This window comes from Gossypium hirsutum, chromosome A11, assembly GCF_007990345.1.
Source record: "Gossypium hirsutum isolate 1008001.06 chromosome A11, Gossypium_hirsutum_v2.1, whole genome shotgun sequence".
NCBI lineage: Eukaryota > Viridiplantae > Streptophyta > Magnoliopsida > Malvales > Malvaceae > Gossypium > Gossypium hirsutum.
In genome coordinates, this window is record NC_053434.1 from 14,072,348 (window position 1) to 14,144,436 (window position 72,089).

General features: G+C 34.5%; 5 protein-coding genes and 1 non-coding gene across 7 annotated transcripts; 2 read left to right on the plus strand and 4 right to left on the minus strand.

Annotated features, from left to right (window-relative positions):
* Window positions 1-5,834: 5,834 nt before the first annotated feature.
* On the minus strand, window positions 5,835-9,069 carry LOC107924762 (F-box/kelch-repeat protein SKIP30). The gene is made up of 2 exons (XM_016855342.2): window positions 8,660-9,069; window positions 5,835-7,103 (listed from the first exon to the last, which is right to left on the minus strand). Exon 2 carries the CDS (start codon window positions 7,030-7,032, stop codon window positions 5,995-5,997), a length of 1,038 nt encoding a protein of 345 aa, XP_016710831.1. The 5' UTR covers window positions 7,033-7,103; window positions 8,660-9,069; the 3' UTR covers window positions 5,835-5,994.
* Window positions 9,070-15,813: 6,744 nt separating this feature from the next.
* LOC107922862 (non-specific lipid transfer protein GPI-anchored 5) lies at window positions 15,814-16,950 on the minus strand. Of its 2 annotated transcripts, none has more exons than XM_016853067.2 (3): window positions 16,434-16,950; window positions 16,261-16,314; window positions 15,814-16,159 (listed from the first exon to the last, which is right to left on the minus strand). In XM_016853067.2, the coding sequence occupies exons 1-3, from the start codon at window positions 16,747-16,749 to the stop codon at window positions 16,038-16,040; spliced, it is 492 nt and encodes a 163-aa protein (XP_016708556.2). In that variant the 5' UTR covers window positions 16,750-16,950; the 3' UTR covers window positions 15,814-16,037. The 2 variants fall into 2 exon arrangements, with proteins under 2 accessions (XP_016708556.2, XP_016708557.2); XM_016853068.2 differs by having other exon boundaries at window positions 16,261-16,311; window positions 16,434-16,847.
* Window positions 16,951-19,884: 2,934 nt separating this feature from the next.
* Window positions 19,885-20,952, minus strand: LOC107923069 (non-specific lipid transfer protein GPI-anchored 15). The gene is made up of 3 exons (XM_016853278.2): window positions 20,520-20,952; window positions 20,300-20,410; window positions 19,885-20,164 (listed from the first exon to the last, which is right to left on the minus strand). The coding sequence occupies exons 1-3, from the start codon at window positions 20,830-20,832 to the stop codon at window positions 20,046-20,048; spliced, it is 543 nt and encodes a 180-aa protein (XP_016708767.1). The 5' UTR covers window positions 20,833-20,952; the 3' UTR covers window positions 19,885-20,045.
* Window positions 20,953-22,353: 1,401 nt separating this feature from the next.
* Window positions 22,354-24,870, plus strand: LOC107923347 (uncharacterized). Its single transcript, XM_016853550.2, has 6 exons — window positions 22,354-22,541; window positions 23,125-23,190; window positions 23,308-23,374; window positions 23,462-23,565; window positions 23,671-23,807; window positions 24,495-24,870. The coding sequence occupies exons 1-6, from the start codon at window positions 22,354-22,356 to the stop codon at window positions 24,626-24,628; spliced, it is 696 nt and encodes a 231-aa protein (XP_016709039.1). The 3' UTR covers window positions 24,629-24,870.
* Window positions 24,871-25,074: 204 nt separating this feature from the next.
* Window positions 25,075-28,082, minus strand: LOC107924779 (anamorsin homolog). Its single transcript, XM_016855369.2, has 8 exons — window positions 27,839-28,082; window positions 27,469-27,613; window positions 26,828-26,994; window positions 26,669-26,758; window positions 26,182-26,341; window positions 25,943-26,079; window positions 25,540-25,614; window positions 25,075-25,399 (listed from the first exon to the last, which is right to left on the minus strand). The coding sequence occupies exons 1-8, from the start codon at window positions 27,839-27,841 to the stop codon at window positions 25,361-25,363; spliced, it is 816 nt and encodes a 271-aa protein (XP_016710858.1). The 5' UTR covers window positions 27,842-28,082; the 3' UTR covers window positions 25,075-25,360.
* A 38,083-nt stretch (window positions 28,083-66,165) lies between these two features.
* LOC121210245 (small nucleolar RNA R71) lies at window positions 66,166-66,272 on the plus strand. The gene has a single exon (XR_005905367.1). It is a non-coding gene; the product is annotated as a small nucleolar RNA R71 (small nucleolar RNA).
* Window positions 66,273-72,089: the final 5,817 nt, after the last annotated feature.

Sequence of the window (72,089 nt, forward strand, 5' to 3'; positions counted from 1 at the left end):
AGATATAAATAATTTAGTGATTATGACACAGAGGGACAACTTGAATATTCATAAAAGTAAATAATAAAAATTATAGATAATGTTACTTACAAGTGTGTTATATACACTAAGGATGTGGAATAGAGAGGAGGAGGAGGAAAAATGTGTATGAATATTCATCTAGCATGGCTAATTTGCATGTTTTAGGCTCAGGGACTAAATTGAATAAAAGTAAAACTTTATGGGAAATTTTGTAAAAATATCAAAAATGACCAAATTGCATGAAATGGATTATGTTATTATTTAAATTACAAAACTGAATGAAATTATTAATTTAGTTCAAGATCGGGGGAAAACATGTTTTAGGGATTAAATTGAAAAGTGTTAAAATTATGGAAAATTCTGATATTTTATAGAATTCATGGACTGTTATCAATATGTATGAGAATAATAGCTGGAAGTAAGGATTAAATTGCAAGAATTTTATTTTCTTAACCCCAAGGATGAAATCGTCATTAATTAAAAGTTTAGGGACAAAATGGTAATTTTGCCTAGAGCATTAATTAAATGCATTAAAATATGAAACGAATGAAAATGATGATCAAATTTATTTATAAAGATCCGGACGACTCAAATACGAGACTTGATCGTGGAAAAGAAAAGATATCGAATTAATGAAATTATAAACACAAACAAGCAATGAGGTAAGTTCGTGTAACTTGAATTATATTCTTAAATGCTTGAAATGTATGTTATTGATGTGAATATGATTTGAATGTTCATTGTATGAAACATTGATATATTTGATAAAATGGGAAGAAATCTTGGTTGAATGAAAGGAAAATTCGATGGATCTCTGAAAAGGAATTGACGGTAAAAAGGATCTAGCCCGGATGGGTGATCCTATCCTGATATAGCCCTCCCGAAGAATATGTGTAAAATGGATTTAGCCCAGACGGGTAATCAGAATTAGGGTCTGAATTTAGCCTGGACTAGTAATTCAGATCCAAGCTCATTAGAGTAATTGTCGTTGCAGGGGATTTAGCCTGAACTGGTAATCCCGTCAATACTTTATGAGTTTACATTACAGGGGATTTAGCTTGGACTGGTAATCCCGCTATAAGGATGATGTTTGCGGGAGTGTGCTCTCTGAAATGAAATGTGTAAGACCATGGTTGAAAGATACCATGACAACATGATATGAAATGTGTAAGACCATGGTTGAAACCATGGTTGAAAGATACCATGGCAACGTGACATGAAATGTGTAAGACCATGGTTGAAAGATACCATAGCGACGTATGTAATATCCTGATTTTGGGCCTAGTCGAAATGGTGGTTTTGAGACCACAAATTCGAGATAGAAATAATTATTTTATAATTATTTTGAGATTTATGATATGATTGCATGATTGTGTGAAAATTTCGTGAAGAAATTCTATGCATAAAGTGCTTAATTTGAAATTAGGGACTAAATTAAATAAATTGTTTGTGCTGTTTAAGTAATGAATTAAGTCTGTTAACACCTCGTTTTCGACTCCGGCGACGGTCACGGGTACGGGGTGTTATATTTGGTGGTATCAGAGCAGGTTTAGTCAGTTCTCGGACTAACTTAGCATGTGTAAAAGTTTAGCTATACATGCCACTGATCTGAGATAGTGTGATGTCTTCCGACGCGTATAAGTACCGTCTTATTAGACAAGGTACTCTCTAACCGAGCTGCGCTGACCATGTTCAATGTTATGTAAAGGTATTTGAGTAAAGTTATGATTATGATAAGTCTCGGTTCAGAAAAGTATAAATAAAAGTTTATGATACATATGTGATAATATGTGATATGAAAGTTCATGTTGTGATAAATATCCATATTTGCTTAATGCTCATATGATGTTGTGTATGTGGCTTACTTGATAAGGTGAACGGAATAAATAAAAAGTAGTAGAGGTATGAATAAAAGTCATAATATCATGATACGAATGAAAATGTCCTTGTCTTAATTGGACGTTGAATGTTGATGAGTGTTAATGATATACAATTTTTATGAGATAAAGGATTATAATGAAATGAACTTATCTATGTTAAATTGTTGGACTGAATTATATGATTGTAATGATATGTACATGATGATGCACGAAATGAAAGTTGTGATTGTGATGCAAATATCTATGTTTGTTTGGCCTTATATGATGTCATGAGCATGAATTAATTTAATTAAATGAATGGATAAGTAAAGCTATCTAGAAAACATAGAATGTATGCATAAGTATTGTCTAAATGGAACAATAGGAAAATTGGTGTAAGCCAACATGAATGTTGCATTGCCTGAATGAATGACATGATTTTGATGATGTTGCTATGATGATGGAAGTTGTGTCATATGTGTATGTATAAGAAAGGTGAGTCAGAGGTCCTACAACCCCTCCCCCTTATCGAAGTGGTACTTATAATGGAATTTCATGAGATTTGTATTGAATAAGTTTCTGGTTGAGAACACAAAGAGTTCAGTGATAGAATAATTATAAGTATGATCAGTGATTGAAAATGAGCTGATAAGTAAAGTCAGAGCCAGTAAAGTATCGGATTGATATAAAGATTATTGGAATTATGCATTGTCCCAGTTAGAGAAGGAATTCTCTTTGGTAAATCGAATTACTCAGGTGCAAGGTCGAGAAAAGTGTAAATTGAAATTTATTCTGAACTTGCCTTCTTTAGTGAATGGTTTAATATGAAATTTGTGACGGCAGAACTAGTTGGGGAAATGATATTTGAAATGTGAACTATCTGAGTGTGACAGTTATGACTGGACAGATTTAGCAGTCTCTTTTGAAATGTTCTATGTGTTTACCCGTTCTCAGAAATATTTCTATGGCTATTGATCTTCTGAAGAAATTCTTGTTATATGGGAATGTCTTCTAATTCTAGTGTTGGATGAAAGCATTGGTAGTCTGACTGGTTTATAATTTATATTGCTCTATTTCATCGGGTATTCTATTTCATTTTGTCTGATAAGAATTGATGAGAAAATACATATGATATTATGATTCTGTTTCTTCTACTTGATGCTTCATCTGATATATATGTATGGGAAGATATATTGTTCTCGTTATATTTGATTCCAGTGGGATTAAATGATTTTTCTTTTGGACTTTCTTTCTTTTAAGAATTATCGGGGTATTCTGTATTTTCTCTATGAGTTTGGTTTTCGATTCTCCGGCATAGTATCGTATCTTGGGTTTCTTTATCCTGGATCTCTTTATTCTGGATTTCTTTATTCTGGGTTTCTTTATCTTGGATTTCTTTATTCGGTTTTCTTGTTATCTTTGTTCCATAATTTGTCAATTAAGACTCATGTTCGAAGTGCGTTCTTCAGCTCGTGATAATCATGTCAAATATGACTATACTTCTAATTTGATCTTGGTAATGTGGTGATTTTAGTATTGGGATTTTTTTCTAATTTCTGTGTAAGGATTTGACATCAGTAAAGGCATAAGTGATAAAAACGCGAGTTTCAGTCGATATGGTAAATTATTTATTTGAAAGATTTCATGTGACAATTATGTCAGGATTATTTTTCTCAAGTCTGATAATGAAATTTCATTTTTTACGGATAAAAGAGTAAATAGTCTGAACGAGAAGTGTATATTTATTAGAAAGAGTTGGATATTAGTTAAAGTCACTACGAATGATAAGGTTTTCGTATTGTGAAAGCTAAAAAGTTTATTACATGTTGACAGAGTTCGGATAAATAAGAATATTGGTAACCGAAGCGTCTGAACTAGACTAGTCTACATTGAGCAAAGACTTCCTGACTTTCAATAATGTACTGTTGTATGAATTGTGATGTGTTTCAAGACAGTGAGGTAATGTGATAGTTTAGAGCATTCGATGTTACATAAAATCTGAGTTGTTAAAGAGGTTAAAGTCGAGCATTGGGATCTATCAAAATTATCCTTGCCAGTGTTGATATTGGGATGGAAATAAGAAGGATTATTCTTGAGGCCATATCAGAATTATTTCCATGGCGGAAAGAGGAAAATGTGATGTATCCTATTGTTAAATGTTTGGCGAGATCTATAAATCATATCGGTATTGAATGAATTCCTACTCATCAGATTCATGGAATTTCAGGTCTCTTTGATTGTTGGATTTCTTGGAATTTCGGTCTCCATTAAATCAAGTTGAGATCCAGGTTTTATGTCATGATATCATGGGAAACTGAGAAGGGTTGAAAATTTAAGAACAGTTGAGAGTTGAGAGTTGAGACTGTAAGCTTTCAGATCATATGAGAAATTAAAGAGATGTATTGGAGGTACAGCCTAAGTGAAAGTTCTTCGGCACCGAATATGAGATTAAAAGTGAAGACCACTTTTTCGGTAAGATTTTCGAGGACGAAAATCCCTAAAGGGGGGGAAAGTTGTAATATCCTGATTTTGGGCCTAGTCAGAATGATGGTTTCGAGACCATAAATTCGAGATAGATATAATTATTTTATAATTATTTTGAGGTCTATGATATGATTGCATGATTGTGTGGAAATTTCGTGAAGAAATTCTATGCATAAAGTGCTTAATTTGAAATTAGGGACTAAATTAAATAAATTGTTTGTGCTGTTTAAGTAATGAATTAAGTTTGTTAACACCTCGTTTTCGACTCCGGCGACGGTCTCAGGTACGGGGCGTTACAACGTAACATGAGATGAATAAGACCATGGTTGAAAGATACCATGGCAACGTGACATGAAATGAACAAGACCATGGTTGAAAGATACCATGGCAACATGACAGAAAGTGAGTAAGACCATAGTTGAAAGACACTATGGCATCATGTCGAAGATAAATAAGATCGTGGATGAGAGACGCCAAGACATCTGTTAAACAACTAATATTTAGGTAATGTGTATCAAATGATGAATGGTTTTATGAATTGGTTATACAAAATGGTTGTATGAAATGTTTACAAGAATTGGTCATATGGAAATATATGTACAAAATAGTTGTATGAAATAATTAAGAAGATAGATAAATGAAATAAGTATAGGTACATGGAATATAATTTATGTTAAGTTTGATATAAACTATTACCGGAATAAATATACATAAAATATATGGAAATGATGGAGCATGAAATATTGATATAATAAAATAAATGATATATACTTATGAAGAAACGGTAAGAGAATGATATGTTTCATGACATGTACATATATAATTATTTTTAATATGTTGAAACAAGGAAATTATGTAAGTAAAAACAATTATTAAAACTCAAGTGTGACATGTCAAGAAAATAAGTATATCAATGTTGAATTTATTTGAAATATGTACTAGTATACTAACAATGCTGCTGTTTGATGCTTAGACAAGTGTCAAGCTGTTGATTGAATGGTAATATATTTATTTATATGATGCATTGAATCGGTAAGTATTTAATTGAAATTTTTTAAGTGATCTGTAAATTCTAGTAATGCTCCGAAACCCTATTTTGATGGCGAATACGGGTTAGGAGTGTTACAATTTTGGTCAAACATTTCGTGTGCGCTTATTTTCTTTTAGTTTTTCTATTTTCATTTCAAGTTTGCTTCCGCTATATTTCGATGCTTTAGATAATTTTTTTTTAAAAATTCACACTTTTACGAAAATTAAGCTGTCTTACACAAATTTAAAACAAAAAATAACCCAAGACTAAAGTTCTAGTTTCATCAAACTAATTTATGCTGCTACTTTTTGTTTTGTTTTATTTTATTAAAAAAATTGCTACTAATTTATAAAAGCAAAAGGGGAAAAACAAGAGCAGAGATGAGAATATATATATATGTATGTATGTATGTATACAGAAAATAAAGTAGCCATAAGGAGTAAAAGAGAAAATATCATTTGTCATCTCCAATAGGAGGGAACTCAATGCCTCAACAACAGTACACTTCTTAAAATGAAACCAGCCAACTATTAAAGATAAAAATAAATAAAATTAAAACCAAAAAAAAAAAAAGAACAGAAAAGAGAGAAGAGCTGAGATCTAAATTCTTAGCTGTGTACAACCAAAAATTGTTCCTCGGCACATTGTCATTGGAGCAGCCTGACGCCATGTAGGTCTATCACCCCCAACTGTCAAGATATCAACAACAGACATGGGTTTGATATCCCAATTAAATCGATCCGGGCCAATTACGCCTCCGATCACGTAAATTTCATCTCTCACTCCTGTCATTGCAAACCCGATTCTCCTGCGAAACTCTGAAGAAGAGGTTACGACCTTTCTCACTTCCTTTTCTTGCTTGAAAATAAGTCCATGGCTCATCACATATAGGGCTCCCTGTACAACTGCCATTGGACCCTGGAGCCAACCGTAATCCTCCACTGTCCACCCAGAGCACACGTTGTCCAGGACTTGCACTTTAGATAATCCCTTGTGCAACACATGCACCTTTCCGCCAATAACTAACCCTGTGCATGCTGAATTGTGGGTGCAGTGGAGATCAGGTATCGGAATCCACACATCCTTCTCATGATCATACATTTCTGCTTGAGATATAGATTTTCTGCAGCTGGTGAAACCTCCAGCAACGATGATCTTTCCTTTCAACACACAACATGCAAACATAGCACGAGGTAAGATCATGGATGCACGTTGAGCCCACCGACGCACCACAGGGTCGTATGACCAAACTTCATTAGTTGCAAAACTCCCATCTTGGTCACCAGTCAAAGGGTCGACATCCTCACTTCCACCACCAAGCACAAACAGCTTCCCACCAGTAGAGACCACACCAAAGTGAGCAAGGTGCCTGACCTTTGAGGGAAGGACAGGAAGAGTAATCCAAAGATCACGTAAAGGATCATACATCTGCCATAAATTCTCCGGATCAAAGGCGCACACGCATAGAAGTTCCTCTGTTGAGCCAAGTTCCTGTCGAGCTTTAAACAGCTCGGGGCTACGAATGGCAGCTCTCCAGGAATGAGAAACAATCTCCAACTTAGGATATAGGTAGAAGGGAACCCGTGCTAGGCACCTAAGGGCAACAGCATCGGGAAGACCTTCAATTAATCCAGACATGCTAACCAAGGTTTCATTGATTCTTCCTAACAAACTTTTGCTATGTCAATCACTCCAGTGCAACATGCAATCTGAAAAAGAATATATGGACTTGTAGGTAAGAACCAAATCAATAGTTTGGAATTTTTCTAACCAACATAGTTCACAAACAAAACATTGAAGTGCTTTCGCTATCTTAAATGAAATAACTAGCTCTGAAAACTAATGATCAAAGGGACATTGAAACAACACTATTAGAGATAGTTTATTGGTAAATTTTTTTCAAGAGTTCAACTGCAAGAAATCATCCCATTAACAATTTTCAAGTGCCTGATGTGGCAGAAGGGCTTGGTGGTAAAAGATGGGGAGGACAAACCAACTGATGAACCAAAAACACAAATGAACCTTAATGGAAATCATCTGCACTTGACCTATTTATTAATAAGATCAAAAACAAAACATATAATTAACATCTAAGACTTCAGTTGAGACTGCGGTTCTTGCAACATGTTTGCAAACAAGGTATAAAACACTGAAGGATAAACCAGCTGATAAACCTCAAAATACACAAGGGTGGTGACTGAAATCGTATGCACATAAACTATGATAAAATAGCATGGAATTAACTTCTAAGATTTCATTTTCCATGCTTGAGACTACTGCATTTGTAACAAGCAAATAAGAAACAAATAGGCAAACATAAGACATTCTAGACAACATGCTTTTTCATCAAACACAACAAATAATCTTCAGCAACAACAGTAAGATACAATCAATGAAGTTACTTTGTGGGGAAAATTGAAGCTCTATTTATCAAAATTCCATTCATGGCACAAACAATTCCAGTTTGGGAATAAATAGCTCCGGAAGAATTGAATGTTAGATTTTCTATTACTTTTACTTAAGTTTGTTTGTATTAAATGACATGATTCAATATCTGATATCAAATGGTAGGTGCATGTTGGATTATTAGATGAATTGAATTGTTTACAGTATAGTAATCTAGTTATTTTATAATTTAATTGCAATTAAATTTTGGATGAATTGAATGTTTATTAGGATGTTAGGTGAGTTAAGTTACCGAATTGAGTGATTTAGTTATTTTGTCCTTATACAAATACTAAATTGTTATGAAAATTAGAAATATGCTTGTACATTTAGCAATATTCATAGTAAAATCATATAAAAACTGATTTAGACAATCTACACATAGATCTAAAATTTCCAGCTATAGCATTAACTCATTGACCCACAGAACAAAATTCCTGACTCTAACCTGAATATCAAGCACATATTCAAAGAAACGTGGTACCAGAATGTATTTCATTTCCCCAAACCGATTGAATTTAGCCATCACAGACACGCTTAGTTCACTTTATCAACTTGTTAATCCAAAACCCAGAAACACAATGATAAATCAAAGAAATTCGTGAAATTGAGAACAAAACCCTAAAATTTCAGCATAAGAAAAAGAATACACCCACCATCGTTCCTTCAGTTTCACAAAAAACCCAGTTGTAAATCATCATTAAAAAGAAAAGAAAGGGAATTGGAATAGTTTCGAAATAAAATCAAGATTCTGAATTAAAGAAAAGAAAAGGCGGTTATTCTAAAGCTTCTGAGATGGAGAAAAAAGAAGATGCCTTACCTGATAACCAAGACTCGGAATAAGAAAAGAAATTGAGCTCTGTTTGTTTGCCTGCGAAGAGAAGATATTCGAGGGAGGGAGAGAAAGCAAGAGAGACTTTTCACAGCTAAGGAAGGAAACGCCCATGTTACAAATACATTTAGTAAAATATTTTTTAATTTATTTATTTGGTTCTGATTTTTTATTGTTCTAAAACCAAACTGTGGAAAGTGAAGTGGATATTCCACTTGGGATATGCCATTTTTATTTACTCCCAAATTTGTGTCTTCCTTGACTCTTTCTATCTCAAAACTTGAGGGTTATGTTTACATTATTACATAAGAGAAGAAAGGGATTCTTTTCATATTAAAACAACATTTCCTAATTTAGTAGACCACTGTTTACAATCCAATTTTACGACCATAATAACTCCCACATTTTTCACTACTCTACTCCGCAATGCAATTATATCGAGTTGGGTCCTACTCCTTATTCATGTCACGTGTTTCTTTTTTCTTGGCTCCCAGTTTTCTTTTCTTTTCGTTTTCGTTAACGTGCTCGAGAATTAGATCAAAATTTGTTTTTCTTCTAATTTTTTATTTATTTAATATTTGAATTTTTTTTTCCCAAAAGGTTCATTCATAAAAAATTATATATAATAGGATGTAGTTAGAGGTGTCTATAGGTTGAGTCAGGTTCAACTAAAATTTTAAGCCTATTTGCTAGGTCTGGGCCCAACTCAAAAAAATAGGTCTAAAATTTTATCTAAATTCGGTTCGGATAAAATAATAAAACTTGAGCCTGGCTCACCTGTATTAATTTTTTATATTTAATTTTTTTTAAAATATATAATACATCAAGATTACTAAAAATATTAAAATAAATATTTCTCAATAAATTAAAAAATAATATGTAAACTTAAATAACACTAAGATAGGTACAATTTAACAAGCAAATGACTCTAAAATAGTAATAAAATTAAAAATAAAATAAGAGTTACATAATATCCAAACAACAACAAAATAGTAGCAACATAATAGTGAAATGGTAGCAAAATAGTGAAAAATAACAAGAAAATAGCAACAAAATGAAAAAAAAGAAGCAAGAAAGCAATTTTAAAAAATAGCATTTCTTTTGCATATTCAACCGGGCCAAGCCCAAAAAAGCCTTACCTAAGGCCCAACACGTTTTCTAAATGGGTCTCATTTTTCCCCAAAGCTCATTTTTCGAGCCTATATTTTTACCTAAATCCTCTCACTTTTCAGGTGACCTGACCCAGCCCATGGACAGGTATAGATGTGGCAATCCAAAAAGTGTTAGTAATATAATATGGAGGATTATTATAAATAACATAAAGATAAAATCTAACAGGGGCAAAGCCAAAAAAATTATTTTAGGGGGAGACGAAATTAAATTGTAATTTTTACGATAGTAAAAATGTAATTTTACCATTTGAATACCTTATATTTTTGTAATTTTTAAAAAATTAAATCAAATTTTTATCATTTTAAGAAGGTCAAAGTATAATTTTGTCTTTACTAATTTAAAATTTTCTAAAAATATAAATGTGTTATAAAATAAAGAGAGATAGGGAAAATAAAAAATAAAAAAAATATGAAAGCAACATAGAACGTGCTTTATTAATTAAAGGGGTGATTAAAATGTTTCATCAAAGTCTCTATTTATAAGCATAAGAAGTATAAAAGAAGTATAGATCTAATTCTAATAACTATTAGAATTTAAAGTACATCAAAACTTTATCTTGATTATGATAGACATCCACTTAATAAGATATTCATAACAGAATGAAAAAATTTCGATTTTAAGCCCTTAACAGATAATTGCTGTAATGAACCGAAAGTTACGATATCGGAAATTGAGTCTTGAGTACTGTTTCCGTGAAATTTATTTATGAATATTTATTAGAAATATTTATGAATTATAGTTGAATGGTTATTTAGTATTTAATTAAGTGAAGTAGCTTGAATTTAGTTTAAAGGGCTAAATTGCATAAGGAATAAAAGTTTAATTATAGATTAAAGAAGTAAAAGGGACTAATCTAGTAATTAGACCCTAAGTGCCATGTGTGTGTTAATATTGAATAACGTGTGTAATAGTTGGTATATATGTGTAATAGCTATAAGATATTTTATGTTATAGCTATTACACATGTTAGTTTTATATTTATTATAGGTTAATAATAATATAATAAGTAAAATTGATAAAATAGAAAAAGAAGATAGAAAGACTAACAGAGAGCAAACGTGAAAGAAAGAAGAAAGAAATAAATAAATAAAAAAGGGAAATTTGAGGATTAAGGCCCTAAAGTTTGATTGATAAGTTGTTTTAGCTCATTTTCTTATGATTTTTATGTTTATGGATGCCTAATTCAAAGTTCTACATGTATGAGGTTAAAATGAAGAAAAATAGAGAATTTTTAGATATTGATTTAGTTGAATAAATTGCGGTTTTATGGGTTAAATTGATAGAAATTGAAGTTAGAAGTGATTAGTTAAAGGAATTTCTAAGTTAGGTTTAAATAGGGACTAAGTTGAATAGAGCTCAAAATTTATGTTTTATAATGAATTTTATGAGTTAGAAATTGTTAATGAGTTGATTAAAAGAGAATATGAAGCTTAAGTTAAAGAAAAAAAGATTAGTAATGGAAAAAAGACAAAATTGGAATTTTTGTAAAAGTTTGGTAGAAAGTGAAAATGTGTTTTATGAATTAATATATTGATGATTTTTAATTGTATGATTGTTAGTAGCAAACGTAGCATCAGATACGTCATCAAAGAAGGGAAAAGAGAAAGTGAACGAAGATATCGATTAAATTCGATAAATAGTGGTTTGTATTTCTATAAACCGAGCTTAATCGTTATTGCTATATTTGATATTTATATTGTATGAAAATGTGAATGAGGTAAGTATTTTTACCATATTGAAATGAATGTGATTTTGAATACCCTATTAACAGTGTCGGGCTAGTCGGATATAGTTGACATGTCATAGGAACTGGAAGTATTGGGATATTCCGACATTGAGTCGATGAGACACTATGTGTCGACTACTGTTAAAGTTTCGGATTTGTTCCGATGAAGTACTTTGTGTACTATAATGTTAAAGTTCCGGATTTATTCCGATGAAGCACTATGTGCTTATCCGGAGTGTGGGTTGGATCCGTGTATCCGTCAGTGTCCGAGTTGTGTTAATAAGGGTAAATAAAGTAAAGGTTATTAAAGTACTGATTGATATTGAATAATAGCAATAATGTGTTTGAATTACCATGTTTTAAAGTTGATTAAGCTATTGTTTATAGAAATACCACTGAGAGTATTCTCAGCGTACGGTTTGTTTCCGTGCGCAGGCTAGGTACGAAAGTATAAGGACTCAGCATACAAGCCGATCCCCAAACTCAAATTGGTGAAGTTTCTATCTTTTTGGAAAATGGCATTGTACCTAGAATGTCTTTTGGTCATTTTGAAAGTATCTAAGTTGTTAAGTGATATTTTGGGTATGTTTTGTAAATGTTACCAAAACCTTAAGTATGGTATGTTTTGATATGTTAGTGAAGAGTAATAAGAGGAAGTGTTGGTAAATATTGTAGAGAGCTGAATGAGAAGAAGATGATTGGACCTGAATTGGTTCAAGAAACGGAAAGTACAGTTAAGAAAATTCAGGAAAGATTGGAAACTGCTTTTGATAGACAGAAATCGTATGCAGATTTGAAACGACGGGATATTGAATACTCAGTCGGGGATAAAGTATTTTTAAAGGTTTCACCTTGGAAGAAAATTCTAAGATTTGGTCAAAAAGGAAAATTAAGTCCTCGTTTTATTAGGCCTTACGAAGTTATTGAGAGAATTGGACCAGTAGCGTATCGATTGGCCTTACCTCCTGAACTACAGAAAATGCACAATGTCTTCCATGTTTCTATGCTAAGAATATATCGATTGGATCTTTCACATGTTATTACGACCGAGAATATAGAGATTCGACCTGACTTATCGTATGAAGAAGAACCAGTTGAGATTCTAGCACAAGAGGTAAAAGAATTACGTAATAAACGTATTCCTTTAGTAAAAGTGCTATGGCGAAGTCACAGTGTTGAAGAAGCTACGTGGGAACCGGAAGAAACGATGAGATCTCAATACCCCCATCTCTTTTCAGGTAAATTTCGAGGACGAAATTTATTAAGGGGGAGAGAATTGTAATGAACCGAAAGTTACGGTATCGAAAATTGAGTTTGAGTACTGTTTCCGTGAAATTTATTCATGAATATTTAGTAGAAATGTTTATGAATTATAGTTGAATGGTTATTTAGTGTCTAATTAAGTGAAGTAGCTTGAATTTAGTTTAAAGGGCTAAATTGCATAAGGAATAAAAGTTTAATTATAGATTAAAGAAGTAAAAGGGACTAATCTAGTAATTAGACCCTAAGTGCCATGTGTGTGTTAATATTGAATAACGTGTGTAATAGTTGGTATATATGTGTAATAGCTATAAGATATTTTATGTTATAGCTATTACACATGTTAGTTTTATATTTATTATAGGTTAATAATAGTATAATAAGTAAAATTGATAAAATAGAAAAAGAAGATAGAAAGACTAACAGAGAGCAAACGTGAAAGAAAAAAGAAAGAAATAAATAAATAAAAAAGGGAAATTTGAGGATTAAGGCCCTAAAGTTTGATTGGTAAGTTGTTTTAGCTCATTTTCTTATGATTTTTATGTTTATGGATGCCTAATTCAAAGTTCTATATGTATGAGGTTAAAATGAAGAAAGATAGAGAATTTTTAGATATTGATTTAGTTGAATAAATTGAGGTTTTATGGGTTAAATTGATAGAAATTGAAGTTAGAAGTGACTAGTTAAAGGAATTTCTAAGTTAGGTTTAAATAGGGACTAAGTTGAATAGAGCTCAAAATTTATGTTTTATAATGAATTTTATGAGTTAGAAATTGTTAATGAGTTGATTAAAAGAGAATATGAAGCTTAAGTTAAAGAAAAAATGATTAGTAATGGAAAAAGGATGAAATTGTAATTTTTGTAAAAGTTTGGTAGAAAGTGAAAATGTGTTTTATGAATTAATATATTGATGATTTTTAATTGTATGATTGTTAGTAGCAAACGTAGCACCGGATACATCATCAAAGAAGGGAAAAGAGAAAGTGAACGAAGATATCGATTAAATTCGATAAATAGTGGTTTGTATTTCTATAAACCGAGCTTAATCGTTATTGCTATATTTGATATTTATATTGTATGAAAATGTGAATGAGGTAAGTATTTTTACCATATTGAAATGAATGTGATTTTGAATACCCTATTAACAGTGTCGGGCTAGTCGGATATAGTTGACATGTCATAGGAATTGGAAGTATTGGGATATTCCGACATTGAGTCGATGAGACACTATGTGTCGACTACTGTTAAAGTTTCGGATTTGTTCCGATGAAGTACTTTGTGTACTATAATGTTAAAGTTCCGGATTTATTTCGATGAAGCACTATGTGCTTATCCCGGAGTGTGGGTTGGATCTGTGTATCCGTCAGTGTCCGAGTTATGTTAATAAGGGTAAATAAAGTAAAGGTTATTAAAGTACTGATTGATATTGAATAATAGCAATAATGTGTTTGAATTACCATGTTTTAAAGTTGATTAAGCTATTGTTTATAGAAATACCACTGAGAGTATTCTCAGCGAACGGTTTGTTTCCGTGCGCAGGCTAGGTACTAAAGTATAAGGACTCAGCATACAAGCCGATCCCCAAACTCAAATTGGTGAAGTTTCTATCTTTTTGGAAAATGGCATTGTACCTAGGATGTCTTTTGGTCATTTTGAAAGTATCTAAGTTGTTAAGTGATATTTTGGGTATGTTTTGTAAATGTTACCAAAACCTTAAGTATGGTATGTTTTGATATGTTAGTGAAGAGTAATAAGAGGAAGTGTTGGTAAATATTGTAGAGAGAAGAAATGAAGATGTTATAAACTTAGTTATCAACATTTTATACTAAAACGGATTTGGACAGTAGCGGTAGTCTAATTTTGAAAATATACCAAAAATAGTATAAAGTGAATTAGATAATGAATAAAATTTGAAATTGAATCTTAATGAATCTATTTTAATATGGAAGAAACAAAATAGGTAAAAGAGTTGTATTTTATGAGATATTTACGTTTTGGTAAAACAGGGTTAGAACAATTTTTGGATTCCCTATTCTGACTTTATAAATTCACCATAAATTGTGTATTAAGAATTAGGACTCACACTTTATATGTATGGATTTCTTATTGAGTCTATTTTTAATTGAAACAAATGGCTTAGTCATTGGATTTCTGTACAGGAAGAAATTTGATTCGTAGTGCACAAGGGTCAGAGTAGCCGAACCCTGAAACAGGGGAGACTTTTTCTAATAAACTGTACTAATTGGCCTGACCAAAAATTCTAGAAAAAAATTAGTAAGTAGATATATGAGTCTAGTTTCAGGAAAAATTTACAAAATTAGATTTCGAGTTTCGTAACTCGAGATATGATTTTTTTTAGCAACCGTGATGCAGATGGATAGTTTACTACGAAAACTGTTTAAGTGCTAAGATAAGTTTTGTAATGTCTCCTGCTCGACTCTGGCGACGGTCTTGGGTAGGGGGACGTTACAATTGCTTCCTAACCAAGTTATGTCTTCCATAATAGCTTTATTTAAATATGTACTTTAAAGGTGTTGATTGAAAAAACTTGAAGAGTATTATACAAGCAAGAATCAAAATAGACAAAAAATTAATTAGAGATGATATAGGTTTTAATAAAATTAATTACAGCAGTTGCTATGGGTTTCAATTTCTAATTTCATGATATTTAAAGATTTAGCAAGATGTAATTCATCCCTAAGTGTTCACTATTCAACGTCAATACTAGAGACCTTAGGAATCTGTCTTACTAATCTCTTAACCCATTATAGTATATTTATATTATAATATAATATTTTATTATAAATTTAATTTTTTATGTGTATTAAATTATATAATATATTATAAACTTAACAAATAAAATGATACCATTTAACGAATGTAATAACTGGTATTTCTTTTCTTTTCTTTTGAAGTTAGAGATGTAAATTGACATTATGATTTCAATTTCATGCGACCAATAATGATATAAGTTGAATGTATATAAAAATAATAATGATATATTATGCTGCTTTTTTTATTTATGAAATTATTAAAAATCTGAAGAAAAGAAAACCACATATGATGTAAAATACAAACCTCAAAGAAACTATTCACTCCCTCCCGATAATTTAATAACACATTGAAAAAAAAAACAAAAAAGTAGAAATAGATGAGAGAGGATCCACAAAAGGCGAAACATGCTCAGATGGAGATCAAGCTTGAAGCCTAAGCCAAGGCGATGAAGAGCAAGAAGAAGAGGCAGACCACTGAAAATGACTGCTTCGTGGTGTTCCCTGCTGATGTGCTATCGTCTGTTGTTGGAACATTACTCTTTGAACCACCACCACCTGTACCAACATGAACGTATTATTAGTCTAATTAGTTAATGCTAATTGTTCTATAGGATACCAAGTTAATTAAAATTACAATTAGCTCTTGTAAATTGTACCAGATGAAGGAGAATTTGATGTTCCTGATGGAGAGCCAGAGGGAGAAGATGCTGCTATATATATATATATATATATAAACATAAAATCAATAAATTAGATATTGAATTCAAAAGCTGAATAATAACAACATCAGAGAAGAAGAAAAGAAAAAAAGGTTAATTGATTTGGTTACCATTGCACTGGCTAGCAGGGGGAGTTTTAACATTGCAAGCTGTTGGGAGAGCCATTGCCTGAGTCTGATTAACACTGACACCAAGTGATGAAGCACCACCGTTGAGGACCTGGCAGAGGCACTGAGGGTTTGACCTCACAACATTAGCAAGCTGCGAGCAGCACGAAGAAGAGGGTTTCGAAGAGTTCCCTTGTATGTAATCCAGGCAGGGAGACATGCTGATGAGAACATTGGTGCAACTTGATTGTGCCATAGATCCTGTCCATAAATTTGTTGCGATTATAAAAAGCATTGCAACCATTGCTGATCCCTTCATGGTTGTAGCTGCTATTGCTTGTTGTAGGATTTGTATTTTCAATTCGAGTAAATCAAGTGTGATGTATGTGGCTTTGTGGGGGAGAAGACAAGGAGGTATGGTTTTATAAAGGGGGGGGGGGGGAAGTGATAGAAGGCAGGCAGCTGTGGCTTTATGTTTGTTCACCAACTTTTGCCTACTTTCGTATAACAGATTCTTTGGTAAACAACTTCAACTATGGAACATGGCATAATAATAATTTTTAATTAAGTCGGTCCAAGGTGTGCTCTCAATTATTTTGATGCTTACGTTAAAAGTGGCGAAGGCCTTTATACGTTATACCAACTACTTTTTCAAAGGCAAGGTGTTGATCATATCAGTATATTTTTTTATCAAAAGGGCATAAAGTGTTAAGGAAAAATATAATTGGATACATAAAAAATGTTTGTAAAGTAAAGATAGTTTGGATATATCTTTTAATTTAGATTAGATAAGTAAAATTTGAGAAAATTGAGTTTTTATTCACTTACTGATTGAGAATAACATGTGTATATATATATATTTATGTTATGTTATGTTATTTTCTTTTTTTTATTGTTATTTCAAATATATTTTAATATGCCTCGAGATATAATAAAATCTTCAAAATAATTAAATACTAAAGTTCTTTATACAAATAACAAATAGATATGCCTTTAAATATCGGTAAAAACACACTTTCATATAAATAATATTATATATAAAAGTTATATCTTTATAAAAAAAAACTTTACATATAAAAATTATGCCTTTATAATAAAATTAATTACAACTAATTATAATTTTAGGCTCTAACAATTTGACTATTAAGATAATATATTATTATTACCCATAAATATTATTATAAAATACAAACATAACAAAATTAACATGAGGAAAAGTCAAAAAAAATAAAAAAAAAATTGAAAACTCGAGAACTTATGATTATCAATATCTCATTTATGGATACAATTCAAAGTTATTAATATTTTTCAATTTTATTGAATTGCTATAATTATTTAGTATAAAATGGAAATACACAATAAACTGGAGAAGTTTAGGTTGTTTAAAAAACGAATTAGAAAAACTAAAAGTGGATAAAAAATTTTATGCACTAAATAATTTTAGTTTTAAGTTTCGACATGATTAGTCAGTTGATAACTAAAAAAGATAAAATTAAATAATTAAGTGATTAAACAAATAAATTTATTAATAGTTGGATGATTACTAATGTAATTTACCCTTATTAATTTTATCTCATTTTACCTATAAAATGTTTAATGTCCAATACAAACATACTACATGTCACATTTTTATTGGATGATATTGTGTTTTGGGATAAGATGAGACGAAATTGATAAATAGATATTACTTTTGACAAAAAAAAAACCATTTAGATATCTAAATGCGAAAATTGATATAATTTGAGGGTCAATTTTGGATTTAATCCTTTTCTTTAACATTTGAACGAAAACGCTATCTGCAAACTTTTCATTGTTTAGAAAGTTTCGATTTTCGACTTCCCCTATGTTAAAAGAAGGCTTAATATATAGATTGCCCCCCTTGATAAATTTTTTTCAAATTGGTCCCTAATTTTTTTTGGATCACATTGGTCTCTAAGCTTGGCATATGTTACACAAAATTAGTCCCTATGGTTAACATTGTTAGTTTTTTAGGGCTTAATATATGGATTGGCAGCTAAACTTGACAACTTTTCTCACATTGGCCCCTAAACTTTTTTTTGGATCATATTGGTCCCTAAGATTGGCATCCGTTACACAAATTAGTCCTTATAGCAACATAGTTTGTTTTGGAAGAATTTGTTGATATAGACAAGTATGGAGGCGACACCGGGAAAAATAAGGGAGGACACGTGGATTCATTTTTAATCATTTAAAAAAATCCCTAAAATTAAGAAAAAAAATTAAAATTTTTAAAAGATATTATAAATTATAAAAATTCAAAAAATTGAATATATAAAAAATAAAAAGTTAAGTTAAAATTTATGATTTAAAAGCTTACTTTTTTAAATATTCAACTTAAAAAAATAAAAAATAAAAATATTTTTTTTAAAAACTAAAAATATATAGATAAATAAATTTTAAGAATATACAAAAAAGTCAATTTTTTTTAAAAAAATTACAAAAAATGAAAGAGAAAGAAAATTTGATTGAGCGTTGACCGAAGTTAATCGAGCTTGACCAACATTGATCGGCGCTGACAAAGAGTTGACCCACGTCAACCGGTCAACCGGTCAATTTTTGTTTCTTTGACATTTAAAATATTTTTAAATTTTTAAATTTTATATTTGTACAATTTCTTGTAATTTTTCTAAAAATTTAACCAACTTTATTATTTTTATTTTTTAAACATATTTTTTTGAATTTTTATTTTGAAATTTTAACTAAATTTGTTACTTCTATTTTCAATTTATATATATATTCTTCTTCTTTTTTTGAAGTTTTATAATTTATATATTTCTTATATTTTTTAACAAATTTTAATTCTTTTAAAAAAATTTAAGGTTTTTTTTTAAAAATAAGAATGGTTAAAGATGAATTCACTTGTCATCCTCTTATTTCTCCATATTTCAGTCGCATGCTTGTCCACGTCAAAAAATTCTTAAAAAAACGGTGTTAGTGTAGAGACCAATTTGTGTAACAGATGCCAACCTTAGAGATAAATATGATACAAAAAAAAATTTAAGGGTAAATATGAGAAAAATTATCAAATTTAGGGGCCAATCTATATATTAAGCCTTAAAAGAAAGGAGTGCAAGGGAAATCATTTCCTTTGTTTTTATAAAACCTTTTATTTAAGCCACATAAATTAGAATTTTTTACATTCTCTCAAAGGCCCAATTTGGAGAAAAAAAAAAGTCAGTAAAAGAAAAGGAAACATAATTTAAGAAATAAATATCATTTTTGGTTTTTCACAAATAATTTTTATGAAAAAATTATAATTTTTGAAATTCATTATAATGAATGATTTCCTTTGTTTATTTATTTTAACTATCTAATCAAAGCAATATAATTCTTTTGTTTTACTTACTTTTACCTTATTTTCTGGTTTCAATCCAAACATAAATTTTTGTTCTTGTTGTTGAACCGGATGGGAGCCATACTTATTCGAAAGAAATAAGAAAAAAGAGTTCCTCAATAATTTCTGACTAAACGTCGGACAAAGTGGTACAGTCAAATTCAATCACATCGGAAACAAGACTTATATGAGGAAAACAAGGGAAAAAGAATCATCATCAACACGGCAACGGGCAACAATTCCCTGCATGGATCAACTCATCAGAATTTGGCGACGACTGCAATGGAGAGAAGGAAGAAAACCAAATGAAGGGAGCCTTTCTCCATGCTTGCCCCGGATGATCCCTCGTCGACGGATGGAACAGTTTTAGACCCTGTTCCTGCAAAATTTAAGCAATAACATCAAAATATGTCCCTTCATCATCTAGTAATTGATAAACTCAAAAACTTCTTATGATGTATATGGTTTTGGTTTGTTGGTTAGCTTATGTGACCAGGTCATTTTAAATATGTACCTGAAGGAATGTTTGATGCTGATGGTGTAATGGCACCTTCAGGTGTATCATCAGAAGACTCTGATGGTGAACCAGTTGGAGACCCTGCTGATGGAGTTCCAGGCGTTCCACCTGGGCAATTTTAATTCAAGTTACTAATAGAAAAAGAAAAAAAAAACTCCCTATTGTAGATAAGTACAGGAAGCAAGCATAAAAAGGAGAAGTAATTAATTGAGCTTACCGTTACACTGGCTAATTGGTGGAGTTTGCACCCGGCAAGCACCAGGGAGTTGCGTGGCCAGGGTCTGGTTTATAGTGATTCCTAAGGAAGCGCCATTATTAAGCACGGAGCAAAGGCATTGAGGTGATGATTGAACGACGGTCAGCAGCTGTGAGCAGCATGTAGATGAAGGGGTGGAGGAATTTCCTGTAATGTAGTTAAGGCATGGGGCTAGGCTGGTGAGTGCGGAGGTGCAGCTTTGGGCGCTGGCTCCAGCCCATACCATTGCCATCAGCACTAGGATTAGACCCATCTCAACACCTCTTGAAGCCATTTCCTCTTGCTATGGATCCTTTTCTGCCTAAAATGTTGTGAAACTAGAGAGAGATGGAACTTGTGTGTAAGAATCAGGGGAAGTCAAATTACTAAATGTGGGGTTTGAGTGAGAAGGATAATGAAGCCACTGGAATTATATAGTAGTGTCTTGGAGGAAAATGACAAAAAGATTGGTATATTTGGATGAACAACTCCTACTAAACTTGAGGGTTGTTCAATAACTAGCTAGCTTCTTGATTTGTCTTACAAGTAACATATTAAATATATATATATATATGTAGTAGTACAATTACTTTTTGCTGAAGGATTTCTGTTGTGTTAATAGCTTAAGATGGCATGAATCCAAATTGACCCTTCTCCCTTTGAATTTAAAACATGGTTAGACAACTGTTTGGGTTAATTTACATTTTCTTTGAATGTAAACCAAGCTAATACTACCAAGGCATTTCCCTTTGGGTTAATTTACATTTTCTTTTTTAGAGTTGAAGAAGCCCTTCATTAACAAAAATACTATAAAAGGAAGTCAAATCTGTTTTAGAGTTAGACAACTCCAAGTTTCAAAACTTAGATTGAGAGCTTGAAATAAAATTACCTTGCAAATTTTTTTATTTTATTTTAAAAGAACTATTTTGAATTTATTGTTTCATTTAATTAGGGGATCAAACTCTCTGCTTACCTTTTGACTATAGCATTTGGATGGAGAGAAAATGAAAATCATGATATAAAATGGTATAATCCAAATTCGTAAAACTTTGGTAAGAATTTTACCCTTTTATTTGTGAACTAGTCATTTTCTTCTTCCGTATTTGAACTAAATTATTAACATTGGCCGATGTATTATTTCTTTATTTAATTAAAAAAAATCATGTATGTGCACACATTTTATTCATATTTCAATATGAATATATGATATAATACTGCAAATTAATATATGAAAGAACCTTTAAAAAATTAGTTATGTTTATATCCAACATTTGTCCAAATTAACACGTGTCATAGTCCAAGCAACTCTACAACAAACCGAGCTACATAATTAAACAAAGAAAAAAAATCATGAAAACCCAGAGTTACAACTAACATGCCAAACAGTGAACATGATTTCGTCATATGCATAAAAAAAATGAGGCAATTAGTTGAAGCAGTTGAACTCAAGCTGATTTTCCCCTCCAAATTGCTTGAAACCCTCCCAAAGCCCTTAGTTGACCTAACAATTAATAAACTTCTACGCTCATTGGAGCCATGGAAGGTATGAAGGTTCTACAGCTGCTTGCAATATCATCGACACTTTGGACCATAGACAGAACCCTGGCACCTAAAGTCTCCCCCGGGACACTGAAATGGGAAACCATAAATTTCGACACCCCCTCTATTATTAATCACTAAACTTCCCCATCCTGCGGATCACTGCCTAAAATAAGGGTTTTCCTACCCCTACAAGTACCTTGCCATACCAACACCTGTTATTAGAAAATAAGCAAAATATATAGCATTTGAAAAAGAAGGGATTAAAGCAGGGAGAATGGCCAACAAATTGGTGGCAGTATATATACTGGTGAGCATTGTTGTGGCAGCAACAATGAGGGTGAGTCCGGTGGCAGCGGCGGGCGACGATAACGAGAGTTTCAAGTCATGTTACAAGGAGTGTGATGACGAATGCAAGGAGGAGGGGACTAACAGCGAGATGTGTGGGGTGAAGTGCAATGCCAAGTGCGGGGCAGAGGAAGTTACAGACAAGATAAAAACAACTTTTAGTTGATCACATAACACTCTTTCATTATGTTCATTTATGTTGAATAAAATTTCACTTAGATTATCCACATTACTACATGATATATTAAATGAATTTTCATCTTTTTCTCACACAAACTTGAACTTCTTTCCCATTTAGATCAATTTTAAACTTTTATGTATGTACTTTCTTCTTTATAATAATAAAATATTATTATATATCTCAATTTTTTAAATGCACAAGTGAATAGTGAATTGACATTGGGTGGGTTGGAATTGGTGATTAGGTGCGGTGCATAAACTTACTGTATTTTTACACTGATCGTAGATAAATTTACGTTCATAAAAAAAAAGCCCAATGCTAAAACAAAATCGGAAAACCCGATAATCCAATAGGCTATAAGCGAGAACCCTAAAACCTGGCACTGAACGAGCACCATCCAGATCATCCAAGTCATCGGCAAAAGTTCGGTGCTGTACCTCTCTTAGATTCCACCGTTCCTGCCTTTTATTTTCATTTCCATCTTCTTTTCTTGGGATTTACTGAGGCTTTTGATTAAAGATTGAAATGGGTTGGAAAGCAGCTGAGAAGCTCATCAGGCATTGGAAAGTTCTCAGGGGCGACAATGTAAGCACCTAATTTAAAATTCAGCTCTGTTCTGCATTAGAGTAAGTTAAAATTAATTATACGTTTTATTTCTTGTAAATCAAATGGCGGGTGATGATATTCAGGGCAAAGATAAAGGGGAAACTGGCATTATCAAACGCGTTATTCGCTCTCAGAATCGTGTTATTGTCGAAGGGAAAAATTGGTCAGGACTCTCTTCAAATTTTAAAATACGGTTCTTGTTCTGTTACTTGGAGGGGTTGTTTTACATTTCATTTTTTCTATTTTACAGGTAAAAAAGCACATAAAGCAAGGACCAGGTCATGAAGGTGGTATATTCACTGTTGAAGCTCCCTTTCATGCTTCAAATTTTCAAGTTCTTGATCCTGTTACTGGGTATTGGATTTTATTCTGATTGTATATTTGAAAGATAACTGTTGTTGTTATTATTGTCTTTTTTTGTTTTTGTTTTTTTACAAATTAAAGATATTATTGATGTAGGAAGCCTTGTAAGATAGGAGTTAAATATCTTGAAGACGGAACTAAGGTGAGAGTGTCTAGAGGTATAGGAGCATCTGGTTCCATAATTCCCCGCCCTGAGATCTTGAAGATGAGGACTACGCCCAGACCAACTGTTGGTAATTTACTTGTGCTTATTGCTTTTCTCCACTTTAGGTGGAATGTGGTCTTTTTATCCCCTTTCTCTTAACCGTATGCAGCACATTCAACAAGAGCAATTCATTAAAAGAAGCATCTCTGCGTTTCCCTTTCTTTTAAAACAAGTAAAAATAAAAATCTGCTTGTTGCTGAAAAATATACACGTATGAGTTGATTTTCCATTCAGTAAGATGTTAACTTAGAAGTCTGTTAATACCAGTTAAGACTTTGAAAACTTGTTTAACTATAGGGTAACATTTAGTCCTTGAATCACTTGGGAGTATTTTTCCGGGATTCAATTTGCTCTTTTTAAGGAAAAGTGTAAGCCATGCAGTTTTATATTGATAATGAACTGGTTAACATACTAACACCTATAAAGGACAATGAAGAGTTGAAAAATATATCTTCTGTTTGTTTGTTTTGTTTTTTTTTTTTGGTTCCACAACTTGTTAGATGTTTATTATGGGGAAAAACCCATCAGTGCACACGACGAATTTTACATAGCTTTTGGTAATTGTATGTATATATGTGATAAGGTCGCAAAACTACAGTGCTTTCTTTGTTTGTGTTCTTACCCTGCCATAATTGTTATTGCATGCGAGTTCCTTTGCTGCCATAACAGTGCCCAAGTTCTGCATGTTACATAATTCAGCTGTTATGTGTTGCAGCTGGTCCCAAGGATACTCCGATGAATCTTGTACTGGAGAAGACATACGAGCCTAAGTCTGGGAAGGGCATGCCTGAACTTATAAACATATTGAACGACGTGGCCAATGGATTGGGGTCTTCAACTAACTTGTAACCGGGTTGGCAGATATTGCAATTGAAGTTTTTGGATTGCATCCGAGGAGTTTAGGCATTTATATTCATTTTTTGCACCCGGCAACGGATGAAGATTTTGTAGTATATGAAGCAGAGATGTCTGCAATCAATCTACCCTGCTTTTATGTTGCGGAAAAATGTCTTCTTTGTTATTTATGATTATTATAATATTTAAGATTTCATTTTTAATCAATGTAAAATCATAAATCATTCCTCAGAATATATAACCCGTATAGCCACCAATAATTTCGTATGATATAACGCTATTTAGGACTAGAAGGATATACTGTCAGAATAATATGAAAGTTGTGTATAGTGAAAGACAAATAAAAACCATGCCGTTACGATTTCTTGCGATAATGCAAAGATTGTATTTTGAGACAGTTAAATAGAAAAGAAAAATAAAATAAAATAAAAAACTTCAAATTTAACCGATAAAAATAATTATATTAGTCATTAACACCCACTGGCAAGAAACGCGTCCTGTTTTGGAACAGTGTGGATGATTTGAGTTTAGTATTTAGAATGTTTCCATAAAAATAAAATATCCACTTGAACACTTACATAAGAACTGCATGTATTTTCATCAAATGTTCTATAAAATGAAGTAGAATTTTAAACTTCCACATTAAACCACTAAACCAAACCAGTATCTAATGTTTTGAGGTATCCAAAAATTAAATTTTGGGCCAAAAATCCATCATTTGGGAGTTCAAATGTCAGCTGCAAGGAAGTTCCCTGACAGAGATACCTGGATCGAGAAATCATTCTAAGTCATACTTGTTCTAAAATTTAAGCATTTGGTGTGCCAACATTTCATTGAGAAAAGTTACAGTCTGCATACAAGAGTGTGGTGCCTGAATCAAGGAAAACCTGAGTCAAAACACATACCTTCTCGCCCAGCTTGAATGGTGGAAGACCTTTGTATGGGCATGTACTGCAGCGAAAAGCATCACCTAGTCCACACTGCTCACAAGTTCAAAGCATAAAGAGAAATTACCAAAAAGGAAAGAAGTATTAGTCAACATTCCACAGTTTCAAAGCATACAGAAAAGCAGCAGTACAAAGTCCGACTTCAATTTTTACGCTTTGCTTCTTTTTCTTTTTTTTTTCTTTTTTTTTTCTTTTCAGTGAAAGATTGAATAGAAAGCAGATTTCAAAAACCGAACAAGTAAAAGCATCAATTAGACAGATTCCGATAGTAACCACTAAACACCACAAATTTGTCATAATTGTAAAATCAATTTAAATCAACCAAACCAAATCAGAGAGAGGAGTATATAACAAGTTTTACATTGCCACAAGCTGATTGAGGATTGTTCAACTGATCAGCACTCAGTTCTAGCTTCTGTACTTTCTCCTCCTGTTCAGCCCTTCCACAAGTGCAGTTCTTGCAGGCTTTCCTTGTGCTTCCCACTTCGCAGTCACCAACTGAAGAAATAGTATATTTATGTTATATGATATTCCTAAAATTTTACTCCTAAAGAATTGACAACCAAAAATTATTGGTCTTGTCAGGTCTTGCCATCTTACCAGTAGGTAATTGGGGTTTCTTCAAATCCTCTTCAGTTAAGAGGGAATCTTCATCAATGAGATCTGAGTCATCGTCCATCTGAATTTTCAATGGACTTTTCACGGTCTTCTTGATAGCAAAAGAAGATCCAATCTTCCAAGATGGCTTCTTAGCCTTAATCTAATAGAGGCAATGTTTTCGATAGTTAGTTTTATCAAAAACTCCCATTAGGTAATATAAAGCTGAATTTGAAATGAACAACAAAATTAAGATAACATGCCTAAAGCAGAATTTGACCATTACACATACAAATTGAGGAAAACAAAATAATTACAATTGACTAATTAAAATTGATAAATCTATCAATCAACTAACATCAGAACAGAAGGATTTTTTTACTTAGGCAAGGAGGGATCAGAAACCTAGCTCAGAAAACCCTGGATACACATGCTGCATGCACCTGTAAGAAGTATTAAACCTAAAAAGGTGAATAAAATATGCACTCACCCCTACAGTGTGAGCAATTTTTTTAAGTTGAAAACGTTCCCCTTCTAGAAATCCTGCCAATAGCAACTTGCGCTCCAAAGCAGACAATGCCTACATGAACCACTAGTAAGTTGTCTTTACTACAATTCCATCAAATTCATAAAACCACAACACACTTACCGTCTCTACTTCACTTATCTCAATCTGAAAACTTCGATAAACCACCAGTTTCCCACCAGGAGTCATAACTCTAAAGATTTCGGCATACAACTCATCAACCGGGAATTCAACTGACCTAGTGAAGAAAATGACCTGGTCTACATAGGATGATTGCAATGGCAGACGAGCTGAAGTAACCCGAGAAGAAAACATATGTTCAAACATGAGTAATAAAGCCAGCAACTAAAACATCAAAAGATTGGAGTAGAAGAAAGTTAAAAGGGCATGAGAAAGTCGAAACTTTTCACTAAAGAGGGATGAAATATAATTGTTGCCTTTACTATTTATTTTAGTTTCAAAGTGAATTAAGATATTTTCTATTCATCAAAAATCAAATTTTAACTATATATATGTGTGTATATGAAAAAATATAACAAATGAAAGTATATTCAATTAAAATTATATGTGTGTATACGAAAAACTATAACAAATGAAAGTATATTCAATTAAAATTATATTTACTTTTGTCACTCTTTTTTAAAATATGCATTCATCCCCGAGGTTCTCCAACTAATAGAAGTAGGTGCTACTGTATTTTAGCCTTAAAAAGAGATATGTATCTTAAAAATAACCAAAAAGTTATTAGAATTCAAATAGAATACCTAAAGAAGAAGTTTGAAAGATAATTAGAGGGTCCAAGCGTTTCTGGTCTTCGTTCTCAGAACTCCAAATTGCTTCCAGCGCATTACGGGCATAACTTGCGTCATCAGTAACCACCAATGCAGTGCTCCGCTCCGATCTTAAATCCTATGAAGGCAAAGAGCGTTCAAAATTAAAGGGAAAAAATTGCAGCAACCAGAACCGTCAAATACGTTACATAATCCTCAAAAGTTCAATTAAACAAAGAAAATTTCAGTTTCCGAGCAAATATGACGAGAAACCAAACCATCAAAGATTTCCATGGAAAAAGTTATGAAGTAAATTTAGTTACAATAAAAAAACAGAGGGGGAGAGAGATGAAATGATACTCACCATGCAGATCAGGGATCAGAATCGTATGAAAAGACTCCTAGAAAAGTTATTTCTTGAATTTTCGGGGATTGAGATCCCGGAATGTGCGATTTGACAGTGTGGTTTTACTTTGCCCAGCTGGTTTTAAAATTACAGATTTTAATCCTTTACAGTGGCTAATAAAAAGGAGAAAGGCGGTTGGAGGGCAATTGGTCAGGTGTGACTCGGGCATATGCAAATACCAAACTGTTGCTCGCCACATGGCATTTGCAGCAACGCTATTTCTATTTGTTTATATTAAATTATAGAATTTAAATTTCAAGGTTAAAATATATTATAATATCACTTATAAAAATTATATATAATATTTTAATTGAAAATTTAATGATATTAATTATTTTAATTAATTAATAAAATTATAAGAATTCAGGGGCCAATTTACATTAGATATTAAAGTATAGTAGGTAACTCTTAAATTTAGGCATAATAGAGAGATTAAAATTAATATTTAATCATTTTATAAAATTGTAAAAAAAAAAGAAGAGATAAGATTAAAGCAAACCTAAAAGAAATAGGGAATAACGTGTTAGTACCTAAAACTTTTAGGATATTCAAATTATATAACCAACATAATATTTTAACAAAAAAGTTAATAATATTAACTCTTCGGACTAATTAATAGCATTATAAAAATATAAAGTCCAATTTATATTAAAAATTAAAATATAAATATTAAATCTCAAATTTAAATATATTATAAAGGCCAAAATTGAAATTTGTCCATTTTGATAAAATGCAAAAAAGAAAAAGGAAAAGGGAGAAATATAACCTAAAAACTAGAGGGACTAGAATTGTAATTTAACTATTCTTAGCATAATGTAAAAAAAAATGCATTGATGGGCAAGTGTCAAAGAAGGGGCCATTTTACTAAAAAAAAAGCGCTTTTCTAAAATTATTTACAAAAATAGGCCAATTTTGTGATTATTTACTGGAAATGGCCGAATTCCCCAAAAACACGTCCACGTCAGCGCGATCTCAAGTGATTTGTCAGCAAAACGTGTTTCTGAAGGAGCGTTTTGTCCACGTCAGCATAAAGCGCGCCCTCAAGGAAGCGCTTTGTGTTGATGTTGACAAAATGCTCTCTTAGGGACGCATTTTGCCCCCTTTTTTTAGGGTTAGAGTTTTTTGCTTGGTTTAGGGTTTTAAAATTAGGGTTTAAGGTTTTAAGGTTTTAGGATTTTTAAAGAAAATTAATTAAATTAGGGTTTAGGGTTTAGAGTTAAAAATCAATTAATTTAGGGCTTAAGGTTTTAGGATTAATTAATTAAATTATGTTTTAGTTTTTTAAAAAATAATTTTGTGTTTAGGGTTTTGGAAAAAAATATATTAGCAATATAAAAACTTTTTATTTTTTTTCTACAGTAGTATCTGAAAAAATAATTTTGAAAAGACGTTTTTGAACAAACAGTGTTGAAAACGCTTTAAGCAGGATGGACTGTTAGCAAAATTACTAAAAAAAGCTCCTACGTGAACGCTTTTTTTCTACAGTAGTATCTGAAAAATAATTTTGAGAAGACATTTCTGAACAAATAGTGTCGAAAACGCTTTAAGTAGGATGGACTGTTAGCAAAATTACTAAAAAAGCTCATACGTGACGCTTTTTTTCTACAGTAGTCTCTGAAAAAATAATTTTGAGAAGATGTTTCTAAACAAATAGTGTCCAAAACGCTTCAACTAGGATGCACTGTCAGCAAAATTACTGAAAAAAGCTCCCACGTGGACGCTCTTTTTCTACAGCAGTTCCTATTTGGCCTTAGACTATAAATGAGCCAAATTTCATTCTCAAGTTGCATAAGTTACAGTAAGGCTCCGTTTGTTTGCCAGCAAAATAATTTTCGGAAAATAATTTCTAGAAAATGATTTACTTTTCTGGATATGATTTACATTTCTAGTGTTTAGATGAATCTGTGTAAAATATTTTCTGTTGTTTGGTAGATTTCCTGAAAATATTTCATAAAAACTGTTTTAAATGAAACAAATATATATTCAAGAATTTATTATCTTTTTATTTTTTAATTGAATTTATTATATATATATTAATAAATTTATATTTTTCTTGCTTGTATTGCATGATGCAGCATGCCAATCGGGTAGAAGCCTAGCAAGCTTTTTCCTTTTAAGAACATAGCCTATATTGCAATCAACAAGCACTCACTCGAAAATGGTTAATCCCACCCTGGAAATACTACCAACAATTTCAATGATTCAAGTTCTCTTAACCACATCTCAAGAGTTAATTCTACAACATACAAATAAGTTCAAGTCAATTATACTCATACTGAAATAATAAGACCAAGAGATCTTAACAACTTCAAGGCACAGAGGCCAATTCTACAACATACAAATAAGTTCTAAGATTATTCAAGAGGATCCCAATGAAGGGAAAATTCTTTTTCTTTAGACTCCTTTACCAGTAAAATAAATTCAAATACTAGAATTCGAACAAAATGACATTTTATAACTGCATAATCTAATCATGACATTAAGCAAAACAAGGAATTGTGATTGCTAGATTTACAAATGAAAAGAGTGACAAATTTATAACCAAAACTTGTAAAATTTTCATGTTTGAACAACACTTGGTTTTCTTCACACAATCATTACATTGTACAGAGAAAAGAGAATTACACCAATCAACACCTCTTGGTACAAGCAACGCCCAATATGATCCCTCATCATCATCACATAGTAAAAAATATTAGACCTAAAACAAGGACTAAAAAATATATATATAACTAAATGTGAAAAATACTCAACACTATCAACCCATTTGAAGAAACCACTCGACTTCTACCTAGCTGTGCCTCAATTTACTTAGGGAGAAGCCCAACTTGCAACTTTCAGCACATATCCAAAAAGAAACCTACACCGTGCACAATCTACTTCTCTAACTTGTATCTTTCATACTACCACAGCACCTTACAATCTGGTTCCCAAACTGTGCATCTTTCATAATCTCAAGGCCTACCGTGTGCTGAAAACCCGTAAAAAACCAAAGTCAAAGCCTTCAAACTTTTTTACGAGAGATGTACAAGCCCAATCTGAACCCTTCCCAAACCCATTACAAAACAACCCACCAGCCCAAACCCAAGACCCAAAACAGACCCAAAGCCCAACTACTAGCCCAATAACCCAAACACTTTCAGAAAAACCTAACCCCTAACCCTAGCCGCCGCACCCATCACCTACCCTCTGCCACCGCCACCAACTCCGCCGATCACCTGCCCTTCTGACGTCGCTCTACCTGCTCCACCTGCAAGGAGAGAAACAAACACGCAAGGCAGAGGCAAAAACAAAAAATAATAGAAATAGATAAATAGGTATTGTAATCGGTTATATAAAGGGAGAAAAAGAAAATGTAAGGGGGCTTCCGATTTTGGGTATCAAACAAGGGATTCAATCTAAAAATAAAAAAGGAGGCAGATTCAAGGTCTTTTCCTTCTCAAGTTTTGAAGTTTATTTATTTATTTTGTTCTCTTTTCTCTTCATACACACACATAAAATAAATATAGTAAAAAGGGAGTTAAAAAGGGTCATACCTACGCCGTACCGAAAAAGGACCAAAAAAGGTCCAATTTTGAGCCTCTGGCCGCCACACACAGTGGCGCTACGGCGGAGGCTCGCCGGAGTCCCAGGCCAGACTTGTGGCCTGAGAGAGCATCCCTCTCTCTCCCTCCTTCTCTGTTTTTTTTTGTAAAATGAAGAACTGATTGTTTTTTGGTTTTTTTATTTTTATACTAAACGTGAAACGATGCCGTTTTAGCAAAAGGGGATCCGCACGTTGACCCGACCCGACCCGAAGGATCCGCGTGTTTTTAATTTTTGGGCTATTTACGCGCACAGTCCCTCTGACTTGTGGCGTGTTTCAATTTGGTCCTATTTCGCTATTTCTTTGTTTTTAATTTAACCACAAATTTTTATTTCTGTTTCATTTTAGTCCCCTGAAGCGTCGCGTTTTGAGATTTTGGTCTACTTTCCATTTTGGTCCCTCTTCTTTCCGTGCGTGTTACAATTTAGTCTTTTTAGTCCTTTTTTATTTCGAATCTGCCCAGTACTTTTTATTTTACTTCGATTTAGTCCTCTTTTTAGTACTTTTGCTATTATTATTATTATTATTATTATTATTATTATTATCATCTTTACTATTATTAGTATTGGTATTATTGTTGTTACTTTTATATCTCTATTCATATTTACTTATGTATTTTTAAATATATATATGTCTTATTATTATCATATAAGTGCTTGTACATATACATGTATATATTTTACATATAATTTGTTTAATATATATACGTATACTCATATTTCTTTTTATATATATCTATATACATATACATATTTTTATTTTTATAAGTATATATATTTATATGTATGTATTTATATATTTTTGTATATCTTAATTTGCATAGACATATACATACATATTTTCAATATATTTTAAACATATATATATAAATTAACGTATTTATTTGTATACGTATGTATATTTTCATTATTTTTAAACTTTCATTTGTACATACATATTTTCATGCGCCTACTTTATATATGCATTTCATTATTTTCATATTCCATAATTTTATACACCTATATATATGTACATATTTTTATATATATGCATATTTTTTTTCTTTATATTTTAAAATATACTTTATATATATATTGTAATTTATGAATACACACATATTTTATTTTTTGTCTATACATATAAATATATATATCCCTTTACATTTTAATTGTATTCACTATTTATTTATTTCATTTTCATTATTATTTTGAACGAATGTTTAATTTATTTGTTTATATACATTGTTATTTTATATGATTGTAGGTTTGACTTTTATTTATTTTATATTGTTGCTATTGCTCGTATCATTTTTACACTTTTGTATTCATTATGATTTTGTCATGTATAACAATGTAATTTGCTTTCACATTTTTTACTACGACTTCATGTTTTTATTTCACTCGATAATAAAATTTGTTTAAAAAATGATATTTTGTGTTTAGATTCGAGAGGATCGTACCCTAACTTACTGGGTTTCGATTTCCACAATAAATCTAAACACACTAATCTTTTCAAACTCAAGTTTTGAAACGATCTCGGGAATTAAGAAAAGATCGTGTCCTAACTTACTGGGCATGATCCCTTTCCTAAACCCGAGATAATAAAATATCTTTTAAATAAGTAAAATTCTGGCATTCATTCACGTATTGGGAATTTGAGACATTGTATTCTAACTTACTGGATATGATTCTCTTTCTCGAATAATGTGAAATATGCCCATTTTCCTAAAAATTTTCAACGTTTTAATACAAGGATCGTATTTTTTAGATTCTTCTAAGTTTTCAATTTTCGACATTAAGACATTAAGTAATCAACTAAGGTACCAATTTTGGGCGTATCGAGGGTGCTAATCCTTCCTCGTGCGTAACCGACTCCCGAACCCGTTTTCTGAATTTCGCGGACCAAACTTGTTGTTTTAATAAAATCAAACCGTTTATTAAAAACAACCGCTTTTCGAGGTGATCCAATCACACCTTATAAAAAGGATTGGTGGCGACTCCTGTTTCATTTTTTTCAAAACCCAAGTCGACCCCGTTTTTATCCAAAAAAATGGTGTCAACAGCTTGGCGACTCCGATGGGGACAGGTTAAGTGAGTCGAGCCACGAGTTGATTATTTTTTTTGTCGAAAATCAAAAACTTGGTTTAAATATACGATCCTTTCATCGCATTTCATTGCTCTTTATTACAATTTTCATCGTTGTGGTTTATAATTGCTGTGTTAGTTTAAGTTTTTGTATCTTTCTGCACATTGCATTGCATGACCGTTGGTCACACCCTTTTAAGTGGGAGTGAGAAACTACGCCTTCGTGAGGTTTTCACCTCCGCATGGGATAGTGAATCGCTTTCGGGATACATCCGTACCTATGTCTTCGTGAGATTTTCATCTCCGCATGGCCATAGGGAAATGTATTCCCCTGAACCGAACTCGGTCTGTATGAGCCTATAATGGGTAAAGATCGAGGAATCTGCTGGTTCAGGTACCTTATCTCTAGAGCCATACCACATGTAGTGAACCTTAGGAACCGACCTAGGTAGAGCTACTCCAAATTTTTAGTGCTTACCTAAATGAATGTTGTATTCATTTGTCGCTTATTTTAAATCTTATTCTGTGTTTAATGCTAATTTACTTTGTTTGTGATTGCATGGCATCTTCATTCTAAAAGGGGTGTTGATTTACGTTCAGTTTCTTGGTAGAAAGCTTATCATGGAAAAGGGGTTTGTTGATAAAGTAGAGGATAATGCGGCTGTGCGAATATGGGCTGAAACGACACAACGGGAGAAAGGCGATAGTCTTACCGAAGGGTACGTGTCAGAATTATGGGATTTTACCCGTATCAGTGTAATCCAGAATGACCTTCGAGAAATGAAAGAAGTCTGGGATCAATGGGATGTCGAGGCCAAGCAGCTGTTCTATTGTAATTACGGTGACCTACCTTATCTGCTTAGTGTCAAAGTGGACAAGTATTTATTCCGAGCCCTTGCTCAGTTTTGGAATCCTGCCTACAGTTGTTTCACTTTTGGGAAGGTAGATTTGACACCTACTGTGGAGGAGTATACGACCTTGCTTCGGTGCCCAAAGATTCAAGTCGACAAGGCTTATTCCAGAGCTGCTTGTGTCCCTCCGTTGTTAAAGAAATTAATGAACATCACTGGGATGAGCGAGCAGTGGGTCACTGCCCGGATCCAATAGAAGGGCGACAGTAAATGTGTTCCTTGGAAAAGTTTGCGAGATTTGGTGCTTGTACATCCTGACTTAAAGAAAAGGGTCGATGTCTTCGCTTTAGGTATCTATGGACTAGTGGTTTTCCCCAAAGCTTTAGGACACATAGACGAGGCTGTATCTGATTTGTTTGATCGGTTTAGTAAAGGGTTACACCGGTTCCGGCAATACTCGCTGAAACTTTTAGATCCTTAAATGCGTGTCGAAAAGCAGGGGAGGGAAGGTTTATTGGATGCGCACAGCTCTTATTGGCATGGTTCCATAGCCACTTCTGGAAAGTCGAAAAGGTCTCTTATCGGGTATTCTCCGATAGCTACTCCCCTCTAGGAGAATTGGTGGCCACGCCAAGACGGGATGATATTTCAGAAGAAAAATGGATAGAGATACTCCAGAATCTCCAGGATGAAGATATTGAATGGAGGGCTCCTTGGTTAATTCCTGATGAGATATTGTACCGATGTGGAGATTTTGACAGGGTTCCGCTGCTCGGGATATGGGGAGCTATCGGATATGCTCCTCTACTCGTATCAAGACAGTATAGATCACGACAATTCATACCAGCAACGCAGGGGTTGGCTTATAGTGATTTTTCCTATAGGGAGGACAATTACAAGAAGAAGGTTCGAGAAATATCTAGTGCCTAGAACCAGACTCGTCGGATGAAGATCTTAGCCGTGGGTCCGACAATTACCCCCGAGTATGGTCAGTGGCGTGATCAAAGGATCAACGACAACATCCCGGCGTCAAATTCAGAAACTGCTCGATCTTTAGAGGAACACTTACAAGTTTTGCCTTCTGAGATAGAAATCATCAAACAAGAATTCGAAAAAAGGAGTTTAGAATTGGGGAAGAAGATAGAACAGCTAGAGGAAGAAAAAATGCAGTTAGGACTGGATGTGGACATTCAAAGATTAGAGGCCAACAAATTGAGAAAAGGAAAGAACAAAGCAGAAGAAGATTTGGACAGCCTGAAGACAGATTACAAGAAGTTGCGTAGGTCGGTAAGAGCTGCTGGCTTGGGTAAAACGCCAGAACAATGGCGACAAGAAATTCAGGAGGAAAAGACGAAAGCTAATCAATGGGAAAAGAAATTCCAGGATACTCGGGCTCGAGAAGTCGCCTTGGGAAAGAGTCTACTAGATTGCCAAGACGAGAAGACGGAGTTGAAGGTCCGGATAACTGAACTAGAAAGATTGCTTCACCAGTACTGTAATCGTAATGCTACGGTTGAATTAAGGGCGAGCTTAGACAAAATTGAAGAATTGAAGAGACAAATAGGAGGGCTAGAGAATGCATTGCAAAATAGTGAAATCCGGATAGAGCTTCTGGAAGAAAGTAATGAGCAGTGGCAAAGACAATTCCGTCGGTCTCAAGAGCAGATTGGAGAAAGAGATTATATTATGGGAGAGGCGGTGACTCAAGTGCGCGAAGTAGCTGATCATCTGCAAACTCTAGCGGTTCAGGCTGATCTATTAAGTTTGAAGTATGAGTCAAAGTCGGACAGGGGCCGAGAATTAGCTTGGCTTCTTAGAAAGGTTAAGGCTTTAAGTGTAAGGGCAAAGCCATATATGTAGTCTATTTTATGTAAAGAAACTCTTTATCTAGTAAAGTTTTCTAATGAAGTTGAATTAGAATCAGTGCCTCTTTTTCTTTGCATTCTTTTCATGCATTGCATCACATCATATGCATTAATGACCATTAAAAACCTAATCGAATAAAATCATTTCAGTTAACCTGGAAAACCAACAAAGTTACGGCACCCGAGCTAAGACAAAAATTATGGACCAAAGGTTGGAGAAGCTAGAGCGACTTCAAAGAGAAATGCAAGACCAGTTGCAGGCGCAAATGAAAGAGCAAATAGAAAAGATTCAGCGTGACATGGTGCAAAAGATGGAGGAGTCCCAAAATGATCTGGTGGCTAAGATGACGCAATTATTGAAGGGAGTAGATAAGGGTAAAGGTCCTGTGATTGTTAGTGAAGAAGAAAACAATGGTGAACCACTTTATCCTCCAGGTTTCACGCCTCCGCATGCGCAAGTACAGACTGAGCTGCATCCGCGGAGACCCTCTGTGTCGGTTAGGCCCCAGCAGTTCCAATGCAATGCTTCAATCCCAATGAATTTTCAACCCAGAGCGGGCTTTAATCCCGGTGATAGCCCGAATAATATTGCTGTCCCAGATCTTGACGAGATGGTTGAAAAGGACAAGGCGAAGGAGGAATTTCCAAAACAATTTGAGGAGAAATGGAAATGGATAGAAGAAAAGTTTAGGGCAATAGAAAGCATCGAAAGCTATGGAATAGATGCAAAGGATCTCAGCTTGGTTCCGGACTTGGTGCTCCCTTACAAATTTAAGATGCCAGAATTTGAGAAATACAACGGGACTAGTTGCCCAGGATCCCATATTACTATGTTTTGTAGAAGAATGACGGGGCATATTAATAATGATCAATTATTAATACATTGCTTTCAGGAAAGTCTTACAGGAGCGGCGTCGAAGTGGTACAATCAGCTGAGCCGAGCTAAAATTGCTACTTGGAGGGATTTAGCACAGGCTTTCCTGAGATAATACAATCATGTCTCAGAAATGATGCCTGACAGGATAACTCTGCAAAATTTAGAGAAGAAATCGAACGAAAGCTTCAGACAATATGCACAGAGGTGGCGAGAGGTGGCGGTTCAGGTGCAACCACCGCTTTTGGAAAAAGAGATGACGACGTTTTTTATTAATACTTTGAAAGCCCCGTTCATCACTCACATGTTGGGAAGCGCTTCAAAAAATTTCTCGGATATAATCATGAATGGTGAAATGATTGAGCATGCCATTAAAAGTGGAAAAATATATGGAGGAGAAAATAATAGGAGGGCACCCCCGAGGAAAAGAGAAAATGAAGTGAATAATGTGAATGCTTATGGTAGGTCAATTACCGTGAATCAACCAAAGAAAGTGGTTGCTAATCAACAGGGATCATCAAGACAAGAGTCAGGAGCTAGGCAAACTACTGAAAAGCCCCAATTCACGCCAATCCCGATGTCATACAAGGAGTTGTATCAGACTTTATTCGATGCACATGTTGTTGCTCCTCGTTACTTGAGTCCTCTACAACCCCCGTATCCAAAATGGTATGATGTGAATGCGCAATGTGATTATCATGCGGGAATTTCTGGGCACTCGATAGAAAATTGTACTGCCTTCAAGAAGGTAGTAGAAGGACTTATCAATTTGGGTGTCGTCAAACTTGACGACTCACCTAACGCAAAGAATTCGTTACCTAATCACGCAAATAAAGGGGTGAATATGGTTAGCGAAGGTACGGGAGAAGAAGTCAAGACTGACATTGCTGAAGTAAAAACTCCATTGAAACGGGTCTGGAAAGAAATGGCGAAAAGAGGTTTGGTTATTTCAGATTCTGAGGAAGGGCATGAGATGGGAAATTATTGTGAATTTCACCATAAAACAGGGCACGAAATCCAAGAATGTGAAGGATTTAAGGCTTTGGTTCAAAGCATGATGGATAACAAGGAGATGAGGTTTTACGAAGATGCGAAAGAAATGAGGAGCATATGCGCGACAGAGTTGGGAACAAAGGCTCCAAATCATCTTGTGGTCATTATCTCACGCCCTAAGGGGAATGAGGTTAGGGCTCCGGTAACACCGAAAATTGTAATCCAGAAACCATCAAATTTCTCTTATAGGGATAACAAAATGGTGCCATGGAATTACGGGTGTAATGTGACCATTTTGGGAAAAGAAGCAGAAAGAAATCAGGAAATAGGTTCTTACACGCGCAATGGAAAAAGATATGACGCTCAAGCAGAGTCGTCCAGGGAAGAGAATTGGAAGAAAGAACAGAGGAAAGGGAAAGCAGTAGAAGTTGAACCATTGGTAAATGAACCAATAAAAGAAGAGGAGGCAAAGGAGTTTCTGAAGTTTTTGAAACACAGTGAATACAGTGTTGTGGAGCAACTACACAAACAGCCAGCCCGCATTTCTGTATTAGCTTTACTCTTAAACTCGGAAGTACATCGGAATGCACTATTAAAGGTGCTAAACGAAACATATGTGGCTGACGATATTTCGGTAAACAAGCTGGATCGGCTGATCAACAATATTGGTGCTGACAATTTTATCTTCTTCAGTGATGATGAAATACCATCCGGAGGAAGAGGTTCTACTAAAGCCCTACATGTTACTGTCCGATGCAAAGGGAACACACTCCCGGGGGCCTTGGTTGATAATGGATCTGCACTAAATGTATTGCCTTTGTCCACTCTTAGTCGATTACCAATAGACAGTTCGCACATGAAAGCATGCCAGAGCATAGTAAGAGCATTTGATGGAACAAAAAAGGAGGTTATGGGGAGAATTGAGGTACCATTAAGGATTGGCCCAGTCAATTATGAGGTGGATTTCTTGGTGATGGATATTAAACCCTCCTACAACTGTCTATTGGGGAGACCGTGGATACACTCAGCAGGGGCAGTACCTTCATCATTACATCAGAAGGTGAAGTTGGTATCGGAGGATCGGTTGGTAACAATAGATGCAGAGGAGGATATTATCGCAATGATGACTAGCGATGCACCTTATGTGGACATCAACGATGAGGCACTAGAATGTTCATTTCGGTCGTTAGAATTTGTGAACGCGATGTTTATTGCGGAGGGAAATAGAATTCCAGTACCGAAAATATCCAGGACCACTGAGATGGGATTGCGATTGATGGTAGGAAGAGGAGCCTTACCCGGGAAAGGATTGGGAAAATATCTTCAGGGAAGGATTGAGGCACCAATGCCGAAGGAAAAGTTTGATAGATTTGGTTTAGGGTACAAGCCAGACATGAAGCAGAAGAAGAAAGAAGTAGAGAAGAGACAAGAGAGAAGAAGGGCGCGTTTGAATGGACATGAAGCTAAGTGTGAGCCTTTAACCTTTCCCCACATATCTACATCTTTTGTGTCGGGAGGATTTATTCATTCTGAATGTGGAGTATCCGGTAGCGGCATGGGAGGAATGTTGGAAAACGTTTATACCAACGCCATAGAAGCAACGGAAAGGAGGGTTTTGTTGGAGATCTGCCCTTATGAGCCTGGAAGCGAGCTAAACAATTGGACTGCTGAAGAAATCCCTGTAGTCTTTAGGGCTTATTCAGAGTCTTCAGATATCAATGACATGAGTGACGCTGCCTCAAACACGGAGCCTATTTTTGAGCAAGAGGTGTGTTCAGAAGGATCCCACGACTTTGAAAATGACGAAGATTATGATGCATCTCCGGACTTGTTAAGAATGATGGAACAAGAGGATAAGCATATCCTACCTCATAGGGAATCGTTAGAAATAGTGAGCCTAGAGGATGGAAAGGAGGTGAAAATTGGAACTGAAATCACCGCAAAGACAAGACAAGACCTCATTAATTTGCTTCGAGAGTTCAAGGATGTTTTCGCGTGGTCGTACCAAGATATGCCTGGGCTAAGTACTAACATTGTGGTGCATCGTCTGCCCATAAAAGAGGATTGTAAACCCGTTCAATAGAAGCTCAGGAGAATGAGACCTGACATTGTGTTGAAAATAAGAGAAGAAGTCAAAAGACAATTCGACGCTGGATTCTTACAAGAGGTCAAGTATTCGGATTGGGTAGCCAACATCGTCCCTGTTCCCAAAAAAGATGGAAAGGTACGAATGTGTGTGGATTATAGGGATTTGAACAAGGCTAGTCCAAAGGACAACTTTCCACTGCCTCACATTGATACTTTGGTAGATAACACGGCGGGCTATTCATTGTTTTCTTTCATGGACGGTTTCTCTGGATACAATCAAATAAAGATGCATCCTGGAGACATGAGAAAAACCACATTCATTACCTTATGAGGAACATTCTGTTACAAGGTAATGCCCTTCGGGTTGAAGAATGCGGGAGCAACGTATCAAAGAGCTATGGTGACTTTGTTTCACGACATGATGCACAAGGAGATCGAAGTCTATGTTGACGATATGATCGCGAAGTCTAGAACGGAAGAAGAGCATGTTCAGATCTTGAAAAGGTTATTTTTGAGATTAAAGAAATTTCAGCTCAAGCTTAACCCGGCCAAATGCACGTTTGGAGCCAGATCAGGGAAGTTATTAGGCTTCATAGTTAGCAAAAAGGGGATCGAGGTTGACCCAGACAAAGTAAAGGCAATACGAGATTTACCTCCCCCGCGCACTCAGAAGGAGGTTCGAGGTTTCCTAGGGAGGCTGAATTACATTGCTCGGTTCATCTCACAACTGACAGAGAAATGTGATCCAGTATTCCGGCTCTTAAAGAAACATAATCCGGGTGAATGGGATGAAGAGTGTCAGAGGGCTTTCGATAGGATAAAGCAGTACTTGGCTAATACTCCAGTCTTATCACCTCCAAGTCCAGATAGGCCATTGATATTGTATCTAACAGTGTTGGAGAATTCCATGGGATGCGTATTGGGCCAACATGATGAGACGGGAAAGAAAGAAAAGGCAATATACTATCTCAGTAAGAAATTTACCGATTGCGAAATGAGGTACTCATCAATTGAGAAGTTGTGTTGTGCTCTAATCTGGGCAACCCGAAGACTGAGGCAGTATATGTTGTATCACACGACTTGGTTGATTTCAAAGTTAGATCCTTTAAAATATATGATGGAATCGACTGCTTTGAACGGGAGAATGGCTAGATGGCAGATCTTGCTCTCAGAATTTGATATAGTATATGTCAGTCAGAAGGCCATAAAGGGAAGTGCAATAGCCGATTTCCTAGCTAGTAGAGCCTTGGAGGACTATGAATCTTTGAATTTCGATTTTCCAAACGAGGACTTGATGTATGTGGCGAATACTGAAGAAAATCCTCAAATGGATCACGTATGGAAGTTAAATTTTGATGGAGCTTCAAATGCTACGGGTAATGGAGTTGGGGCAGTCTTGGTATCCCCAAGTGGAGATCATTATCCTGTTGCTAGCAAGTTGGACTTCGATTGTACAAATAACATGGCAGAATATGAAGCATGTATTATGGGCATTCGTGCAGCCATTGAACGGAACATCAAAGTACTGAGAGTATACGGGGATTCAGCGTTGGTGATATACCAACTCAAAGGGGAGTGGGAGACTAGAGATCCTAAGCTAATCGGTTATAGAAAACTAGTTCTTGAATTGGCTGAGGAGTTTGACGATATCACCTTCTTTTACCTCCCACGGGAGGAAAACCAAATGGCTGATGCATTAGCTACTCTAGCTTCGATGATTCAGGTGAATAGACTTGAGGCAATGAGGCCTGTTCAGATGAGTATCTCTGAGACCCCGGCTAATTGTTGCAATATTGAGGAGGAGGGAAAAGATGATTGTCCTTGGTATCGGAGTATCTTACAATATGTGAAGAATCGGGAATACCCTGATCAAGCGACAGAGAATGACAAAAGAACTCTGAGAAAGATAGCCATTGAATATGTCTTAGATGGAGAAGTGTTATATAAAAGAAGGAAGGATCAAGTACTGTTAAGATGTGTAGATGCGGTAGAAGCCAAGAAAATTTTGGAAGAAGTCCATGAGGGTATTTGTGGGACGCACGCCAGTGGTTTCACGATGGCCAGACAGATCATGAGATTTGGGTACTATTGGCCCACCATGGAAGGAGATTGTATTGATCATGCCAGGAAGTGCCACAAATGCCAAATTTACGGAGACAAAATACACGCGCCTCCTTTACCTCTTCACGTCATGACCTCTCCTTGGCCGTTTTCCATGTGGGGTATGGATGTTATTGGGCCAATATCACCAAAGGCTTCTAATGGGCATCGCTTCATCTTCGTAGTAATTGATTACTTTACCAAGTGGGTGGAGGCTGCTTCATATGCAAATGTCACAAAAGCAGTAGTCAGCAAATTCTTGAAGAAGGAGATCATTTGTCGATATGGGATGCCTGAGAGGATCATATCCGACAATGCGATGAACTTGAATAATAGCACAATAGCTGAAGTTTGTAGCAAATTTAAAATCAAGCATCACAACTCATCGCCGTATCGTCCAAAATGAATGGTGCAGTGGAGGCGGCCAATAAAAACATTAAAAGGATTGTGGGGAAAATGACTGAAACCTACAAGGATTGGCATGAGAAATTATCATTTGCTCTCCTTGCCTATCGAACATCTGTTAGAACTTCTACTGGGGCAACGCCTTTTTCTCTGGTTTACGGAATGGAGGCAGTATTACCCATTGAAGTTGAAATCCCTTCTCTACGGGTGTTATCTGAGCTACAGTTGGATGAAGCCGATTGGATCCAATCTCGGTACGATCAGTTGAACCTAATAGAGGAAAAGAGGCTAAGAGCTATTCACCATGGGCAAATGTACCAGAAACGAATGATGCGAGCCTATAATAAAAAGGTTCGCCCCCGAGAATTTCGTGAAGGGGACTTGGTACTAAAAAAGATTCTTCCTATGCAAAAAGATTTTAGAGGAAAATGGATGCCAAATTGGGAAGGCCCTTATGTTGTAAAGAAAGCCTTTTCTGGTGGAGCTTTGATCCTATGCGAGATGGATGGCAAAAGTTTACCAAATCCGGTAAACGCAGACTCCGTCAAGAAATACTTCACATGAAAGAAAGGGGAACCAAAGTGAAAACCCGTAAAAGGCGCTTTGCTTCCTAAAAAAAAAAAAAACTTTGGAGAGGCTAAGGTGAAAACTCGTAAAGGGCACTTTGAGACCAAAGAGGGCTTGAGTCGAAAACCTGAAAAGGGCGACTCAAGTATTGGGCAGGATTGGAACATCAGGACTTGAGCGGATCAAATTTTGATCGGGGGGATATGATGATCTTCCTTTACTTGAACCAATAAGAAAGGATATGCAACGTCTTGGAACATTGACAGAGTATTGCAGATCTCCTAAACACATGTCAAACTTAGAAGGGTCTTCGGAAAGTTTGTACAGAGAAACTCAAGCGGCGATAACTGGGGCACCTAGTTCTTATGTGTATTCTTGAAAATACATTTCTTTTATTTTCTTTCTTTCTTCCTTTCCTTTTGTGAAAACGCACATTCTCAATCCACTTCTTTGTTACCTTTCTTTCGCTATCTTCGATGTTTTATTTGAGTTATGATCAGAAACGAGCCTTATTCTTATCCATTGTTATGGTCTTTTTGCAAACATGTTGCATAGGAATAATGATTAACGAACTAATAAAACTTTCAGGAAAGAAGTTTTGCACATTACTCTGGAAAATTTCTAAATAATATAGAGACCTGAAACATGACTATTGTTTAGAAAATACCAAGTTTAAAGGGTGAAATAGCTAGGAAAGAAGAGTCTAAGTTAAAGACTATCCTTTCAGATTTCGTTGTCTAAACATTGATTGAACAAAATGACAAGCTGTCGTGTTAATTACAAAGCTTGAATGAACAAGCAAGCAATGATCATCAAGCAATAGGAAGAGGTTACCTCGGAGAAGAGAGCCTTCACTTGCGCATAAGACTTTGGTACGACACCTTGAGAATGGTGTAGGAAACCAGAACGGTTCAGATCCTATATCCCCGAATTGTGATAAAAGAGGACAGAGGAAAAGCCACATATTTCTACCCTTAGATTACTGTGAGAGAATGATGGTACAAATTTTGGCGTCCCAGTGGATATAACTTTGAGGTTTACAATGGGGACAGTCTGGCTAAATGTTTCTTCAGAAAAATCAGTCAAGCGAGAAGGCATTGTAGCACATCAGTCACAAAACCTTGATAAACTTCGAGTAGTGATAACCTAAGCGAGATCATTCTCGGAAAAATAAAATTCTGCATTCATGCAAACACCATTCACATATGTCTAGTTAGGAGCATTTGTTTCATTTTGATCATGTCATCCTAATCATTAGGCATAATTAGGTTTATTATACAGGTCTTATCTCCCTGAGATTACAGTGGAACAGACCAAAGAATTTCAGATCTTATCTCCCTGAGATTACAGCGGAGCAGATCAAGGATAGTAATCCTATCTCCTTGAGATTACAATGGAGCGGATTAAAGGATCTTATCTCTCTGAAGTTACAGTAGAGAAGATCACATCAGGTCTTATCTCCCTGAGATTACAGTGGAACAGACCAAAGAATTTCAGATCTTATCTCCCTGAGATTACAGCGGAGCAGATCGAAGACACTATCCTATCTCCCTGAAGTTACAGTGGAGCGGATTAAAATAAGAGATCTTATCTCCCTGAGATTACAGCGGAGCAGATCGAAGACACTATCTTATCTCCCCGAAGTTACAGTAGAGCGGATTAAAGGATCTTATCTCTCTGAGGTTACAGCAGAGTAGATCGCATTAAGTCTTATTTCCCTGAAGATGCAGTGGAACAAACTGAAAACAATAAGGCGTGTCTCCCTAAAGTTGTAGCGGAGCGGACAGAAGATAGTGATCCTTATCATGTCTAATCTTATTCCCCTAAAGTTGTAGTGGAATAGATGGAAGCGAAGTCACAAACCTTGTCTCTCTGAAGTTGCAGTAAAGCAGGTTGAAGTCACGAAACTTATCCCCCTGAAGTTGTAGTGGGGCAAGTTGAAGATATGAGTCCGATCTCCCTGAAGTTGCAGTGGAGCGGGTCAAATGATGGACCTTACCCCCTGAAGTTACAACAGAATGGATTGAAGCCACAAGTCATATCTCTTCTTGAAATTGCAGAGGAGAGGATCGACGCAACAAGACAAAGTGGATTGAAATGAAGCTACCTGAAGAAGAAAAGCACCAAGAAGTCGAGACTCGACGAGACCGGGCAAAATTGGGCTTTCTTAGTCTTTGTTCTGTTATCGTTACACGACAATGAGCAAAGAGGGGCAGCTGTATAAGCCCAATCTGAACCCTTCCCAAACCCATTACAAAACAACCCACCAGCCCAAACCCAAGACCCAAAACAGACCCAAAGCCCAACTACTAGCCCAATAACCCAAACACTTTCAGAAAAACCTAACCCCTAACCCTAGCCGCCGCACCCATCACCTACCCTCTGCCACCGCCACCAACTCCGCCAATCACCTGCCCTTCTGACGTCGCTCTACCTGCTCCACCTGCAAGGAGAGAAACAAACACGCAAGGCAGAGGCAAAAACAAAAAATAATAGAAATAGATAAATAGGTATTGTAATCGGTTATATAAAGGGAGAAAAGAAAATGTAAGGGGGCTTCCGATTTTGGGTATCAAACAAGGGATTCAATCTAAAAATAAAAAAGGAGGCAGATTCAAGGTCTTTTCCTTCTCAAGTTTTGAAGTTTATTTATTTATTTTGTTCTCTTTTCTCTTCATACACACACATAAAATAAATATAGTAAAAAGGGAGTTAAAAAAGGGTCATACCTACGCCGTACCGAAAAAGGACCAAAAAAGGTCCAATTTTGAGCCTCTGGCCGCCGCACACGGTGGCGCTACGGCGGAGGCTCGCCGGAGTCCCAGGCCAGACTTGTGGCCTGAGAGAGCATCCTTCTCTCTCCCTCCTTCTCTGTTTTTTTTTGTAAAATGAAGAACTGATTGTTTTTTGGTTTTTTTTTATTTTTATACTAAACGTGAAACGACGCCGTTTTAGCAAAAGGGGATCCGCGCGTTGACCCGACCCGACCCGAAGGATCCGCGTGTTTTTAATTTTTGGGCTATTTACGCGCACAGTCCCTCTGACTTGTGGCGTGTTTCAATTTGGTCCTATTTCGCTATTTCTTTGTTTTTAATTTAACCACAAATTTTTATTTCTGTTTCATTTTAGTCCCCTGAAGCGCCGCGTTTTGAGATTTTGGTCTACTTTCCATTTTGGTCCCTCTTCTTTCCGTGCGTGTTACAATTTAGTCTTTTTAGTCCTTTTTTATTTCGAATCTACCCAGTACTTTTTATTTTACTTCGATTTAGTCCTCTTTTTAGTACTTTTGCTATTATTATTATTATTATTATTATTATTATTATTATTATCATCTTTGCTATTATTAGTATTGGTATTATTGTTGTTACTTTTATATCTCTATTCATATTTACTTATGTATTTTTAAATATATATATGTCTTATTATTATCATATAAGTGCTTGTACATATACATGTATATATTTTACATATAATTTGTTTAATATATATACGTATACTCATATTTCTTTTTATATATATCTATATACATATACATATTTTTATTTTTATAAGTATATATATTTATATGTATGTATTTATATATTTTTGTATATCTTAATTTGCATAGACATATACATACATATTTTCAATATATTTTAAACATATATATATAAATTAACGTATTTATTTGTATACGTATGTATATTTTCATTATTTTTAAACTTTCATTTGTACATACATATTTTCATGCGCCTACTTTATATATGCATTTCATTATTTTCATATTCCATAATTTTATACACCTATATATATATGTACATATTTTATATATATGCATATTTTTTTCTTTATATTTTAAAATATACTTTATATATATATTGTAATTTATGAATACACACATATTTTATTTTTTGTCTATACATATAAATATATATATATCCCTTTACATTTTAATTGTATTCACTATTTATTTATTTCATTTTCATTATTATTTTGAACGAATGTTTAATTTATTTGTTTATATACATTGTTATTTTATATGATTGTAGGTTTGACTTTTATTTATTTTATATTGTTGCTATTGCTCGTATCATTTTTACACTTTTGTATTCATTATGATTTTGTCATGTATAACAATGTAATTTGCTTTCACATTTTTTACTACGACTTCATGTTTTTATTTCACTCGATAATAAAATTTGTTTAAAAAAATGATATTTTGTGTTTAGATTCGAGAGGATCGTACCCTAACTTACTGGGTTTCGATTTCCACAATAAATCTAAACACACTAATCTTTTCAAACTCAAGTTTTGAAACGATCTCGGGAATTAAGAAAAGATCGTGTCCTAACTTACTGGGCATGATCCCTTTCCTAAACCCGAGATAATAAAATATCTTTTAAATAAGTAAAATTCTGGCATTCATTCACGTATTGGGAATTTGAGACATTGTATTCTAACTTACTGGATATGATTCTCTTTCTCGAATAATGTGAAATATGCCCATTTTCCTAAAAATTTTCAACGTTTTAATACAAGGATCGTATTTTTTAGATTCTTCTAAGTTTTCAATTTTCGACATTAAGACATTAAGTAATCAACTAAGGTACCAATTTTGGGCGTATCGAGGGTGCTAATCCTTCCTCGTGCGTAACCGACTCCCGAACCCGTTTTCTGAATTTCGCGGACCAAACTTGTTGTTTTAATAAAATCAAACCGTTTATTAAAAACAACCGCTTTTCGAGGTGATCCAATCACACCTTATAAAAAGGATTGGTGGCGACTCCTGTTTCATTTTTTTCAAAACCCAAGTCGACCCCGTTTTTATCCAAAAAAATGGTGTCAACAAGAGAGATTACAAGTTTGGAAATGCCTGTATTTGGCATCATGCTCTTATACGGAACAGGGAATCACCTTGTAGTAACATGAACCTGAAGGAGTATATGGAAAAATATTTGGAAGGATCTATTATATCTACGCGAGAGAGCCTCGATCAATTTCCACTTGAGGACGACCTCTAGTAAGTGTCGGAGGTTTGCTAGCATTTAGCTATTGATCCCATAGATGTAAAAAATATTAGTCTAAGAAGCTATACACGTGGTCCAAGCAAAAGAATGCAGAATTGTGAGAATTGTGATTGCTATAATACAAATCAAAGTCAAGTTCAAACCCAATGAAAGGGAAAAAAATTTTCTTCAGACTCCTTTACCAGTAAAATAAATTCAAATACTAAAATTCGAACAAAATGACATCTTATTACTAAATAATCTAATTGTGACATTAAGCAAAACTTGGAATTGTGATTGCTAGCTTTGAAACTACCACGAGATCTCTACCCAAACTATTATCAAAAGCTAAAAAAAACCATCAAGAATATTATTGATTAATCAAGCGGAATGACATTAATATTATTGATCAACGATATTTAAAATCATATAACATGAAGAATAACTTTCAGCAAGAATGTGAACTAAACCTAATAGATCAAGGAGCTCTAATCCTCAACCCCCTTCGGCCCTAAGAAAATGTGAATTGAACTATTTTGATCATAAAAAGCTAAGTTTGAAGGCATCATTGTTAACAATGGCAGAAGATTTAGAAAAAAAAAGGGATGGCACCAGAAAGGGAGAAAAAAGTGAAAATGATTAAAATTGTACATTTAAAACTAAGAAAGATAGAAAGCAGTGCACTAACCAGTTCAATTTGTAAAGAGGAAGACATGTTTGAAACACTGCAAAACTCTGAAACCTTAAGAGATCGACTTGCTCCACGCAAGGTTTTGAAGGGTGTTGATAATAACCACATAAAGCCATACACAAGACCCTTCCTAAGGCAAAGCTGTCTCATGCCTGGCCACAAACACTGTCCACTCCTCACCTAAAACATCACAAAATAGGCTTTCAAACTTAAATATCATAAACCAACATATATGTAAGAAAAAGTTTCGACAATAAAAATCAATGGATTTCATAGAAGCTCTACGGAAAATAGTAATACAATATCACAAAAAAGCGATTTGGAACTATTAACCAGATTGTAAACCACCAATCATTTCTCATTAATACATAGTACTACTCTGCATTAATATGATTTCAAATAGATCATATCAGCATACACTACTTAATATATATAAATATATATATGGATAAAGTAACAAGTTCAACTGTTCAAGTTCATATCGAAGTCGATGCTTTACTTTATGAGTTGTTGGAAACAATTTATACCATATAATCCAGAAAACCAAAACTCCAAAACAAGCCAAATAAACTAGAAGCCAATTTATTCAACCATGAAGCACTAAACAAATCAGACCCTAAATAAAAAACTTAAATAAAGTTCATAAAATTCTTAAGGCAGATCAGAGCTAACCCATGAAACCCTAAAATCATCAATACCAAAGTTGGCAAATCAATTGTCTGGACAGAACAAAATGGAATTTTAGATCTTGAAATCTAAAAAAAAATAAGATCTTTACAAACAGATGCCAATATATTTATCGAAATAGATCCAATTAATCGATGAAACCTTACCCTAATTACACCAAATAAAAATTTACGAGAAATCACAAATAAAGAAATCAATATCGAAATAGAAAAAGAAGCTGTAAAGAGAAGACTACCTTCTAGGAGAGATTTGGAATCGGGAGCTTGCTTCGAAATTAAGAAGATTAAAAGAGAAGACGATTGAAAATTTTCAATTTTGATGAGAAACTTAGGGGAATTTTTCACGGATCAAAGCAAACTCTTACCGAAAAGGATGGGGGAAGGGGAAGGGAAGATCGGTGTGGCTTCTTTTCCTGAAAAAGTCTTACCGAAATAAAAAATAGTAAGACATTTTCCTAAATTAAGGGCTTTGTTTTCCCGTGTTTTGTAAATCATTTTACCCTAGGAAATTGTTTTTAGCCAAATAAACACCGGAAAAGGCTGAAAAGCTTTTCCGGAAAATGTTTTACTGCAAAATAAACGGAACCTAAGAGAAATTGAGGCTAAAGTAGAATAGAAACTGAAGATGAGTGAACGTATTAGTGCTATTATTTACTATGATGATGAGGTCCACGACACCGAGAACGGCGTTGTTTTTTTATCAGAGAATACAGCGTGGCTGGTTTTTAACCAGAACATAGATTTGACAGAACTTCGTACAAGAATTAGGCATAAAATCTTCAGAACGACGGCAATGAAAGTTTTGTCTATTAAGTATCGATTTTGTGCTTCGGTTGATCCCGTGAAATATGACTCATTCGACATCAAAGGTTCTCGTAGCTTGGAGGTAATAGTGCAGACTCATCTTGCTAGTGGATCACCCTATCTTGAGTTATATGTTCAATTTTCATCGCCAAATGATGCATTTGCAACTTTAACATTTACTGCTGTTCGAGAGGAATATACGACCCCTACCCAACACTCTGTTAGTGGGAGGCAGAACACGGAAGTGCCTGTGTTTAGTGGTAGTATGGAATACACAACTCTTGCACGACACTCGGTTAGTGGTGATATGATCACGCCCTGAGCACACTCTTAGACCAGCTCCTTAAGCATTGCTTGCAATCCCTTGCGAGCTGAATTAGTTTGAATTCCAGCTCGTTGAGCTTAATTTAGCTATTTTCAGCTTAATCGAGCTCTTTCTTATTTCTTTCAGCTTTTCATTAATTTGATAAAAAAAAATTAAGTGTTAGTTTTAGTTAGTTTAACAATTAAAGTCAGCTCAAATAATTATTTTGGTTAAAATCTGGACATTTTAATTATGTTTAAATGTGTTTTAGTTTTATGCATATTTATTAGCTAGTTATTGTGTCTAAGTTTAGGACGAATTTATTTTCTTAATTAAATTGTCCAGCCGAATTTTAATGTGTCCTAGGCTGTTATCGAATTTTAATTTGTCTTAGTTAATACATGTTATGTAATACCCCAAAAATTTTTACAGTAAGATATTATCCTTGATATAGTAAAATAAGAAAATAAAGTGACAAAAAGGGAAATTTTGAGTTATGTCAATATTGGGAAGTATATTATGATATATTAATTCAAGAAAGGACTAAATTGTAAAAGAGAGAAAAACTTAGTTGCACAAGAGTAAATACTCAAAATTTGAGGGGTTAAAGTGTAAATATGAAAAATTTGAAGGACCAATAGTGTAAATATTTTAAGGGTGGAATGATCTAGAAACTAAGTAAAATGGATGAATTAGGACCAAATTGAATAGGTGAAGAACTGTGAGAGACTAAATTGTAATTTTACTAAATTAAATGATGACTCAAGGATGAAATTTTAAAAGATAATAAAGGGCAAAATGGTCAATTGGAAGAGAGAGAAATCTAGAAATGATGGTAGAGATATTTTGATATTTTATAATTATTTAATTAGATAAATATTATTTTATTAAATTTTAATAAGATATTTTATTATTATTTTATTAGTATATAAAGAAAGAAAGATGAGGAATTCTAATCCATTTTTCCCATGCAAAACCAACGTGAGAAGAAGAAGAAGAAGAAGAAGAAGAAGAAAAGCTTTCATTTCTTTACAATTTGTTCTTTTACCAAAAATTCACCATTTTCACCCAAAAATCAAAAGAATTTCCATAGCTACCAAAAGAGAAAAATGTTAAGGAAACTATAGGAAGTTAGAATATCAAGTTGGATTCAAGAAATGGAAGCTGAAGGAGAGAGAAAATCAAGATGAAGATTGAAATCAATAGAACAAGGTAAGAACATCAGGATTTCAATATATTTTTAAGTTTGATATTATTGAAAAAGCATGGGATTAATGTTAATGTATAGTTTCCTTACATATGGTCCTATGTTCTTGATATTTTAGTAAAGAGAAAATAAAAAAAAGTGATGAGAACTAGTGTAGAGAAAGAAATAAGGGTGTTATAAACATGGTAAATAAACATCTTACACTAAAATAGTTTTGGATAGTAGCAGTAGGCTTACTTTGAAAAATCACCATAAATTGTGTAAATAGAATTTGAGGATGAAAAATATATGAAATTAAAACTTGTTAAGTCTAGTTTCTTATAGAAGAAATTATGTAAGCAATGGAATTTTAAATCATGAGATATAATAAATTTTGTGAGACAAGATCAGAATGATTTTGGGTTCCCCTGTTCTAAATTTTGAAAATTATAAAAAATTGGATAAAAATAATTATGGGCTTAAATTTATATGTTTAGAATCTTAAATGAGTCTATTTTCAATATAAATAAATTGGAACATGATTTGAATTTTTTACAAAGAGATAATTAATTTTTAGTGAAGAAGGGTCAGAACTGTCAGATAGCATAACAGGGGTAAGTTTAAAGAATAAACTGTACTTATTGGCTGAACCAAAAATTCTGAAAATTTTATGGTAAGAATATATATTAGTCTAGTTTCATGGAAAATTATTAGATATTAATTTAGAGTTCTATAGCTCCAGATATAAATAATTTAGTGACTATGACACAGATGGACAGCTTGAATATTCAAAAAAGTAAATAATAAAAATTATAGATAATGTTACTTACAAGTAGAGGTGTGCAAAAAAATGGGAAAATCGGAGGGTTCGGGTAAAAATATAGGCCCGAAATATGGGTTTAGGTAAAAAACGAGGCAACGGATCGGGCTCGGGTAAAATTTTTTTGGCCTGGGCCCAGCCTACCCGAATTATATACTAAATATATATTTTTTATTTTTAATCATATTTACATTTTATTTTCAATTTTAATATAATCACTTTTTATTATATTTTTAACTTGTGTATTGTTTTAAGAATTGTTTTAGTATCATTTTTTATTTGTTTCTTGTTTTAATATTTGTTTTAAATGTATTTGATTTATTATATTTTAATTTTTTTTATTAAATGAAATAAGCTAAAAAATTTTAATATGGGTCGGGCTCGGGCTTAACAATTTTATTTCAGGCCGGGCTTGGACAAATTTTTAGGCCCATATTTTGGGCCGGGCCCGAGCCCGGGCCTAGAAAACATCCCTAAAATTTTGTTTGGGCCCGGCCCGAACCTGGCTTGGCCCATGCACACCTCTACTTACAAGTGTGTTATATACATTAAGGATGTGGAATGGAGAGGAGGAGGAGGAAAATATATATGAATATTAAGCTAGCATGACTAATTTGCATGTTTTAGGCTTAGGGACTAAATTGAATAAAAGTAAAACTTTAAGGAGCAATTTTGTAAAAATGTCAAAAATGACCAAATTGAAGGGAATGAGTTGTTTTATTATTTAAATTAATAAATTGAATGAAATTATCAATTTAAGATCGGGTGAAAATTGGGAAAATGGTAAATTACCAAAATACCCCTGAATCTTGATATTTCTGCAATTTCGCTAGGCAAGTTCGTGTAACTTGAATTATATTCTTAAATTCTTGAAATGTATGTTATTGATGTGAATATGATTTAAATATCCCTTGTATGAAAATTGATGAAACATTGATATATCTGAGAAAAAGGGGAAGAAATCCCGGTTGAATAAAAAGAAAATTCGATGGATCTCTGAAAAAGAATTGACAGTAAAAAGGATCCAGCCTGGACGGGTGATCCTATCCTGATATAGCCCTCCTGAAGAATATGTGTAAAATGAATTTAGCCCGAACGGGTAATCCGAATTAGAGTCTAAATTTAGCCTGGACTAGTAATTCAGATCCAAGCTCATTATAGTAATTGTCGTTGCAGGGGATTTAGCCTGGACTGGTAATCCCGACAATACTCTATGAGTTTATATTACAGGGGATTTAGCCTAGACTGGTAATCCCGCTGTAAGGATGAGGTTCGCGGGAGTGTGCTCTTTGAAATGAAATGTGTAAGACCATGGTTGAAAGATACCATGACAACAAGATATGAAATGTGTAAGACCATGGTTGAAAGATACCATGACAACATGATATGAAACGTGTAAGACCATGGTTGAAAGATACCATGGCAACATGATATGAAATGTGTAAGACCATGGTTGAAAGATGCCATGAGAACGTGACATGAAAAGAATAAGACCATGGTTGAGAGATACCAAGGCAACATGACGGGAAATGAATAAGACCAAGGTTGAAAGATACCATGGCAGTGTGACATGAAATGAATAAGACCATGGTTGAAAGATATCATGGCAACGTGACATGAAAAGAATAAGACCATAGTTGAAAGATACCATGGCAACATGACAGAAAATGAGTAAGACCATAGTTGAAAGATACTATGCCATCATGTCAAAGATAAATAAGACCGTGGATGGGAGACGCTATGACATATGTTGAACAATTGATATTCAGGTAATATGTATTAGATGACGAATGGTTATATGAAATGGTTGTGTGAAATGTTTACAAGAATTGGTCATATGGAAATATATGTACAAAATAGTTATATGAAATAATTATGAAGATAGATAAACGAAATAAATATAAGTACATGGAATATAATTTATGTTAAGTTTGATATAAACTATTACCGGAATAAATATACATAAAATATATGGAAATGATGGAGCATGAAATATTGATATAATGAAATGAATGATATATGCTTATGAAGAAACGATAAGAGAATGATATGTTTCATGACATGTACATATATGATTATCTTTGATATGTTCATACAAGAAAATTATGTAGGTAAAGACAATTATTAAACTCAAGTGTGACATGTCGAGAAAATAAGTATATCAATGTTGAATTTATATGAAATATGTACTAGTATACTAACAATATTGCTGTTTGATGCTTATACAAGTGCCAAGCTGTTGATTGAATGGTAATATATTTATTTATATGATACATTAAATCGGTAAGTATTTAATTAAATTTTTTTAGGTGATCTACAAATTCTAGTAATGTTCTGAAACCCTGTTTCGACATCGGATACGCGTTAAGGGTGTTACATGTTATAAATTTGTCTTGGCTTATTACATAATTTTAATGTGTTCTTTTAGCTCCAGCCGAATTTATTATGTCTGAAACTAATTTAATTTGCTAGAATTAATTTGGCAGCCATGTACATGTGATCGCGAGGTTTCGTGATAGGTTTCAAATATTTATAATTACTCGTTCTTGAACTAACTGTTATCGCGATGTAGGCAAGTGTACCTATCAAACAGTAGTATAGTTTTAGTAAGACCGGATTGTCGAACCCAAAGGAACTAAAAGTACTAGTAATAACTGTCTTTTTATTATCTAACCTAAGAATAAAAGGGGTTTTATTTGTTTTAATTAACTAATTATCTAAACTAAGAATGCACAGAGAAAATAATTGGGGAATTGCTTTTGGGAAAATGGATTGACTTGAGACAATACCTAAGGAAAAATCCACCTAAACTTTACTTGTTATTCTGGCTTCGAATCGGACGATTTATTCATTCAACTCGTTTCGTAGAGATCCCTAAGTTATGTTATTATCCCTATTCAAGACTAATAATGTCTAATCCCTAGATTGAATAACCGAGACTTTTCTCTAATTACCACTCTAGGGTTGCATTAACTCGATCTATGGATCCCCTTATTAGGTTTCACCCTAATCCAGCAAAATCTTGTCACCCTATTTCTAAGCGCGCAATCAACCCCGCTTAATTATGACAAAAGTACTCTTAGACAGGGTCTATTCCTCCTCTGAATAAGAGCATGTCTCGAATCAGTATCCTGGGATATCAAAACAAGAATTAAAAACATATAATTAAGAACAAGTCAAATATTTATCATACGATTTAGAAAATAATAACAAGATTTGTCTTAGGTTTCATTCCCCTTGGGTATTTAGGGGATTTAGTTCATAACTAAATAAGAAAACATCTCCGAAGAATAAATAATACAAAACATAAAGAAAACCCAAAACTCCTGAAGGGAAATTGAGGAGAGATCTTCAGTCTTGATGATGAATCCGGCTTCTGAGATGGATCAATCGACTTCCTTGGGGTAATTCCTTACCCCCTTTCTCCGTCTCCCTTTTTTTTCTCCTCTAGGGTGTATTTATAGGCTTTGGAATGCCTAGAAGCCCTCAAAATTAGCCTTTTCTGAATTGTACTCAACTTGGGCTCGGCAGGGACACGCCCGCGGCACACGCCTGCGGCACACGCCCGTGTTTGATTACTTCAGGCCGTGCTCGAGCCTGCCAAATTGACACGGCCGTGTGGTCTGCCCGTGTGAGGAGGTTCAAGCCGTGTTGATTTCGTACTTTGGCCCATTTTCTCCGTTTTTGGCCCGTTTCTCGTTTCTTTCGCTCTCCTATGCTCTCCTAAGTATATGAAATTAAAGCATTAGGAGCATCGAATTCACCAATTCTAATGAGAAATCATCCATAAAATGTATTAAACATGGGGTAAAAATATGTATAATTTACAGTTTATCAAATACCCCCACACTTAAGTATTTACTTGTCCTCAAGCAAAATCCTTAACTCATAATCAAAATAAATTCTCCTCAATTTATAATTCTTATCGATAATATCTCAAAATAATCCATAGGTATTCATACATTGAGAATTCAACTAAAAGAACATAAAAGTTTCAAACATTCTAAGTTGAGTATTTAATCATGCAAACATAAGTGTTTTTCCGCATCTAAGTAATTACCTTTGATTTAGAATATCACAGAGTTTCACATCCTTACTAAAGATTCACTCAAATCACTCGAGGTGTTTAAGGAAAATAAATGAAGCACTCAATAGTCAATAATGAAAAGTCATTACCATAGGCTTGCATGAAAATCAAATCTCCACCACTATAATTTAAGATGATACATCAATCAAAAGGTCTTTAGAGGGTTGTAGTGCGGCTTGGTTAAGGGGGTGTGGTCACAAGCTGAAAAAAAGGGTTAGAATCGAGATTGAATTGAAAAATTGCCTAACTAGAAAAAGAGTTAATCTTCACTTGCGTACAACAGAGCTTCTTCTCAGAATATGAAATTACTAATATATATACATAGTTTTTTTTAAGAAAAAGTCAAATTAATAAAGACTAACTATTAAGAACAAAACATAGCTAGAAAGTCCATTCAACTCAAATCTCGACAAAAATAGGGATTAATTTAAGGGATTTCGACAATAATGGGTTAAAGGTTAATATTAATCGTGGAGTTAGGCTTTTCATGGCATGAGTGGGTTAATCCTAAGTGCCTTAATCATTTTGACATATTGAATCAAATGGTGTGGTTTCGACATGCATAATCAAGCAAGTTCTAGAATAATAGTTCAATACTGATGCACTCAAAGCAATAATGAAAGTGAGCATGAAAGAATTAATAGATGCTCAAAAGGCTCAAAAATCTTACAAAAACTGTGGCTTTTTGATGTTTAGACTCGTGAATTCTAATTCAAAGTAATACCTAGACTTGGGGAAACAACCTATAATTTTAATTTCTTAAAAATCAACTTATCATGCTTGATTCTCTAATGTCTTAAAGTTTAAATAATCAATGCATAAATCCCTATGTTTTAATTCAATATATATCAATCAAAATCATAAATCAATTAAAATTTATCCTAAATATTATATGAGAGTTTTTCATGAGAACAAGGTGATTATTCAGGGATTTTTCTGGTAGTGACATGAATACCCCCCACACTTAAGATGTACATTGCCCTCAATGTACAAAGATAAATATTAGAGTATAAAAATAAGATAGGGGGAGGAGTGAAACTTCATGTATTAAGAACGGATGATATCCTTGGATTGGAAAGATCGAGTATTGAAGATACTTTGGATGGCAAGCTGGATTCTAAAGGTAAGCCATTTTTTTTTTGAAAATGAGAACAAATGAATCTTAAAAACTTAATAAAAAAATAAAATAAGATAATTATTCTAAGTTTTTAAGTGGCACGGCCGTAGCACACGCCCGTGTGGGCCGTGGCTCAGCCGTGTTTGTCGCGAATTAAGATGTCGCCACACGGTCTTATCGCACGCCCGTGTGTCTAGGCCATATCGCTGCATGATCATATTGCACGGCCGTGTCTGGCGTGATTCGTTTCTTCCACGGTCGTGTAGGTTTTTGGACGCCCGTGTTATTTCGATAATGTTGTCCACGGGTGCTAGACACGGGCGTGTCTCACACCCGTGTTTATTTGGCAGATTTGACCACAGCCATGTCGCACGGTCATGGCATTTTATCTCAACCCGTGTTTGGGGAAATCTTTTACCCTGTTTTTGCATGACCGTATCGCACGATCGTGTTTCCCTCCATGTTGGTCACACGGCTTTAAGCATGGCCGTGTGATCGGCCGTGTGGAGTTGGGAACCTGTACTTCAAAAACCCTGTGAGTGACCTAAATGTTGAAAACTTAAATTTAAAATAATTTAAAATCGTTAGTAAGCGCTTGTTTGTAATCTAAGCTCGATTGTTACCTTGTTGGTATATTCAGGGCAGTTTGTGGAGTCGTAGCTCCTTTCCATCGACTTTAAAATTCTCACCATTATAAAGTTTGAGACAGTGTCTATTTACTTTGAAAGTACCGTATGATGGGTGACTTACCTCTATTGTGCCATATGGATGAACAGATTGAATTACGAAGGGTCCTGACCATCGTGATTTTAGTTTGCCGGGAAACAATTTAAGCCTTGAGTTGTATAGTAAGACGAGATCTCCAACTTCAAATTGTTGTCATTGCTTTAAACGAACGTCATGGCGCCGCTTTGTTGCTTCCTTGTATAGGCGTGAATTTTCGTATGCATTAGCTCGCCATTCATCTAGCTCGTTCAGCTGCATCAACCTATTTTTTCCTGCAAGTTTGGGATCAAGGTTTAGAAATTTAATAGCCCAAAAAGCTTTATGCTCTAGTTTGAATGGTAGATGACAACTTTTTCCATAAACAAGTCTATAAGGTGATGTTCCTATAGGAGTCTTAAAAGCAGTTCTGTAAGCCCATAAGGCATCGTCTACTTTTGTTGCCCAGTCTTTTCTTCTGTTTGATTCTACTGTTATTTCAAGGATCCTTTTGAGTTCTCAGTTTGCTACTTCAACTTGTCCATTAGTTTGAAGATGGTATGGGGTGGTTGTTCTATGACGAACTCCGTATTTCTTAAGGGTTTTTTCAAATTGGGTATTACAAAAATGAGTGCCCCTGTCACTGATAATTGCTCTAGGTGTTCCGAATCTCGAGAAGAGTTTTTTAAAGAAATGTACTACCACTCTAGCGTCATTAGTAGGTAAAGCTTGGGCTTCTACCTATTTGGACATGTAGTCAACTGCTACTAAGATGTATTTATTTCTGAATGAACCGGAGAATGGGCCCATGAAATAGATACCCCAAATGTCAAATATTTCACAAGAAAGCATATAGTTTTGAGGCATTTCATCACGTTTAGATATGTTACCTGTCCGTTGGCATTTGTTACATAAAGTAACATACCTGATAGCGTCTTTGAATAACGAAGGCCAATAACAACCTGATTCAAGTATTTTGTGTGCGGTCTTAGTGGCACTATAGTGTCCTCCGGTTGGCCCTAAGTGGCAATGTTCCAATATTTTTGATATTTCTGATCCTGTAACACATCTTCTGATGACTTGATCTGCACATCTGCGAAACAGAAATGGATTGTCCCAAAAGTAGTTTTTCATATCATTAAAGAATCGCTTCTTTTGCTAGTGTGTTAACCTTTTTGGGATAATGTTAGCAGCTAAAAAATTAGCGATGTCTGCAAACCAAGGTACCTCAGAGTTAGATATAACGAAATTTTTTTCTTAGGGAACGAATCATTTATTTCCACATCATCTAGTTCTCTGGTATTGAATTTCTCGAGCCTAGACAGATGATCAGCCGTGATATTTTCAGCTCATTTCTTGTCCTGAAATTCCAAGTCAAATTCCTGCAATAGGAGAATCCATGGAATGAGTCGAGGTTTTACATCGGTTTTTGTTAAAAGGTAGTGAAGGGCGAAATAGTCAGTGTAAACAACAACTTTAGACAATATGAGATATGATCGAAATTTATCAAATGTAAAAACCACAGCTAGCAACTCTTTTTCCGTAGTAGTATAGTTTTCTTGTGCAGCCGTTAAGGTTTTGCTGGCGTAATAGATAGGTTGAAAATGCTTGTCTCTTCGCTGTCCCAATACTGCACCTACTGCAAAATCACTTGCATCACACATTAGTTCAAATGGCAAGTTCCAATCAGGTGCAATTATGATTGGAGCATTAATTAATTTATCCTTTAAAGTATTAAATGCTTCTAAACATTCCTGATCGAAGTTAAAAGGTATATCTTTTTCTAGGAATTTAGTCAAAGGCTTAGCTATTTTAGAAAAATCTTTAATAAATCTTCTATAAAAACCAACATGTCCTAAAAAGCTTCTAATAGCCTTAACTGAACTAGGGGGTGGTAATTTTTCGATTGTTTCTATTTTAGATTTATCCACCTCAATCCCTTTACTAGAAATTTTATGCCCTAATACAATACCTTCTTGAACCATAAAATGACATTTCTCTCAGTTAAGCACAAGGTTTATTTCCTTACATCTTATTGAAACTCATTTTAAATTTTGAAGGCAGATATGGAAAGAGTTACCGAATACCGAAAAATCATCCATGAAGATTGCTATGATATCTTCCACGAGTTCGTCGAATATGGCTATCATACAGCGCTGAAAAGTGACAGGAGCATTACATAATCCAAAAGACATTCTACGATTAGCGAATGTACCATATGAGCATGTGAATGTTGTCTTTTCTTGATCTTCAGGAGCTATTGGGATTTAGAAGTAACCAGAGAGTCCGTCTAGAAAGCAGTAATACATGTGTCCGGATAATCTTTCTAACATTTGGTCAATGAATGGTAAGGGAAGTGATCTTTTCTTGTGGCATCATTCAGTTTCCTGTAGTCTATGCAAACTCTCCACTCTGTAACTGTTCTTGTTGGGATTAATTCATTCTTCTCGTTGGTCACGACCATCATGCCTCTTTTCTTGGGGACAACATGTACTGGACTTACCCAATAACTGTCAGAAATAGGATAAATAACTCCAGCATCTAGAAGTTTAATTACCTCGGCTTTTACAACTTCCTTCATGTTGGGGTTCAGACGTCTTTGAGCTTGCACACACGGTTTGTATTTGTAATACCTCCTACCCGTATTCATTGCCGGAATAGGGTACGAGGTATTACAAGAGTTTACGATTTTTTTTCTTTTTTTTTATATTCAATACAGCCCCTTTATAAATATCTAACCTTCCCTGCAATATTAAATCGAGACCAATCCACTTCAACCAAACCAATTCAACATATTTTTAAGATAAATTCATGCATATTTATAAGATAACGTCATCACATACCCAAAACCAGGTTTGTTAACCATACTAATGGCTAACTTTATATTCATTTCACGTTAACATTTACTTTATTAGCTTATACATGCCATTGATTTCCAAAATAAAGTTTCTTTATATACCGAAATCTTGAGGTTGATAATGTGATGTGTCTCCGACCAAATCCGACCTCCGAGCTCTTAACACTACAAAACAGGGAAAAAGGAAACGGGGTAAGCACTTCGTGCTTAGTAAGCTCATGTAACAAGAATTATACTTACCTAATATTTTGAATACAATACAATAAACATTCATATATCCATTCAATGCATTATTACTCTAACATGCACAAACTCAACATTCAAATTAGTACAATAATTTTGCATGTACCAATAATATATACTATGATTGATGAGCTCATCAATATCATAATTTCCATTTCCTTATTATTTTTCCATATTTATATTTATCCCGTTGAATTTCTTGGAATTTTCGATGGATTTTCAGAGGTACACTTTTAGTGTACATTTTCGGGTCCGTCAATTCATATACATGTGCGCACATTTCCATTTCAAAGAGCACACTCTCGCGAACCTCAACCTTGTAGCGGGATTACCAGTCCAGGATAAATCCTCTGCAATATAAACTCATAAAGTATTCTCGGGATTACCAGTCCAGGCTAAATCCCCTGCAACGACAATTACTCTAATGAGCTTGGATCTGAATTACCAGTCCAGACTAAATTCAGACCCTAATTCGGATTACCCGTCCGGGCTAAATCCATTTTACACATATTCTTCGGGAGGGCTATATCAGGATAGGATCACTCGTCCGGGCTAGACCCTTTTTACCGTCAATTCCTTTTCAGAGATCCATCGAATTTTCCTTTCATTCAACCGGGATTTCTTCTCATTTTATCAAATAACATCAATAACATACAATCTCAAGAATATAATTCAAGTTACACGAACTTACCTTGATACTTGTTTGTAAACAAAAAAAATCTACTAATCCCGAACTTTTTCTTTTCCTCGATCTAGCTTCGTGTTTGAATCTTCTGGATCTAAATAAATAAATTTAATTATCAATTTAATACATTTCATGTTCATATGCAACATTCTCTATAATTCAACTATTATTATTTATAGTTTATTCAAAGTTGTCTATTTGAGTCATAGTCACTAAATTATTTATAACTCGAGCTATGGAACTTCAAATTAAGATCAGTTAATTTTCCCTGAAACTAGACTCATATATCTTCTTACAGTAAAATTTTTAGAATTTTTGGTTTAGCAAATAAGTACAGTTTATTCTTTAAAGTCACCCCTGTTCTGTTTTCTGACAGTTCTGACCCTTCTTCACTAAAAATTAATTATCTCTTCATACAGGATTCAAATGATGTTTTTGTTTGTTTCTCTTAAAAATAGACTCATTCAGGATTCTATAAATATAAATTTAAGCCCCTATTTATTTTTAATTAATTTTTTATTATTTTTAAAAGTTAGAACAGGGGAACCAGAATTCATTCTGAACTTGTCTCACAAAATTCATTATATCTAAAAATTTACAAATCCATTGCTTACACTATTTCTTCTATAAGAAACTAGACTCAATAAGCTTTAATTCTATATTTTGTTTATCTTCTAATTCGATTTCTAAAATTTATGGTGATTTTTCAAAGTTAGTCTACTGCTGCTGTCCAAACTGTTTTTGTGCAAGCTGTTTATTACCATTTTTCCCTTAAGCTTTTAATAAATGATAATTTCGTCCCTACTCAATTAGCCTCTCAATTGAGCTGATTTTTTTCAATTAACATTTTATTCTATCACCTTAAACTAGTTTACAATCTTTAGGAATTAGAATTTCAGCAATAGACTTTAATTCCAAGCATTTTCACAATTAGGTCCTAAAAATCAATTTCTATTGAAATTACCTAATAAAATCATCTCATAAACAAATTAAAGCTTTAATTTCATTCTATTTAATCATAGAATTACAGCACTCAACCATGGTGACTTTCAATTTCATCCATGAAATCAAAAACTAATGAATTTAATAGTAGGACCTAGTTGTAAAAGTCTTAGAAACACAAAAATTACAAGAAAAAGGCAAGGATTAACTCACTTGGTGCAAAAATTATGAAATACCAGCTTAGAGAACCCTCCTATGGCGTTTTTAGCTGCTGGAATTGAAGAGAAATGAAGAGAAATCTAGATATTTCCTATTTAGTCCTAGTTTTATTTAGTTAATTTTGCAATATTCTAATTTTTCCCTTAATTTATCAATTTTCCTGTTGATTTCATGCCCTTGCCATCCAGCCATAATAAATTTTGGGTCTAATTGCCTTTTAAATCCTTTCTCATTAGACTCTTAAGCTATTTAATCATTCTAGCAACTTTTACACCTATTACAATTTAGTCCTTTTCATTTAATTGACTACCCAAACATTAAAATTTCCTAACGAAATTTTAATACCACATTACTAACATTTCATAAATATTTATAAAATTATTTTCGACTCAGTTTTACGAGATAGAGGTCCCGATACCTTGTTTTTACCCAATTTCTTCAATAATTTCTTTTTCTAACTAACCACTAAATCGGTAAAAATTTTCTATCAATATTTTCCATACAATTTTCCTATCATATCAATTTTCATGCAAAAATATTGAAATAAATTTCTCTTTAAATCGGATTTGTGGTTACGAAATCACTGTTCCGATAACTTTGAATTTAGGCCATTACAGTATTCATCTTCCATCAAAATTTTGTGGGCGTAAAAAGAAGGGCTAATTCCTTTAATATCAGAAATTTTCCACGCTATAGCCTTCTTATGTTCTTTTAATACTTGGATTAATTCCTCTTTCTCCTTGGGTTGCAAATTAGAAGCAATAATAACTGGTAATGTAGAATTATTTCCAATGAATGCGTATTCTAAATGGTTTGGTAATTGTTTAAGTTCCAGTTTGGGAGGCTCCTCAATAGAGGGTTTTTGCTTAAGTTCATCGTTTATCTTAATACCCTCATATTCTACTTGTCTTGACGAATGGTCATTAGGTTCCTCACCTGTCTCCTCGTCTTGAGCTGGATACGGTTCCGTCGTCTCCTCTTATACAATTTCCTGAAAAGAGTCTTGAGTAATATGATCAATAGAGTAAATGAAATAACATGAGTCATCCTGTGCCCTAGAGAATCTCATAGCATCGTAAATTATAAAGATCATCTCCTCGTCACCTACTGTTAGTACCAATTTACCGTCACCCACGTCAATCACAGCTCTAGCAGTGGCTAGGAATGAGCGCCCTAAAACTAAGGGTACTTCCACATCTTCATCTATGTCAAGCACAACAAAATCAACAGGGAATATAAATTTATCTACTTTTATGAGTACGTCTTTTATAATACCCCTAGGATATTTAACAGATCTATCGGCCAATTGAATACTCATCCTAGTAGGTTTAGGTTCCCCAAGACCAAGTTGTTTGAACATTTTATATGGCATCAAATTAATGCTAGCACCTAAATCAGTTAGTGCTTTTTCAACATTCAGATTACCAATTAAGCAAGGGATAGTAAAATTTCCTTGATCTTTTAGTTTGGTTGGCAGCTTGTTTTGGAGTATGACGGAGCACTCATCGTTGAGTTTTACTATAGATAAGTCCTCGAACTTCCTTTTATTTGTTAGAAGCTCCTTCAAAAATTTTGCGTAGGTAAACATCTGCGATATGGCTTCAACAAAAGGTAAGTTGATATGTAATTGCTTAAAAAGTTCAAGAACCTTACCGAATTGTGCATCGATGCGATCTTTTTTTTAATTTTGCTGGATATGGAACCGGTGGTGTATATTCTACTGGCACTGGTTTGTCATTATTTTTGGGTTTTTCTTCCCTCCTTTCGCTTTCCACGGCTTCTTGTGCTAACTTCTTTCCAGATTCCGCTAACACTTTCCCACTCCTTAGTGTAACAGCTTTGACATGCTTTCTTAATTTGGTATTACTAAGTAAACTTCCTAGTGGTCTTTTTGAGATTAGTTTGGAAAGCTGGCTTATCTGAGTTTCGAGTCCTTGGATTGATGCTTGTTGATTCTTAAGTGTTGTCTTGGTGTTTTAAAAATGGGTTTTTGACACTGATATGAAATTTGAGAGCATCTCTTTAAGATTTGGCTTCTTTTCCTTTTGGTAGGGTGGTTGTTGGTAGCCCGGAGGATGTTGTGGCTTTTGATTCCCCTGACCACCCCAGGAGAAATTTGGGTGGTTCCTCCAACCTGCATTATAAGTATTACTGTATGGGTTATTTTGAGGTTGAAAGTTGTTGTTACCCATATAGTTGACTTGTTCCTCTTCGGTTGTCGGATTGAATGATTGATATTATGTATGCACACCTCCTCCACTTGAGTCACACCTCATTACTTGATGTACCTGCGTAGAACCAAGTAAACCATCAATCTTTTTATTGAGAAGTTCTACCTGATTTGACATTATAGTAACTGAGTTGACGTTGTAAACGCCGGCTGTTTTTGTTGGCTTAGACCTCATGACTTGCCACTGATAGTTATTCAGTGACATTTCTTCAGTGAATTCATAAGCCTCTTCAGGTGTTTTGTTGTTGATGGTTCCGCCAGCAGCTGCGTCAACCATTTATCGAGTCGAGGGATTCAAACCATTGTGGAATGTTTGTACTTGAAGCCAAAGCGGTAACCCATGGTGAGAGCACCTTCTCAATAAGTCATTGTATCTCTCTCATGCATTGTAAAGTGTTTCTAAATCCATCTGCACAAAAGAAGAGATATCATTACGTAATTTAGCCGTTTTAGCCGGCGGAAAATATTTTAGTAAAAATTTTTCGGTCATTTGTTCCCAAGTAGTGATAGACCCTCGTGGTAACAAGTTCAACCACTGTTTAGCTTTGTTTCTCAGTGAAAAAGGGAACAACCGAAGGCAAATGGCATCATCAGAAATGCCATTAATTTTGAAAGTATCGCAAAACTCTAGAAAATTCGCCAAGCGATTGTTGGGATCCTCATCCTGCAAACCATCAAACTGAATAAACTGCTGTATCATTTGAATTGTGTTTGGTTTTAGTTTAAAATTATTCGCAGCAATAGCAGGTTTAACTATACTTAACTCAGTTCCTGTTAAAGAAGGTTTAGCATAGTCATACATAGTACGTGGAGTAGGATTTTGATTAGCCGCAATTGTAGGAGGTAGCTGATTGCCTTCGTTTTCAGCCATCTCTTCGGTTGGGGGTTGAGTATCGTCTTCTTTCTCGTTTTCTGTGTAGCTTAAGCTGCGCCTTATTTCTCTTTGGTTTCTACGAACTGTGCGATCAATTTCTTCGTAAAAAAAGTAATGGTCCCGACGAGTTTCTTCTAGTCATAAATTATAAAAACCTGCCAAGAGAAAGAAAAAGTAAATTAATTAGTAAAAATAATAAAATTAAATTAAATGGCAAGAAAAATAAATGGCTAAAGTAATAAAAATTTAGCGTTCCTAATATTTTAGTGCCCCGGCAACGGCGTCAAAAACTTGATCGCGATGTTTCGTGATAGGTTTCAAATATTTATAATTACTCATTCTTGAACTAACTATTATCGTGATGTAGGCAAGTGTACCTATTGAACAGTAGTATAGTTTTAGCAAGACCGGATTGTCGAACCCAAATGAACTAAAAGTACTAGTAATGACTGTCTTTTTATTATCTAGCCTAAAAATAAAAGGGGTTTTATTTGTTTTAATTAACTAATTATCTAAACTAAGAATGCACAGAGAAAAGAATTGGGGAATTGCTTTTTGGAAAATGGATTGACTTGAGAGAATACCTAAGGAAAAATCCACCTAGACTTTACTTGTTATTCTGGCTCCGAATCGGACGATTTATTCATTCAACTCGTTCTGTAGAGATCCCTAAGTTATGTTATTATCCCTATTCAAGACTAATAACGTCTAATCCCTAGATTGAATAACCGAGACTTTTCTCTAATTACCACTTTAGGGTTGCATTAACTCGATCTATGGATCCCCTTATTAGGTTTCACCCTAATTCGGCAAAATCTTGTCTCCCTATTTCTAGGCACGTAATCAACTCCGCTTAATTATGACAAAAGTAATCTTAGACAGGGTCTATTCCTCCTCTGAATAAGAGCATGTCTTAAATCAGTATTCTGGGATATCAAAACAAGAATTAAGAATACATAATTAAGAACAAGTCAAATATTTATCATACGATTCAGAAAATAATAACAAGATTCGTCTTAGGTTTCATTCCCCTTAGGTATTTAGAGGATTTAATTCATAACTAAATACGAAAACATCTCCAAAGAATAAAGAATACAAAACATAAAGAAAACCCAAAACTCCTGAAGGGAAATTGAGGAGAGATCTTCAGTTTTGATGATGGATCAATCGGCTTCTGAGATGGATCAATCGGCTTCCTTAGGGAAATTCCTTACCCCCCTTCTCTGTCTCCCTTTTCTTCATCCTCTAGGGTGTATTTATAGGCTTTGGAATGCCTAGAAGCCCTCAAAATTAGCCTTTTCTGAATTGGACTCAACTTGGGCTTGACAGGGACACACCCGTGGCACACGCCCGTGTTCGATTACTTTGGGCCGTGCTCGAGCCTACCAAATTGACACGGTCGTGTGGTCTGCTTGTGTGAGGAGGTCCAGGCCGTGTTGATTTCGTACTTTGGCTCATTTTCTCCGTTTTTGGCTCGTTTCTCGTTCCTTTTGCTCTCTTATGCTCTCCTAAGTATAAAACATGAAATTAAAGCATTAAGAGCATCAAATTCATCAATTCTAATGAAAAATCATCCATAAAATGCATTAAACATGGGGTAAAACTATGTATAATTTACGGTTTATCAACATGAATCGGCATTTAAGTGAATGAGCTGATGGTTATCATCCCCTAAGCACCTATTCGGTCATTGCAAAGGACAAATGAAGCTGGTGATTTCTCTTCTCTAAGTAGCTTTAAAATCGTTCACACAAGCTGAAAATTCCTTTCACAATAAGATGTCCATTCCACTGAAGCATTCACACCCATGGGCTGTCCAATTCTCCTTGTTCACACCCCAAAGGCTATTGAGTTCTCCAAGCTGGTCATTAAGCTCAAAGGCTATTCAAGTCTTCAAGGCAACTTAATTTAAGCTAGTTCACTCTCTTGGCCGAACCTACCCAAGCCAATTCAACTCCCAATCTCTTCCATTAAATTTCAGCTAAAACAAAGCATCTAGAAGCTGCCCATTGACGTCCTCCATGCACAAGGAAGCTTTTTGAATTTTCTTGAACTATTCTGAAAATTTCAACTCATTAAAAGCTATCTATTTAGCTTCCATTTGTCTATTCGGCTAGCTTAGTTCTCTAGCTATAAATATTTAGCTCATTTCAAGTTGTAGGTATTTTTGAAACTTTGAATGAAACTTTGTTATTTTTGTGAGATTTACTTCTCTCAAATTTCGTCTAAAGACTTAGATTGGCTTATCTGCTAGTCAGTGGCATCAACCTTGTCTTTTCTGAACTTATCACTCTAATTTGAGTATGGTGTTCAACTCAACTATACCTTTGGTTCTTGCTTTGCTAGGTAACAGGTTAAGGTCATTTCTCTTTCATCACCTATCCACCTTAAGTAATATAAGTCCCGGGTCAACACTTCTCTTTAGTGTTCGTTCGATCTTGACACTTAAGTTCATTTCACCATCCCATCTAAACTATCCAATTTACTTCTTTGTTAACCGAGCCTAACCAACTTATACTTAGCCAATTTTTGAACCTATTTCCATCATCTTTTTTCATATTTAAACAAATACCTCTATAGCTTGCAAATTGGAATGATACTTCTACATTAGACGATCGGGCACAACTACAACTCAACTCACCGTTTAAAGGTGAAATTGTATCATTTGGTATCAGAACTTATAAAAACGATAAGTACGAATGTTCTAACCATCCCAAAATAGGTTCGTGAAAAAAATTTAAAAAAAATTGTGTATTACAAAAGACTATTGTACAAGTACATTGTAGTTATATATATTGAAAAAAAAAGATTCAAAAATTATTTTTAAAAAAAAGAAAGAAATGATTGAAGGTTTGTATTTATCTTGTCATAATCTCGATCAAGTGAAGTTCTTTCCTACTACCGTTATCTACCCTACACGCCACATTCAAAACCAATTTTTATTTTCTTTCAGCCTACCTTACACCTAAAAATCAATACGGTTGAAACCCATTTGAAGTTGACTTCAAGACTTCGATAAAGCCTCAACAAGTCTTTTACGAAATCATGAGAGAAGAACGAGTGGAAAAAGGTACGAATGTGTGAGCACATTAGAAAGAAGAAAAATCAAATTAACGAGTGCAAACACGAGCGTGAGTGTAACACCTCTTACCCAAGTCCGAGGCCAGGACTGGGCACGAGGCATTTCCATATTTAACCACATGCATACAATCATTTCTGAGTCACCAAGACTTAATCAAATTTAAAACTTTTTCTAACCTTGTTTAAACTCTTTAATGTGGGCCTACGATGCCTCAAACTCTCATTGGAAACCATTCGGGAACAACTCGGGTCTTTAAACCGACTTAATAAAAATGACCCTTGAGACAAGGCATACGCTCGTGTGGTCGTTATAACATGGTTGTGCTGATGGCCCGTGTGACACATACGGCCTATGCATCTAAGGACACGCCCGTGTCCTATACCCGTGTTAATTAAATTCTAAATTCGAACCTACAGGGGTTTTCACACGGCCTGACACACGCTCGTGTCTATGGCCAGTGTCTCTCACACGGCCATGACACGCCCGTGCCCTAGCCCATGTTTAAAAATCTTGACATTCTGTTTCTAACATCAGCAATCCTTAAGGGTCACACAGCCAAAGCACATGCCCGTGTGTTAGGCTGTCTCCTGCACACGGCTGAGACACACGGCCATGTCACTGCTCGTGTATTTACTACCATTCATACTGACTTAAAATTTTTACGTACAGGGGACACACGGCCGAACAACACGCCCATAAGGTTGGCTGTGTGTCTACCCGTGTGAACAACATAGGGCTATTTACCAAGCTCTTTACAACCCTAAAACACAAAATAACAACATCCATCATGCTAAAAATCATCATAATATTATTCCTCAATCCAACAACCACATCTAAGGCCTTTACACATTTTATATTTACTAAAAAAACCAACAAATTACCCATTCATGAAATAACTTCTTGTATTCATATAACAACTTTTAACTTTAGCCATTTCCATGGCCTTATACAAAATGGGTCAAAATGCTAAAGTAAGCCAACACATTTGGCCAACTAACAATGACACAAAATCCTAAAGTCAGGGTCCTATACATGCCATAATCAAAATAAAGAGATCTAACTATACCAAGTGCTTCGATTGATAGTGTGATCGATGCCTCCGACGTCCATTGATCCATGAGCTAATTAGGCTGCACTATAAGAAAATGGAAATAAAATAAAGTAAGCATAAAGCTTAGTAAGTTGCATGCAATAAATATAAAAACAACTTTACCATTCATCATCATGCTCATAGTACTTAAGTAAGCATAAGCACAACTTCCTCATCACTAGCCAATACATTTCACATAGCAGATATTGAGCTCACATCTCATACATTTCAAATAGTTACTTGTATCACTCACAACATGGTTATACTTTCCTTATTTAACTTAAACTGCGACTCTCACCGTTGAACCATTTGGAATGCTATCGGATATTCATTAAGCCTCAAACATAGAGTGTAATACCGATGTCATGTCCCAGACATGGTCTTACACTGGCTCATCCATCAAGTCGATGCCATCTCCTAGACATGGTCTTACACTGGCTCTCACATCTCCATGCCGATGCCATGTTCCAGACATGGTCTTACACTGACCCATCTCGTAGCCGATGCATGTCCCAGACATGTCTTACACTGGCTTACATCTCAAGGCCAATGCATGTCCCAGACATGTCTTACACTAGCTCTCGTCTCAATGCCGATGCCATGTCCTAGACATGGTCTTACACTGACTCTAATAATATGGCCGAAGCATGTCCCAGACATGTCTTACACTAGCGCACAAAGGACCCAAATGTCATGGCACGAATATCCGATTTGTTTCTAATATTCACCCGAGAGTTCTATTGTCTCAATTAGCATCATGTATCTTCATTACCACAACTAAGAAATTTATGCTATATCAATTCAAACACATATAATAACAATGTAGTTGTATTATTTACATACAACTTACCTCGGTACTCAAAATGTGGCGACTAGTTCGACTTAGTCCACTTGCTTCGCTTTTCCTCGGTCTAGGCCCGGATTTTATAATTCTTAATTTGTAGAGACACTAAGTGGCTGAAATTTCAAGCTCTAAAAACTCCTCTAATGGCTGATATGTTCGGTGGAAGAAGGAAAGGTAAGAAGAGATGACAACATTTTTCTTTTATTTTATTTCTAGACAATATTAAGTCATCAATTTACCTAACCCTTTGACTAGATGAATTTTCTTGTCTCATGGCTAGCCAAGCATTATTTCTAGGGTCTATTTTCCCTTTGAAGACCTTCAATTTTGGTTTTCTATCTATTTGACACCTTTAGCTATCAAAATAAG

Excerpts from the sequence above, each read along its gene's own strand:
- LOC107924779 (XM_016855369.2), bottom strand. Across the intron at positions 26,995-27,468 it reads CTTTCAAACTTCTTCTTTAG|CTCGTCTGCCATTGCAATCA; the intron begins GTATTCTATTTG and ends GGGTTACTTCAG. Across the intron at positions 25,400-25,539 it reads CATTCAAGCTGGGCGAGAAG|GTATCTCTGTCAGGGAACTT; the intron begins GTATGTGTTTTG and ends TTCTCGATCCAG.
- LOC107924762 (XM_016855342.2), bottom strand. The coding sequence starts at position 7,032 with ATGTCTGGATTAATTGAAGGTCTTCCCGATGCTGTTGCCCTTAGGTGC.
- LOC107923069 (XM_016853278.2), bottom strand. The coding sequence starts at position 20,832 with ATGGCTTCAAGAGGTGTTGAGATGGGTCTAATCCTAGTGCTGATGGCA. Across the intron at positions 20,411-20,519 it reads ACCAATTAGCCAGTGTAACG|GTGGAACGCCTGGAACTCCA; the intron begins GTAAGCTCAATT and ends AAAATTGCCCAG. Across the intron at positions 20,165-20,299 it reads AGCATCAAACATTCCTTCAG|GAACAGGGTCTAAAACTGTT; the intron begins GTACATATTTAA and ends TAAATTTTGCAG.
- LOC107922862 (XM_016853067.2), bottom strand. The coding sequence starts at position 16,749 with ATGAAGGGATCAGCAATGGTTGCAATGCTTTTTATAATCGCAACAAAT. Across the intron at positions 16,315-16,433 it reads CCCTGCTAGCCAGTGCAATG|CAGCATCTTCTCCCTCTGGC; the intron begins GTAACCAAATCA and ends ATATATATATAG. Across the intron at positions 16,160-16,260 it reads ATCAAATTCTCCTTCATCTG|GTGGTGGTGGTTCAAAGAGT; the intron begins GTACAATTTACA and ends ATGTTGGTACAG.
- LOC107923347 (XM_016853550.2), top strand. The coding sequence starts at position 22,354 with ATGGCCAACAAATTGGTGGCAGTATATATACTGGTGAGCATTGTTGTG. Across the intron at positions 23,191-23,307 it reads AAGTTCTCAGGGGCGACAAT|GGGAAACTGGCATTATCAAA; the intron begins GTAAGCACCTAA and ends GCAAAGATAAAG. Across the intron at positions 23,375-23,461 it reads ATTGTCGAAGGGAAAAATTG|GTAAAAAAGCACATAAAGCA; the intron begins GTCAGGACTCTC and ends TCTATTTTACAG.